The sequence below is a fragment of the Dendropsophus ebraccatus genome, chromosome 3 (assembly GCF_027789765.1).
Source record: "Dendropsophus ebraccatus isolate aDenEbr1 chromosome 3, aDenEbr1.pat, whole genome shotgun sequence".
NCBI lineage: Eukaryota > Metazoa > Chordata > Amphibia > Anura > Hylidae > Dendropsophus > Dendropsophus ebraccatus.
The window spans coordinates 112,396,483-112,468,571 of record NC_091456.1 but is presented as its reverse complement, the minus strand read 5'-3'; the positions used below and the strand labels follow the sequence as shown (position 1 = coordinate 112,468,571).

Here is a 72,089-nt window from a genome sequence, read left to right as displayed (position 1 = left end):
CGGACAACCTTGGGTGGTTACAGGCAACCTGGGGTGGTTACAGGCAACCTGACAAGGATACGGACAACCGGCTGTGGTTACAGGCAACCTGGGGTGGTTACAGGCAACCTGACGTGGATACGGACAACCTGCTGTGGTTACAGGCAACCTGGGGTGGTTACAGGCAACCTGGGGTGGTTACAGGCAACGTGGCGTGGATACGGACAACCTGCTGTGGTTACAGGCAACCTGGGGTGGTTACAGGCAACCTGACGTGGATACAGACAACCTGGGGTGGTTACAGGCAAGCTGGGGTGGTTACAGGCAACCTGACGTGGATACGGACAACCTGCTGTGGTTACAGACAACCTGGGGTGGTTACAGGCAACCTGGGGTGGTTACAGGCAACCTGACGTGGATACGGACAACCTGCTGTGGTTACAGGCAATCTAGGGTGGTTACAGGCAACCTGCTGTGGTTACGGTAAACATGAGGTGGTTACGGGCAACGTGGGGTGGTTACGGGCAATCTGGGGTGGTTACGGATAAACTGAAGTGCTCATAGGTAATTTGAGGTGGGTACCTGTAATCTGGCGTGGTTACGGGCAATCTGGAGGGGGTCATTGGCAATTTGGGGTGGTCAGAGGCAAGGTGCGGTGGTCAGAGGCAAGGTGCGGTGGTCAGAGGCGACCTGCGGTGGTTTCGTGCAATCTGGGGGGGGTGTTACATGTAATCTGGCATGATTTCGGCAACCTGCGGTGGTTAGAGCAACCTGGGGGGGTTACAGACAATCTAGATTTGTTGCGGATAAACTGAAGTGCTTATAGGTAATCTGGGGTGGGTACATGTAATTTGGGGTGATTACGGACAATCTGGAGGGGGTCACGGGCAACGTGCGGTGGTTACGGGCAACGCGCGGCGGTTACGGGCAACGTGCAGTGGTTATGGGCAACGTGCGGTGGTTACGTGTAATCTGGGGGGTTACGTGCAATCTGACGTGATTACGGACAACCTGGGGGGGTTACGGGCAACCTGCGGTAGTTACGGGTAATCTGGGGGGGTTAGGGGTAATTTAGGAGTAAACTGCAATTATTACTATAATAAAAAGTGTGTGTTTTATTTTTTTGTGTGTTTGTCACTTTTTGTACTTTACACATTCATTTTCACTGTATTACTATGATTACTGTGATATTTTCTATCACAGTAACGTCACTTTAAATTTTCAGAGTTGGCTGGTTATGTAGCGCATGCGCACTTCATAACTAGCCAGGACGTCAAGGAGGAAGGAGCTCCAGGATCAGGTAACGTATATGGGGAAGGGGGGGGTGACTGGGGGACGGGGGTGACAGGGGAGGTGGGGGGCGACTTGGGGGACGGACCCTGACACTTTTTATCCCCTGTCACCAATCATTGATGGTGACAGGAGATAAAAAGTGCATCCCTGCACTGTGAACAGGCGATCGGCGGTATATAGTATATACCGCCGATCGCCTGTTCCGGGACCCCACAGGGGGGTCCCCGATCACTGCCCCATGCTCTCCGCTACCTCCGGTGGCGGAGAGCATGGGGTTTTAATTCATTTTTACATATCCATCGCTGTGAACAGATATACTCTGTTCACAGCGATGGCGGCGGCCATCTTGGATCCGCTGGCCGCCGGGGGAGGGGGGTTAGTGACTGGCTACTAGGAGGGGGGGGGCTGATCTGGGGTCTGATTCACTTATTTCATCTCCCCCCACTGTGGATTCACGGTGGAGGGAGATGAAAAGCACTGCAGCGCCGGCCCATTAGTGACCGCCGTATCGGCAGTCACTAAGGGGTTAACTGCTGGGATCCGGGCACGGCGCGGATCTCGGCAGTTGCGGCGGGTGCCCGGCTATCACTGACAGCCTGGCCCCGCCGGGGATGACAGGAGTGCAGCTCCTGCGCCCGTCATCCCGTGGACGTACCGGCACGTCCATCTGCAGGAACTGTATGCAGATTTGGACGTGCCGGTACGTCCATATGTGGCAAGAGGTTAAACAAATTTCTGAAATGTCAGTCTAAAAGCAGGTATACCACCTGTGTGCTGAACCAGCACTGGCGTCACAGAAATACCATCACTAACTGAGCTGTATTGCAACCACCAGCACAACATCATCACGGTGGTCCACCACACAAGAGACTATGGAGGCCAAAAAACTGTACCTCTGTAATTGAATCCTATTCGGGTTTAGCACAATATTTTTTATTGTTCCGGTTAGTTTATGTATAACTAGAAAATGTACCCGGCGCTGCCCGGGTATAAAGTGCCGGTGTGTTAATTAGATTTGTTCTAAGGTGCCCAGGAGGGCAAGCTAAAGGTATTGTTTCATCTGAGTTAATCAGTGGAATTAGTGTATACCTGTAGTGCATAGTTGGAGGGGTTCTGTATACCCACAATGTATAGTTTTTAGGGGTCTCACATATCTGTAGTGCATAGTTGGGGGGGCTGTATACCTATAGTGTATAGTTGAGGGAGGTCCTGTATACCTGCAGTGTACAGTTGGTGAAGGTCCTGTATACCTGTACTGTATAGTTCGGGGGTCCTGTATACCTGTAGTATATAGTTGGTGCTGTATACCTGTAATGTATAGTTGGTGGAGGTCTTGTTTACCTGTAGTTTATAGTTTGAGGGTCCTGGATACCTGTAGTGTATAATTGGTGGAGGTATTGTATACCTGTAGTATATAGTTCGGGGGTCCTGTATACCTGTAGTAAATAGTTTGAGGGTCCTGTATAACTATAGTATAGAGTTGGTGGAGGTCCTGTATACCTGTAGTGTATAGTTTGGGGTCCTATATACCTGTAGTATATAGCTGGTGGAATTCCTGTATACCTGTAGTATATTTGGGGTCCTGTATACTTGTAGTATAGAGTTGGTGAAGGTGCTGTATACCTGTATTATAGAGTTGGTGTAGGTCCTGTATACCTGTAGTGTATGGTTTTGAGGTCCTGTATACCTGTAGTGTATAGTTTGGGGTCCTATATACCTGTAGTATATAGTTGGTGGAGTTCCTGTATACCTGTAGTGTATAGTTTTGGGGTCCTGTATACCTGTAGTGTATAGTTTGGGGTCCTGTATACCTGTAGTATATAGTTGGTGGAGGTCCTGTATACCTGAAGTATATAGTTGGTGGAGGTCCTGTATACCTGTAGTATATAGTTTTGGGGTCCTGTATACCTGTAGTGTAAAGTTTGGGGTCCTGTATACCTGTAGTATATAGTTTTGTGGAGGTCCCGTGCACTTGTAGTGTATAGTTTTGGGGTCCTGTATGCCTGTAGTGTCCTGTATACCTGCAGGGTTGTATTTACCCGTATGGCAGTGTTATTCAGTCACAGTGTGTCGGTATTGGTCAGGTCTGGTGTGGGGGTGTTATTCAGTCACGGTATGGTGGTATTGGTCAGGTCTGGTATAGCGGTGTTATCCAGTCACAGTATGGCAGTATTGGTCAGGTCTGATATGATGGTGTTATCCAGTCACAGTATGGTGGTATTGGTCAGGACTGGTGTGGCGGTGTTACCCAGTCACAGTTTGCCGGTATTGGTCAGGTCTGGTATGGCAGTGTTATCCAGTCACAGTATGGCGGTATTGGTCAGGTCTGGTATGACAGTGTTATCCAGCACAGTATAGCGGTATTGGTCAGGTCTGGTGTGGCGGTGTTATCCATTCACAGTATGGCGGTATTGGTCAGGTCTTATATGACAGTGTTATCCAGTCACAGTATGGCGGTATTGGTCAGGTCTGGTATGACAGTGTTATCCAGTCACAGTATGGCGGTATTGGTCAGGTCTGGTATGGCAGTGTTATCCAGTCACAGTATGTTGGTATCAGGTCTGGTATAGCAGTGTTATCCAGTCACAGTGTGGCGGTATTGGTCAGGTCTGGTGTGGCAGTGTTATCCAGTCACAGTATGGCGGTATTGGTCAGGTCTGGTATGGAGGTGTTATCCAGTCACAGTATGGCGGTATTGGTCAGGTCTGGTATGGAGGTGTTATCCAGTCACAGTATGGTGGTATTGGTCAGGTCTGGTGTGGCAGTGTTATCCAGTCACAGTATGGCGGTATTGGTCAGGTCTGGTATGACAGTGTTATCCAGCACAGTATGGCGGTATTGGTCAGGTCTGGTGTAGCAGTGTTACCCAGTCACAGTTTGGTATACCTGTTGTGCCCTGTATATACATGTACTGTATGGATGGAGTAGGGGGCCCTGTATATACATGTACTGTATAGATAGAGTAGGAGGTCCTGTATATATGTAACGCCTGGAGTAGTGGATCCACTGGACCGGCACCAGCGATGACACAAACCTCACCAGGGAGCGGAGTCTAAGGGGCCGCTGGTTTTCACCAGAGCCCGCCGCAAGGTGGGATGGACTTGCTGCGGCAGGCGACCCCCAGGTCGCTACCCCTGGCTTGGTTGCTGGTGACGGCAGGCGAGGCGTAGCAGAAGATGGCACAGGCAATAGTCTGCAGATGAGAGAGCACGTGACAGGCTGGACACGGGAACAGGTGGAGTGACAGGGGAACAGGAACCAGGAACAGGGACTTGGGACCAGGTAACGGACAGGACTCAGGAACAGGGACTTGGGACCAGGTAACGGACAGGACACAGGAACAACAGGGAGCTGGGCCAAACGCTATGGGAAGCATGTAGAGGCTCCAACACAGGGAACAAGGCAAGCTGGGATTTATAGGGGAGTGATTAGGTGCAACTACCAATTAGGAGCGCACTGCCCCTTAAAATCTGAGACAGCCGGTGCGCGCACGCCCTAGGAGGCGGGGACGCGCGCGCCGGCCGGCACAGCGGGAGACAGGAGCGTGGAGAGGTGAGGCGCCCCCCGGGGCCGAGGTGATAGCAGCGCCGGGTCCCCGACTATGGACACCGGCTGCTGCATGGGGCAGGAAGCGGTCGCGGCGGCGGCCCGGAACGCGGGGCGCCGCCGCGGCTGTGACAGTACCCCCCCCCTTTGGCCTCCCCCTCTTTCTTGCCTGCAGATGGCACAGGAAGCCACAAAGTCTTTGACATCTTGAAACAAACTGGACCACCAGTAGTGGCGAGAGATCCGTTGGCCGGTCTTACGGACTCCAGGATGCCCGGCCTCCAACGAGGAATGACCCCACTTCAAAATACCCCTTCGAAGCGCAGGGTGAACATGAGTCTTTCCGGGGGGGTACTCTCCGAAGCGAGGAGGTGACGACTGGTGCTAGGCGATCAGGCGGTAAAACATGGCAAGGGACTGTGGGTCTGTGGACGAGGACCTTCTGTAAGTTCTCCCGGTGGTGAGAGGACCCGACCTTAGTCTTGGGTACGGAGAGAGGGTACACCTCGGCAGAGAAGGCATCCGCCGAGTCTTGGTCTTCTGCCGGTAGGTCAGATAGAGGCTTGGCTGGGACAGGAAACGACATAGTACACTTGGTCTGAGGTGACCTGAGACACTGGTTGGAACAGTCCTGACCCCAACTGAGAATCTCCCCGGTTCTCCAGTCCAGTTGAGGGGCATGTTCTTGCAGCCACGGGAGTCCCAGGAGGACCGCGGGGGAAGAATGGGGCAGGACGTAGAAGGATATCTCTTCTTGATGTAAAGGACCCACCTGGAGGACTAAAGGTGCGGTCTGGTAGTACACACGGTCGGTAAGAATTTCGCCTGTGACCGAGGAGATAGTCAGGGGCCTGGCTAGTCGGGTCACGGGTAGCCGCCATCTTTGGACCAATGTAGCCGCAATAAAACTGCCTGCTGACCCAGAATCGAGGAAGGCAGTAGTCTGATGATTTCGTCCTGAGAGAGTCCGGATGGAAACTGGCATAGACAGACTTGGAATGGTGGCATTCACACCTAGGGACACCTGTCCCACCGGACCTAGGTGCGAGCATTTTCCGGATGATTGGGGACGTAGGGGACATCCCAGCCGGAAGTGATCGGAACCACCGCAATAGAGACAGAGATTCTGCTCCAGGCGCCGGATTCTTTCATCAGGCGTCAGGTGAGCCCGTTCCACCTGCATAGGAATCTCAGGAGAGGGTTGGGACATCGAAAGGTCAGGATTCTGGAAAACCGGCGCCAGCTGGGGATGGCGACGGGAACGGGTTAGTAAATGTTCATGCCGAACCTCCTCCTCCCTCTCCGAAAAACGAGTATCAACTCGGGTGGCCAGTAGAATGAGTTCGTTCAGGGAGGTAGGCAGGTCTCGGGCAGCGAGCACGTCTCTCACACGACTAGACAGGCCCTTCTTGAAGGTGGCCAATAGGGCGGCCTCGTTCCAGTCCAATTCGGCTGCCAGGGTGCGGAACTGGATGGCGTAGTCACCAACAGAGGAGCTGCCTTGAGAGAGGTTGAGGAGAGCAGTCTCGGCTGAAGAAGCACGGGCAGGTTCCTCAAAGACGGAGCGAAACTCGAATAGGAAGGCCCGGAGATTGGCAGCAACTGGATCATCACGGTCCCACAGTGGCGTGGCCCAGGCCAGGGCTCTACCTTCTAATAGGCTGATGATGAAAGCCACTTTAGAGCGCTCGGTGGAAAACTGACTACTCAAAAGTTCAATGTGCATGGTGCACTGAGTCAAGAATCCTCTGCACAACTTAGAGTCCCCAGAGTACTTGCTTGGGAGGGCCAGTCGGAGTGAAGAAGACGCGTCAGGAGGTGGTGTGCGCTGGGCAGTAGTCTGCTGCTGTAAGGCGGCAGTGAGTTGCTGGATCTGCTGTGACTGTTTCTGGATTTGTTGCGCCTGCTGAGTGACCACTCTGGCGACGTCACGGAGATCGGGCACCTCGCCGGGATCCATGGTTGGAGCCTACTGTAACGCCTGGAGTAGTGGATCCACTGGACCGGCACCAGCGATGACACAAACCTCACCAGGGAGCGGAGTCTAAGGGGCCGCTGGTTTTCACCAGAGCCCGCCGCAAGGCGGGATGGACTTGCTGCGGCAGGCGACCCCCAGGTCGCTACCCCTGGCTTGGTTGCTGGTGACGGCAGGCGAGGCGTGGCAGGAGATGGCACAGGCAATAGTCTGCAGATGAGAGAGCACGTGACAGGCTGGACACGGGAACAGGTGGAGTGACAGGGGAACAGGAACCAGGAACAGGGACTTGGGACCAGGTAACGGACAGGACTCAGGAACAGGGACTTGGGACCAGGTAACGGACAGGACACAGGAACAACAGGGAGCTGGGCCAAACGCTATGGGAAGCATGTAGAGGCTCCAACACAGGGAACAAGGCAAGCTGGGATTTATAGGGGAGTGATTAGGTGCAACTACCAATTAGGAGCGCACTGCCCCTTAAAATCTGAGACAGCCGGCGCGCGCGCGCCCTAGGAGGCGGGGACGCGCGCGCCGGCTGGCACAGCGGGAGACAGGAGCGTGGAGAGGTGAGGCGCCCCCCGGGGCCGAGGTGATAGCAGCGCCGGGTCCCCGACTATGGACACCGGCTGCTGCATGGGGCAGGAAGCGGTCGCGGCGGCGGCCCGGAACGCGGGACGCCGCCGCGGCTGTGACAATATACATGTACTGTATAGATGAAGTAGGGGGTCCTGTATACATGTACTGTATAGATGGAGTAGGGGGTCCTGTATATACATGTAATGTATAGTTGGAGTGGGGGGTCTACCAATTATTACTGTGGATGTTGTGAGGCAGCTTCCCTAGCAACCATTGCTCCCTGTGAAAATGAAAGCAGTAATCCTATTGGTTGCTAAGGCTCCAACTGCCGTGTCTGCTGCAGCTAATTATATCACCTGTGTTTGCAGTGAGGAGATTTTCCTATTCATCTCTATGGGGCGCCTCTCTTTCCCCTCCCCCTCCCCTCCTGTACATCTGGCGGGGACGGGACCTTCGCAACAACCTTCCCGGGCACCCAATGTATCTGTGTGCCAAGTTTGGGGTCAAACGGTTCAGGCGTTTGGAAGTCTATAGAGGACAGACAGACAGACAGAAGGACAGACAGACAGACTTTGATTTTTATGATATAGATGTATGGGACAAACTAAAGGCTTGAATTCTTTGTGTTCTTTGTGAGCTTTCTGGTAGGGCTATGTTTACACATAGCGTTTATTTAGTGTTAATTAGCTGTATTTTGCTGCAAATTGCATGATTTGTGGCAAAAAAAACCCCGCTAGATAAACACTGTGGCTGCATTCCCATGTTTCGTGTTCACACCATGAGGCGTGGATGACGCGAACGGTGGAGGCCTGTCCTGGACTTTAAGAGTTTAAATCTCTGCAGCACTGTAATGACAGTCAAGTGGCCTGGACCACTACCCTACACTGTTGGTGCACAACTAAGGTATCCAATAGCTTACTGTATGTCCTCATGCATTATTTATTTATTTATTTATTTTTTAAGAAGAAAAACAGTATGTTTTAACAGGACGGAAAAACGTAATATGAGCCTAACTTTGTATATTTTTCTTTTACAATTTAAGGCTATGTAAGGTTATGCACTTGGGCTATAGAAATAATAAATACAGTTATGTGCTAAATAATAGAACACTGGGTAAAACTGCTTCCGAAAAGGACCTGGGGGGGATTGGTGGACAGTACACTCAACTTTAGTGATCAGTGCCAGGCAGCAGCTGCCAAGGCTAATAAAATAATGGGATGCATCAAAAGAGGTATAGATGCTAAAGATGAGAGCATAGTTTTGCTTCTTTATAAATCACTGGTCAGACCACATATGGAATACTGTATACAGTTTTGGGCACCGGTATATAAGAAGGAAACAGCTTAACAGAGGTGCAAAGGAGGGCAACAAAGGTCATTAAGGGAATGGGTGGGTTACAGTACCAAGACAGATTATCAAGCTTGGGGTTATTTACGCTAGAAAAAAGACGTCTTAGGGGCGATCTGATCACAATGTACAAATATATGAATGGACAGTACAGAGATCTTTGTAGTGATCTGTTTATTCCTAGGTCTGTAACCATGACAAGGGGGCATCCTCTACGTCTGGAGGAAAGAAGATTTCGCCATCAGCATCGACATGGGGGTTTTTACTGTACGAGCGGTAAGACTATGGAACGATCTGCCACGTGATGTTGTCATGGCCGATTCATTAACCCCTTAGGGACCCATGACGTACCTGGTACGTGATGGTGCCGCGGGGGTTTTTTAGAGAGGGGTCCCTCCGGGACCCCGCTCTGCACAGCGCTGCTCCCGACTGTAATCTGCAGCCGGGCAGTGCCTCTATTAGCCAGGTCCCATTGCCGCGCTGGCTAATTAAGCACTTCAATGCAGCTGTCAAACCTGACAGCTGCATTGAAGTGCTTCAGACCTCACGTCCCTGGTGTCTAGTGGGACAGATGGGGGGGGGGGGGGGAGATCCGTTCTTCTGGCCGGCCCGGGCCTCAGCGTCGCAATGACGCTGATCCTGGCTCGGCAATACATTGCACTGGTCTGCAGCAGGCCAGTGCATTGGATCACAGATCTGATGGATCTTTGCTGTGTATATACACAGCATTGATCTCTATGAGAGATCAGTGCTGTGTATATACAAGTCCCCCAGGGGGACTTCTAGTTCATGTAAAAAAAAAAAAAAGGAAAAAAGTGTTTTTATTAATAAAAAATCCCCTCCCCTAATAAAAGTCCAAATCACCCCTCTTTTCCCATTTTATAAATAAACAAATAAATAAACATATTTAGTATCGCCGCGCACATAATTGGCCGAACTATTAAATTATCACATTCCTGATCTCGCACGGAAAACGGTGTAAGCGCAAAAAAATTGCAAAGTTGCGCATTTTTGATTGCATCAAATCCAGAAAAAATTTAATAAAAAGCGATCAAAAAGTGGCATATGCGCAATCAAGGTACCGATTGAAAGTAATGATCATGGTGCAAAAAATTACACCTCACACAGCCCCATACACCCAAGAATAAAAGCATTATAAGCATGGGAATAAAGCGATTTTAAGGAACATATATTTGTTAACAATGGTTTGAATTTTTTAAAAGCCATCAGATAAAATAAAAGTTATACATGTTACATATCGTTGTAATCGTAATGACTTGTGGAACATGCATAACAAGTCAACTCCCCGAAATCCAAACAAAGTCCGTTGTTTTTTTTTCAATTTGACAGTGCAAATGATTTTTTTCCGGTTTCGCAGCATATTTTATGGAAAAATAATGCCTGTCATTGCAAAGTACAATTGGTTTTGCAAAAAATAAGGGCTCATATGGGTCTCTCGGTAAAAAAATGCAAGTGCTATGGACTTTTAAACATAAAGGGGAAAAAGCAAAAGTGCAAAAACAAAAATTGGCTTTGACCTTAAGGGGTTAAATAAGTTCAAGGGAGGTCTGGATGCTTTTCTTGATGAATATAATATTATGGACATTAGATTACATGTGTTTAGATGCTGATCCGGGGATTATTCTGATTGCCATTGGGGAAAGAATTTTTCTCCCTGTGATGGGGCAATTGGCATCTGCCTCATAGGGGTTTTTGCCTTCAGCACGGTAGGGTGTCTGTAGGTTGAACTTGATGGACTCTTGTCTTTTTTCAACCTTATTAATTATGTAACTATGTAATGTTCCTCTTTCCTGTAATATCAGAACCACACATACAAGTGGTGGATAACATATGGGCTAAGATCACGCTGCTAGCAGACTGCACTGTGTACTCTGTACACAGTACTGACTGCAGCACTTTATTAGCCTATGCCTCACTTCTCCTTGACTTTGTTTATCCAATGATAAAAAATCCTTCACAGTTTAATGGTTAATATATGCTTCAGAAAAGAAAAAAAAGGCAATCCACAAATAAAAAAATCGAACTATACTGAAAAAATAGGAGAAATGGCAGAAACATATTCAGTTTTGTATTATTTCATAATCATTTTGACTATTCCCTCAGTAGTTAAGTGCAGTAGTTAAGGCCTGATCACACTGGAGGCAGATGGTGTTTGCAGAACGTGAAGTAAACATAGGCTGTGTATTTTGTACACCATCAGCTACGCCACTTTATACAGTACAAGATATTTTGTGTATTTGTTGCTTTAACAACTGAATTCTCTCATTCAATATAAAAAGTAACCTACAAAGTTACACAAGGTAGTGTAAGCTTATTGACTTTCAGACCTTTACAGAACTAAATGCCCTATTACAGCAAACAATTATCAGCTATACTTGGTGTAATAGCGCATGTTAAAAGACCTTCAATGGACTGCCTGGAGGATCTAAGGATCATCCAGACAGCCCCTCCTGCAGCTTTCCCCTCGCTGTCAGTGCATGTAATAGCCCAGGCAACAAGCGAGGAACGAGAGGGAAGTGAGCACTGAGCTGACAGGTCGTTGCTCGCTTCCCCCTGAATATCATGCCATGTAATACAGCCTTAAAGGACACCTGTCACCCCCGTGCCGGGGTGACAGGATCCCGACCCCCTGTTAGACCCCCCTATACTTACGTGATCCCGCCGGGTCCCGCTTCCTGAGCCAGCCGGGTCCCGGAGATATCAGCACCCGAAGCCCGGCGCGCGCGCTGCAGCAGAGTCAGACGCCCATAGAGAATGAATGGGGAGTCCGATGCTCCGTCATTCTCTATGGGCATCGGACTCATCTCTCAGCGCGCGCGCCGGGCTTCGGGAGCTGATATCTCCGGGACCCAGCTGGCTCAGGAAGCGGGACCCGGCGGGATCACGTAAGTATAGGGGGATCTAACAGGGGGTCGGGAGCCTGTCACCCCGGCACGGGGGGTGACAGTTCCTCTTTAAGTCAGTACATTTGATTTTTTTTTTTAATTTCTATGTCCACCTGTGCATTATCTGTTGAGGCACATTCCTACCTATTTCTGGTACTCTAACCTTATATCATAAATGAGTGGGGAAATATGATTATTTTCTTCAGTTATCTTTATGTTTTATTAGAACAGCCCCAGATAAAAGTTCTATCATCATTTCTTTGATCACTTCAGATTAGTGATTGATCACTGAATATCACTTTCATTCAATTCTCCACACTCTGATGGCTTCTCTTTAGCCCAATGTAACATGTTTTCTTCTGTTTATGTGTCAGTGCTGGTTTCCAGTTGGCTTTTTGAAAATCATTTTTCATTCAGACTCTTTCACAGTTCTGTGTAGTATTCTCCATTTTCAGTAGATATTGCTTTGAGTTTTCTTTGCTGACGCTTTGACATCTTTCTTGGTCTACCCATATATATTTTTTAATTTTAATCTTTTCTTTTTTTTACACTTGTACCAAGTTTTTGCCGATATATAATGCACACTCACCATTACTATTCTTGCAGTGACTTCCATTTTATCCCATCTCCTGATGAAGTGAGCGAAACGTACGTCGGGCTGTCTGTGTTGGAGAGTGGTAAGATGCCAGTGTGGTAGTTGGTGCTCACTCCCTTCCTTTCTGTGTTTGGCTATTTTATTTCTCACTTCTTCTGTCTATAATTTGGGCTTGTACTTATTGTTCGCTGGGCAGATTAGTGGGTTTACTTTGTTCCACTATACACACTTGTGTTTGCCCTGTGTGTTGGCCCTGCACATACAGGATGTTATCTAATAAAAAAAATAAATAAATAAATATATATATACTCACCGGTGACTTTATTAGGTACACCTGTCCAACTGCACGTTACCACTTAATTTCTAATCAGCCAATCAAATGGCGGCAACTCAGTGCATTTAGGCATGTAGACATGGTCAAGACAATCTCCTGCAGTTCAAACCGAGCATCAGTATGGGGAAGAAAGGTGATTTGAGTCTTTGAACGTGGCATGGTTGTTGGTGCCAGAAGGGCTGGTCTGAGTATTTCAGAAACTGCTGATCTACTGGGATTTTCACGCACAACCATCTCTAGGGTTTACAGAGAATGGTCCGAAAAAGAAAAAACATCCAGTGAGCGGCAGTTCTGTGGGCAGAAATGCCTTGTTGATGCCAGAGGTCAGAGGAGAATGGGCAGACTGGTTCGAGCTGATAGAAAGGCAACAGTGACTCAAATAGCCAACCGTTACAACCAAGGTAGGCAGAAGAGCATCTCTGAACGCACAGTACGTCCAACTTTGAGGCAGATGGGCTACAGCAGCAGAAGACCACACCGGGTGCCACTTCTTTCAGCTAAGAACAGGAAACTGAGGCTACAATTTGCACAAGCTCATCAAAATTGGACAGTAGAAGATTGGAAAAACGTTGCCTGGTCTGATGAGTCTCGATTTCTGCTGCGACATTCGGATGGTAGGGTCCGAATTTGGCGTCAACAACATGAAACCATGGATCCATCCTGCCTTGTATCAACGGTTCAGGCTGGTGGTGGTGGTGTCATGGTGTGGGGAATATTTTCTTGGCACTCTTTGGGCCCCTTGGTACCAATTGAGCATCGTTGCAACGCCACAGCCTACCCGAGTGTTGTTGCTGACCATGTCCATCCCTTTCTGACCACAATGTACCCAACATCTCAGCAGGATAATGCGCCATGTCATAAAGCTAGAATCATCTCAGACTGGTTTCTTGAACATGGCAATGAGTTCACTGTACTCCAATGGCCTCCACAGTCACCAGATCTCAATCCAATAGAGCATCTTTGGGATGTGGTGGAACGGGAGATTCGCATCATGGATGTGTAGCTGACAAATCTGCGGCAACTGTGTGATGCCAAAATCTCTGCTTTCAGCACCTTGTTGAATCTATGCCACGAAGAATTGAGGCAGTTCTGAAGGCAAAAGGGGGTCCAACCCGTTACTAGCATGGTGTACCTAATAAAGTGAGTGTGTGTGTGTGTATGTATATATATATGTATATATATATATATATATATATATATATATATATATAGCTGTGCCTTACACGGGGTGTTCCCCTTTATAATGTTTATTTATCATTTGTCCTTAGTCACATATACCCCACTGACATCTATTCCCCTCTCCAGTTTTGTACTTCTGTGTATCTCATGGTGATAATTATGTAATTTATTATTGATTTAAATAAAGAAATATGTTTTATTCACGTATTAGTTCTGCAATTTTTTCTTTTGTTGAAATTTTATCCCAGCTCTGCTGCATCCATTATACAGCATAACTAAATTACAGAAATTCCTCTATTTCCTAGAGGAATAACAGAGAAATATCACTTTACATAGTTTGGCCATGTTCACATTTAGTATAACACCGGCCGTTCTGTAAAAACGTCCGGATCACAGAACAGCCAGTGTTACTGAAGATCTCCTGGCCGATACTGCATTTCTTTTTAATTCATATGTGGGCACTTCCATGCGCGCCCGCATCCCAATTCGCTGCTGCACAGAATGGAGTGTACGGCTGGAGCCGCGCACTCCATTGTGTGCACTGACAGGTTCTCTGCGGACGCTTTTCAATGAATAGCGGCCGCAGAACATGTCAGTTTTTTGCATTTCTTTAAATGAATTTTTAATCATGATTTAATAAAGATTCATTGTTATATTATTTATTGTTCAGCAATTTCTTTGGGATCTGTTAGGTTAGAATCTGTTAGATTCCCTTTTTTTCCATGTTCACATTTAGTATAACACCGGCCGTTCTGTGACCAGGCCGGATCACAGAAATGTTACTGAAGATCGTCCAGGCGGTACTGCACTGCACATAGGTTGTGTATTAATCATGGCCGTTGTTGCACATACCAAACTGTTAAATAAATAGAATCTGGAGCTGACACCCTAGGAAAATACAAAACCTACACCTGACCTCCTAAACTAATACAGTACCATATTATACACCTACAAAAGCTTTTGCAAAAATGAAACATCAAATTAATAATTATTTAGTTCAGATTTAGCAAAAAAAAACTACTTAAAAAAAACAATTAAAATATGAATGTGGAGGAAGGAGGAAACGTAGAGGATTAGATAGGTCATTATAAGTACAGATGTCTAGGACAAAAGCTAAGTGCAAAGTGCTGATACAAATACCAATTAAAAATACAAAAATAGCAGCTACCAAGAAATAAAGTGCAAATTGCGAGTGTGAATAGCTGCCAAAAAAAAAAAGCGAAAGAAAAATGATACAAACCCTGGGGTTAAAAAATTTAGATACCAAACTGAATTTACAAAACAAATACAGACCCTGGAACTGACCGCTAAACTAATACAGTACCTACACCTGACCCCCTAAACTAGGACAGTACTATAACTGACCCTTTAAAGAGGAAAAATCCAAAGGGGCAGAGATTTGGGGGGAACATAATAAAGAAAGCTGAAGACAGCTGCCGAGCTCCTGATTTGCTGTTTCACCATGGTCCCACTGGAACTGTGTCCCGCCACTAATTGGCTGAGCGGGCATTTTTAAATCTGACTGCAATGTCACTGGACCTAGCCCCATGTCTGTACTGACATGGCTGTCAGTGATTGACTGAGGCCAGTGACTGACTGAGCGGCCTGTCAGTAAATAGAGAAGGCCAGAAGTGTCAGAGGTGATGCAGGCAGCAAGAGACATGGGACATCAGGGGAGCCTGAGGTTCCCACTGCGTTTTTGCTGTCAGTTTAACGGATCTCCTTTGAATTCTATTATTAAAAAAAACCAATGGATCAAAATTGATCTATTTTTTAGAATACACAAAAACGTGGTCAATCACATTTTTGTGTACCCTAAAAAAAACCAAAAAATCTATGTGTTTTGAACTTTCTTTAATAATGGAAGTCAATGAAGAACGGGTCAAAATGAATACACACAAATGCATCTGTTTTTTCCATTAAATGGATCTGGCAAAAATGCAGTGTGAACCCCGCCTATTACACAGGAAGATTATTGTGCGAAAAAGCATTAAAGGGAACCTGTCACCCCCCCATGTCTGGGTGAAGGCCGCCCGACCCGCCGCTAGAGCCCCGGATACTTACCCCATCTCGCCAAGTCCTGCTCCTGGAGCCGGTCCCGGGACGGAGATATCCTTGTTGGAAGCCCTGCGCACACGCTGCATAGATTAGTCCGACTCCCATAGAGAATGACTGCAGCCGCCATTCTCTATGGGCGTCGGACTCATCTCTGCAGCGTGCGCACCGGGCTTCCAACAAGGGGGCGTATCCATAGCCGCCAAGTCCACACTGTAATAACAGTTGTGACTAAATCCCATACCGCAAGAGGACCTGGTCCCTCCCATAACTGGTAAGGAACATTTTGCCCCTCGTGGTGAAGTCCTGCATAAATATAGGATTTAGCCATCCCACAGTGGCTATTTCCCATACTGCAGAAGGACCTTTTCCACCTTTCCTATACCGTGAAAGTTACATGTAGGAAAGATCCTTTTCAGTGATGGGATTTAGCTTCCTCACATAGTAATGGCTATTTCCCATACTGCAGAAGGACCCGGTTGTAGAGTTACACTACCGTTCAAAAGTTTGGAGTCACCCAAACAATTTTGTGTTTTCCATGAAAAGTCACACTTATTCACCACCATACGTTGAGAAATGAATAGAAAATAGAGTCAAGACATTGAAAAGGTTAGAAATAATGATTTGTATTTGAAATAACATTGTTTTTACATCAAACTTTGCTTTTGTCAAAGAATCCACCTTTTGCAGCAATTACAGCATTGCACACCTTTGGCATTCTAGCTTTAATTTGTTGAGGTTAGCTGGAGAAATTGCACCCCATGCTTCTAGAAGCAGCTCCCACAAGTTGGATTGATTGGATGGGCACTTCTGGCGTACCATACGGTCAAGCTGCTCCCACAACAGCTCAATGGGGTTCAGATCTGGTGACTGCGCTGGCCACTCCATTACCGATAGAATACCAGCTGCCTGCTTCTGCTGTAAATAGTTCTTGCACAATTTGGAGGTGTGTTTAGGGTCATTGTCCTGTTGTAGGATGAAATTGGCTCCAATCAAGCGCTGTCCACTGGGTATGGCATGGCGTTGCAAAATTGAGTGATAGCCTTCCTTATTCAGAATCCCTTTTACCCTGTACAAATCTCCCACCTCACCAGCACCAAAGCAACCCCAGACCATCACATTACCTCCACCATGCTTAACAGATGACGTCAGGCATTCTTCCAGCATCTTTTTATTTGTTCTGCGTCTCACAAACGTTCTTCTTTGTGATCCAAACACCTCAAACTTGCATTCATCCATCCACAACACTTTTTTCCAGTCTTCCTCTGTCCAATGTCTGTGTTCTTTTGCCCATCTTAATGTTTTTCTTTTATTGGCCAGTCTCAGATATGGCTTTTTCTTTGCCACTCTGCCCTGAAGCCCAAAATCCCGCAGCCGCCTTTTCACTGTAGATGTTGACAATGGTGTTTTGTGGGTACTATTTAATGAAGATGCCAGTTGGGGACCTGTGAGGTGTCTGTTTCTCAAACTAGAGATTCTAATGTGCTTATCTTCTTGCTTAGTTGTGCAACGCGGCCTCCCACTTCTTTTTCTACTCTGGTTAGAGCCTGTTTGTGCTGTCCTCTGAAGGGAGTAGTACACACCCTTGTAGGAAATCTTCAATTTCTTAGCAATTTCTCGCATGGAATAGCCTTCATTTCTATAAACAATAATAGACTGTCGAGTTTCAGATGAAAGTTCTCTTTTTCTGGCCATTTTGACCCCACAAATGTGATGCTCCAGAAACTCAATCTTCTCAAAGGAAGGTCAGTTTTGTAGCTTCTGTAACGAGCTAGACTGTTTTCAGATGTGTGAACATGATTGCACAAGGGTTTTCTAATAATCAATTAGCCTTCTGAGCCAATGAGCAAACACATTGTACCATTAGAACACTGGAGTGATAGTTGCTGGAAATAAGCCTCTATACACCTATGTAGATATTGCACCAAAAATCATTTGCAGCTAGAATAGTCATTTACCACATTAGCAATGTATAGAGTGTATTTGTTTAAAGTTAGGACTAGTTTAAAGTTATCTTCATTGAAAAGTACAGTGCTTTTCCTTCAAAAATAAGTACATTTTAATGTGACCCCAAACTTTGGAACGGTAGTGTATATCAGCCGCACTTTCAGATATTGTCATCAGACTATTAAACAGTGGTTCCCCAAGTTACAATATTAAATGGTTTCCGGGAAGATGATTGTATGTCATGGCATTACAACACCAGATGCTGCCGAATGTTTGTCTGAGCTATTAGATGCTCAGACATTGGGCGGATGGTAGAGGAAGTGGCTGCCCGAACAATCATTTGGATTATTTGTGCATCCCCTTACTTTCCTCACCCATCGCTTCCCTATTACATACATGTATGAGCGACGGGCGATGAATTTATGCCTGGTTAAAACCAAGCAACATTACACAGTCTGATTATCGGTGTTTAGCTTAACATACCTCTGACAGTCGGGCTGTGTAATAGGCCGTTAACTCTATTGATCACTGGCAAACGTAACACAGATAAAGCAAATCCATATAAAAAAAGAGCTGCTGGAAGTTGAAAATCAATGTGGTGAAGCTGCAGGAGGGTCCTGCACAATCTGTTGTAGCTGCAGAGAGGTTCAGTACAGAGTGAGCCAGTAAAATAAGACGCAGCCACCAGTCTGTCCAAAGAATTGACATGTCAACTCTTTGGGCGGACGACGGTCTGCCCGACCATAGAATGGAGATGCGCACAAGTGGGGGCGAGCAACAGAATCAACATCGGGTTATCCGTCCGGATTCCATAGTGTAAATGCACCCTAATGTGCCACCGTGTTCTAATGAACTGTCACTGTCCCCCTCATGTACTGTGCCATTGTCCCTTATAATTAATAGACTGATTCTCTAATCAATTTTTTCCAATCTTTGACTCTCTAGCTAAAAAACGAAAACTCCAATCATGAACTGCAAGCAGGACATGATGGGTGTTGTAGTTCTGCAACCTGGAGAGAGACAGACTGCAAAACTACAACTCCCACCATGAGCTGCCAGCAGGGCATGATGGGTTGTTGTAGTTCTGCAACCTGGAGAGCCACAGGCTACAAAACTACAACTCAAACCATGAACTGTTAGCAGGGCATGATGGGGGTTGTATTTCTTGGGATAAGCTCACCTGTCCAGGTTCCTGCTCTTCTTCTTGGGCTTTGGTCTCCTCTTGTCAGGTGTTCTTGTCAGAAGTCCCAGAGGCAGAAGAGGGTGCTCCTGCCAGCAGTATATTCAGTTGTATCCGCAATTGCGGATACAACTGAATGGGGAGGGAGAACAGCCAGTGAGGTAAGTGGGTGTTATTCTTTTCACCACCCCATCCCCCAGGGCATTCTGAAAAAAGTGGCCCTGGCCGGAGTACCCTTTTAACCCCCTGAGGGCAAGAAAGTAGCATCTTCAACCACACTTCATTTACTAACTTTTTTAGACACCGGTATTTCCAGGACTATGCTGGATCCCATGGATGACTAGTTTTTTTTTTTTTTTTTTTTATAAAATGGTCAACGAGGGGTTTAGGGGTATTTTTTTTTAAATACAAAATATTTATTGTGTCTTTTTTTTTTTCCTTTACAATACAGGCTTAGTAGTGGACCGCATCCATTACTAAGTCAGGGCTTAATGTTAGTCGGTAGAAAAAGGCTAACGTCCCCCCCCCCCCAATATTACCCCAGTACCCAATGCCACCAGATTACTGGCAAGAGCCGGGTGCCAATAGTCCCAGAGCATCAAATTTGGCGCTTCTGCACTGGGCGGTAGCAGGCTAGTATTATTAGGCTGGGGAGGGCCAAAATAAATAGCCCTTCCCACCCTGGTACAACTAGGCTGGTTATGGAAATAAATTTTTTTAAATTATTTATTTTTAAAAAAAGCAAGCAGGGCTCTCCCTATTTCCATAACCAGCAGGGTTAAAAAAAAAACAAACAGCAGCAGCCTATTAGTACCAGGGTGGGAAGGGCCATTTTTTTAGGCCCTCACCAGCCTAATAATACCAGCCTTCTACCGCCTAGTCCTGGATTGCCAATTTTGACGCTCTGGGACTGCTGGCACCCAGCTCTTCCCAGTACCCCTGGTGGCATTGGATACTGGGGTAATATTGGGGGAAGGGGGGGCAGGGTAAGGTCTATCAGACAGCTTCCATTACTAAGCCTGTAATGTATATAAAAAGAAGGACACAATTGATAATTTTTTTTTTATTTAAAGAACACCCCTAAACCTCTCGTTGACCATTTTATAAAAAACAAACAAAAAACCTGGTCTTCGACGTAGTCCACAGAATCCGATGTAATCCTCTGGATACAGATATCTGAAAAACAAAAAGAAAGAGACACACAAAAAGGCAGGAGTAGAACACCCATCATTGTCAGGGCCATATTTGCTGCAGCACACATGACGTCATCACACCGAGCAGGAAAGAAGTTCGGGCACCGCGGGGCTGCAAGGGTGAGCTTCCGGCCTGTGATAGAGGCTGTCTGTGCAGGAAGAAGCTCGACCCGGAGCTCCCTCTTCCCCCCCAGCTTCTCCCCCTGCCCCCATCTACTTCCTGTGCCTGTCCCCCCAGCTGCCTTCCTTCCCCAGTCACCCCCAGCTGCTTGCCTGCAGACGAGTTGTGGTCAGAGAAGTATTCATGATGGCTGCGCCAGATGGAGAAGAAAGCAAAAAGTGAGCGACGGCAATCGGAGAATACGTCACCTGTGAGTCATTAGTAACTGCACTGTAATCGCTTCTATAGTGTGCAGAGCCTGTGTACCATTGGGGTCTAAATAAGTCAGTGTATTGATTGCGGTAGTGTACTGACACAGCCCCGTGATCACTACACTACAGTACACTAGCGCAAACTTTTAAACTAGGACCCCACTACTAGAGCTGCAGGCACTACAACTCCCAGCATATGCTGAGGGCTGCAGACTGTCAGTAAATGCTGGGAGTTGTAGTGCCTGCAGCTGTAGTTGGGTCCTAGGTGCATTATACACTGGATGCTGTGTGGAATACTGTATAAGAATACATAGATCTGTGGGGGCTCAGTGCAGGGAAGTGACCCCAGAACAGCACTAATAGGGGAGAGAACATAAAAATCTACCCCTATCCCCTATTAGTGATGTTCTGGGGTCACTTCCCTGCACTGAGCCCCCACAGATCTATGTATTCTGATCTCCCACAACGCCTCCAGGACCCAACTACAACAGCTGCAGGCATTACACCTCCCAGAACAGTCTACAGCCCTCAGGATATGCTGGGAGTTGTAGTTGGGTCCTAGGTGCATTATACACTGGATGCTTTGTGGGAGATAAGAATACAGAGATCTGGGGGGCTCAGTGTAGGGAAGGGACCCCAAAAATCTCTAATAGGGGATAGAACAAAAACATCTACCCCTATCAGTGCTGTTCTGGGGTCACTTCCCTACACTGAGCCCCCACAGATCTCTGTATTCTTATATGCCACAAAGCATCCAGTGTATAGGACCAAACTACAACAGCTGCAGGCACTACAACTGCCAGCATGTACTGACAGTCTGCAGCCCTCAGGATATGCTGGGAGTTGTAGTACAGTAGTACAATCCTCTGATAGCTGCCGCTGTAGACAATGTATTGCTGGACCTTCAGGGCTGATGGTTGTCACTCACAGATTGCATCCACAGGAGCATCTGCACACAGTGATTTATTACAGGGTTGTCCTCTCAGAAACTACAACTCCCAGCATACCCTGTGAGCTGTATAAATGTAGGGATTTGTCACAGATACAGAGGAATCCAGGAAAGGAGCGGGTCAGCATGTCATGTCTCACTGGTTCTATATTGGTGGGCTCCAGGTGCCCCAGTCCCACACTGGACAGAAGCGGTCCCCAAACTAAGTCATCCCTTGCCTCCTTCCTTCCTCCACCACATCTGTTTGATGAGAACAGCTGGCATCAAGCAGAGCAGCACCCAAGAGGCAGGTGGGGGGGCGCCTCAGCATGGAAAGTGCCTAGGGCACCATGAACTCTAAATACAGGCCTGATTATTGTGACAGGTGTTCTACTGCTTACAGTAGCAGCATCTTTACAGATAGCTGCTTACAGTCTGGCACCCAAGGTGTTAAGTATGGATGCATTGCATCCACACTCAACCCCTGGGGGCCAGACATTTCCAACTGCACCTATACCAGCAGGGTGAAGTGCCCCCCTCTATTAGTCCGGGGAGAAAGGGGTTAATAGCCTTAATCCTTGCCTCTCTGGTCCACACTGCAAGTAAACCTATAAGTGCTGCAAACACGGAATGGGGCTGCCACGCTAATTCCGGAGTGTCAGCCGTTCTCAGATCCGCCGCTCCGTTCCCGAGTTACAACCTTCTCTGTATGCTGGTGTCAGGTCTGATACATCAGCATACAGAGAAGGTCGGAATTCGGGAACGGAGCGGCGGATCTGAGAACGGTAATGTCTAAATCCCATACTGTAAAGAGACCTACTGACGTCACAAGGTCATGTGAATTCCTTAAGTCACGTTACTGTACAGCAGGTGTGGCTAATTCAGTTTAGCCTCGCTGGTCTACACGGCTGCCACGAGTTTGCGTCTCCAATTGTGCCACTGCAGGTCCTTTCTACAGGAAATTTTTATGATGGGTTCACTAACAGGTGGAAGGAGGAACAATAATGGGTGCAGTAGTACATGGGGGAGGGGGTAAAGAAGGCATAATGGTGGGTGCACTATATGGGGAAGGGGTGCACCCACTATTATGCCTCCTTGCACCCCTTCCCCCATGTACTACTGCACCCCCTCCCCATGTACTACTGCACCCACCATTATGCTGTACTGCATCCCCACCCCCATGTACTACTGCACCCACCATTATGCTGTACTGCATCCCCTCCCCATGTAATAATAATAATAATTTTTATTTGTATAGCGCCAACAAATTCCTTTTACATTTTACAATTCTGGGGGTACATACATAGATAAAAATCAGACATTACAGAGATCTACATATAATTATTAGTGATGAGCGAGTAATAAAATGCTCGGGTGCTCCTTACTCGAGCCGAGCATTCCCCGATACTCGAGTGCTCGTTTCGAGTAACGAACCCCATTTAAGTCAATGGGAGACTCGAGCATTTTTTGAGGGGACCCAAGTTCGGTAGAGGGAAGGTAGTTTGAAAACCTGTCAACCTCAGAAATTGATGGAAACACAACGGAAATGGACAGGAAACAGCAGGGGCAGCATGTATGCATGCCTCTGAGGCTGCCTAATGGCACCATTATGCCTAAATCTGTGCAACAGCCTGGTTAAAACAGAGGTAGGCATAGGGACCACCCAAAAACTCAGCCTAACACAGCATGGCATTGAGAACACAGGGAACCATTAAAACAGAGGTAGCTTATCATGAACCACCCAAAAATTCAGCCTGACACAGCATAGAGGACAGAGTGAACAAGGTAGAAGCGGTAGCCAGTCAGCCTTCCAGTATGGATGCCAGTAAAGGCCCAGCAGTAGTCAACATGGATGCCAGTTAAGGGCCAGCAAAAAGGAGGCAAGGGCAGGCACACTTAGTGAGGCTCCCCAAAACTAGGCCAGGCACTGCAGGGCCTTAAACACACAGAGAGCCATTACAAGTGAGTGAGGAAGCTAGTGAGGCTCCCCAAAACTAGGCCAGACACAGCATGGCATTCAGCACACAGAGAGCCATTACAAGTGAGTGAGGAAGCTAGTGAGCCTCCCAAAAATTAGGCCAGACACTGCATGGCATTCAGCACACAGAGAGCCATTACAAGTGAGTGAGGAATCAAGTGAGCCCACCCAAAAATTGGAGTGAGTTCAGGGGCTGGGATATGTAGTGGACATGAACCCAGTTGCTGACAGCTAACTGGCTAGGCCAGTTGTCAGTCAGCACTCACCATGAAGGGTACACTTGATGCCTCTCGACCGGGGGTGTTAAGGCCCCGGCCACGGCTAGACCAAAAAAAAACAAAACAGCTGGCTGGTTGGAGGCAACCAGTCCCGCTCCTCCGCAGACGTAGTGTGACGTCAAAGCATGACAGTGAGGACAAAGAGAACAATACAGTCTGCTTAAGAGGCCACAGAATTTGATCAAATACACTTTCAATCCTTTAAAGAGTCTCTAAGAGACGGCAAGTGCGGTAGCCTGTGTATTAAAAAGACCTGGTCAATCCTGCCTTCAAAAAGGCTACTACAACATCAAAGGAAGGAAAGAAGCTACTGGTAAAAGGCCTGATCAATCCTGCCTTCAAAACAGCTAAAACATCCAAGGAAGGTAGAAGGTGCTGTTTAGCAGTTTGAGCACCGCCTGTTGCCGCTTACCCACAGCAGTGCTGCTTCACCTAAAACTAATATGGCCGGATTCTGGCTAGATTTAGCCTCACACCCTCATGCAGTTGTACGTGATAGGCATCTCTTTGGAGGTAGGGACGAAGAATAACAATACAGTCTTCTTAAGAGGCCCCGAGCTAAAAAATGAAAGGACGGCAGAGAACCCCCGCAAGTTGACATCCACAGATCATATGGTTTGAAATAGATAACACAAGGATGCTAAATTAGGATCCACCATTATCACTGTCTGTTCCTTTGAACAGTGGCGTGTATCTTAGAGATACAATAGATGACCAGACAGCCCTGCAAAATTGCACTTGAAGTGAGGTCGATTTGATATTAATAATTAAATTGAAGGTTAGAAAATAAATAAACAAAGTGGCCATTACCGGCCTTTAGATGAGGCAGGCGTGGAACCTCACAAAAATTAGGCCTGACACAGTAGAGTAAGAGTAAAAAAAATAAAATAAAATAGCTGGCTGGTTGGCGGGGGCGTAATCGGCAGGCGCCCGGCAACCAGTGCTGCTTCTCCGCAGACGTAGTGTGACGTCAGAGCATGGCAGTGAAGACACAGAGAACAACTAGGCAAGGGCAGGCACACCAGTAGTCTACATGGATGACAGTTAAGGCCTAGCAACAACGAGACAAGGACAGGCACACCAGTAGTCTACATGGGTGCCAGTTAAGGCCTAGCAACAACGAGGCAAGGGCAGGCACACCAGTAGTCTACATGGGTGCCAGTTAAGGCCCAGCAACAACAAGGCAAGGGCAGGCACACCAGTAGTCTACTTGGATAACAGTTAAGGACCAGCAACAACGAGGCAAGGGCAGCCACACCAGTAGTCTACATGGGTGCCAGTTAAGGCCCAGCAACAACGAGGCAAGGGCAGGCACACCAGTAGTCTACATGGATGCCAGTTAAGGCCCAGCAACAACGAGGCAAGGGCAGGCACACCAGTAGTCTACATGGATGCCAGTTAAGGCCCAGCAACAACGAGGCAAGGGCAGGCACACCAGTAGTCTACATGGATGCCAGAGGTAGGCATATAAACCATAAATCATTTGGTACAAAATGGACAAAACAATGAGGCAAAATTAGGGACGCCAATAAACTATAGGTCCAGCAGTAGTCGACATGGATGCCAGTTAAGGCCCAGCCAAAAGGAGGCAAGGGCAGGCACACCAGTAGTCAACATGGATGGCAGAGGTAGGCATATGGACCACAAATCATTTGGTTTGAAATGGACAAAACTGAGGTTGACATCTGGCATTCCACAATGGCTCTGCATTACTGGTAAACCCTGGCTACCATCTGGAAAGTGGAATTCCACCTCGTGGGCATGTCGCACAGCAATCTGTGAGACAGCAGTTGCAAGTGCCTTTGCACTGCCCTAAGGGTAGCAGCATCTGTGGTCAGCCAAGTTGGGGTAGGTCTTAAGAAACAGCTGCAACACTAGGTTGAACACGTGGGCCAGCAGTGAAGTTCTATGCAGGATGTACTACAAATCCCAGCAATACAGTGTAGTACCCACTAGTGTTGGGGGGGGGCTGTACGGTACAATCCAGCTAGGCCAGCTGTCAGTCACCATCAAGGGTACAATTGATGCCTCTCGACTGGGGGGGGTGAGGCCCCGGCCACGGCTAGACAAGAAAAAATAAAATAAAACAGCTGGCTGGTTGGCAGCGGCGCGATCCTGTAGCAGTTGGGGTAACATTCCCTGCATCACATGACTCCCCACTCCTACCCCCACCACCCTTTCGATTTTTAATTTGAATGTAGCTGTTGGGGTAACATTCCCTGCATAATGTGATTCACCACCTCTCCCCCCACCGCTTTTTTGATTTTGAAATTGACTTTGATCCTTGAGGATCTGGAAATTGTCTCACCATTACAAGTGAGTAAGGAAGCAAGTGAGGCTTCCAAAACTAGGCCACTGCATGGCATTCAGCACACAGAGAGCCATTACAAGTGAGTGAGGAAGCAAGTGAGCCCACCCAAAAATTGGAGTGAGTCCAGGGGCTGGGATATGTAGTGGACATGAACCCGGGTGCTGACAGCTAACTGGCTAGGCCTGCTCTCACTCACCACTCACCATCAAATGTACACTTGATGCCTCTCGACCGGGGGTGGTGGGGCCCCGGCCACGGCTAGACCAAAAAAATAAAATAAAACAGCAAGCTGGTTGGCGGGGGCGCGATCGGCGGACCCCCGGCAACCAGTCCCGCTCCTCCGCAGACGTAGTGTGACGTCAGAGCATGGCAGTGAGGACACAAAGAACCATTAAAAGTGATACAGAAGCAATACAATGTAGTGCCCACTAGTTTGGGGGGGCTTGACGGTGCTATCTGGTATGGGCAACAACTGTACACACTTTCTGTCACCCCAATACAATGAGCAGAGAGTAAGTTCTATGCACTACAACTCCCAGCTATACAGTGCAATACACACTAGTTTAGGTGGTGCTATCTGGTATGGGCAACAACTGTACACACGCTTTGTCACCCCAATACAATATGAGCAGAGAGTAAGTTATATGCACTACAACTCCCAGCTATACAGTGCAATACACACTAGTTTAGGTGGTGCTATCTGGTATGGGCAACAACTGTACACACGCTTTGTCACCCCAATACAATATGAGCAGTGAAGTAAGTTCTATGCGAGATGCACTACAACTCCCAGCTATACAGTGCAGTACACCAGGACCACCAGCCCCAAAATCAAAAAGGAGTACACTGAGCACTTCTTAGGGGTGTGTATGCAACACCTAATGTCCCCTTTCAGCCAGCAGCCGGTCACCACAGTGTGCTGGTTAAATCGCGGTAGCAGCACTGCAACTCCCAGCCAGCAGTCTGTAGTGATAGTATTAATAAAAGCTTTTAAGCCCTGAAAAGGGCTGTTTGTTTATATTGCTAGTATATACCCTGCCTACTGGAACGCTAAATCCTACACTGACACTCTCCCTGACCAGCAGCAGCTCTGTCCCTGATCTCTCACAGCATGCGTCTGAAGCGAGCACTGCCGGTGCCGAGTTTTATATGGCAGGGTCATCTGATCTGGCCAACCAATTGCTACTATCGACATGTATGGGTCCCACGTGATCGCAGGATGTACCAAAAAGTCTCCTGCATGTTTATTGGCTGCGAAAAAGCGTGCAAACTTACAGGAAACGGATGATGAGATTTCCTCAAGTATCGCGCGATGCTCGTCCGAGTAACGAGTACCATCGAGTACCCTAATACTCGATCGAGTACCAAGCTCGGATGAGCACGTTCGCTCATCTCTAATAATTATCCATACAGGAGGAGTGAGGGCCCTGCTCGCATGCATGAGCTTACAGACCGTGTACTACTGCACCCACCATTGTGCCTCCTTGCACCCCCTCCTCATGTACTACTGCACCCACCAAAATGCTGTACTGCACCCCTCCCCATGTACTACTGCACCCACCATTATGCTGTACTGCACCCCTCCCCCATGTACTACTGCACCCACCAAAATGCTGTACTGCACCCCTCCCCATGTACTACTGCACCCACCATTATGCTGTACTGCACCACCTCTCCAATGTACTACTGCACCCACCATTATGCTGTACTGCACCCCCTCCCCATGTACTACTGCACCCACCATTATATTGTACTGCACCCCCTCTACCATGTACTACTGCACCCCCTCTACCATGTACTACTGCACCCACCATTATGCTGTACTGCACCCCTCCCCATGTACTACTGCACCCACCATTATGCTGTACTGCACCCCCTCCCCCATGTACTACTGCACCCACCATTATGCTGTACTGCACCCCTCCCCCATGTACTATTGCACCCACCATTATGCTGTACTGCATCCCCTCCCCCATGTACTACTGCACCCACCAAAATGCTGTACTGCACACCTCCCCATGTACTACTGCACCCACCATTATGCTGTACTGCACCACTCCCCCATGTACTACTGCACCCACCATTATGCTGTACTGCACCCCTCCCCCATGTACTACTGCACCCCCTCTCCCATGTACTACTGCACCCACCATTATGCTGTACTGCACCCCCTCCCCATGTACTACTGCACCCCCTCTCCCATGTACTACTGCACCCACCATTATGCTGTACTGCACCCACCATTATGCTGTACTGCACCCCCTCCCCCATGTACTACTGCACCCACCATTATGCTGTACTGCACCCCTCCCCCATGTACTACTGCACTCACCATTATGCTGTACTGCACCCCTCCCCCATGTACTACTGCACCCCTCTCCCATGTACTACTGCACCCACCATTATGCTGTACTGCACCCCTCCCCCATGTACTACTGCACCCACCATTATGCTGTACTGCACCCCTCCCCCATGTACTACTGCACCCACCATTATGCTGTACTGCACCCCCTCCCCATGTACTACTGCACCCACCATTATGCTGTACTGCACCACCTCCCCATGTACTACTGCACCCACCATTATGCTGTACTGCACCCCTCCCCCATGTACTACTGTACCCACCATTATGCTGTACTGCACTCCCTTCCCTCATGTACTACTGCACTCACCATTATGCTGTACTGCACCCCTCCCCCATGTACTACTGCACCCACCATTATGCTGTACTGCACCCCTCCCCCATGTACTACTGCACCCACCAAAATGCTGTACTGCACCCCTCCCCCATGTACTACTGCACCCACCATTATGCTCTACTGCACCCACCATTATGCTGTACTGCACTCCCTTCCCTCATGTACTACTGCACCCCCTCTCCCATGTACTACTGCACCCACCATTATGCTCTACTGCACCCACCATTATGCTGTACTGCACCCCCTCTCCCATGTACTACTGCACCCACCATTATGCTGTACTGCACCCCCTCTCCCATGTACTACTGCACCCACCATTATGCTGTACTGCACCCCTCCCCCATGTACTACTGCACCCACCAAAATGCTGTACTGCACCCCTCCCCCATGTACTACTGCACCCACCAAAATGCTGTACTGCACCCCTCTCCCATGTACTACTGCACCCACCATTATGCTCTACTGCACCCACCATTATGCTGTACTGCACCCCCTCTCCCATGTACTACTGCACCCACCATTATGCTGTACTGCACCCCTCCCCCATGTACTACTGCACCCACCAAAATGCTGTACTGCACCCCTCCCCCATGTACTACTGCACCCACCAAAATGCTGTACTGCACCCCTCCCCCATGTACTACTGCACCCACCATTAAGCTCTACAGCACTCACCATTATGCTGTACTGCACCCCTCCCCCATGTACTACTGCACCCACCATTATCATATTTACTGTTGCCCACCCCATAAAAATTACCTATAGAAAGGACCTACAGAGAGAAGCAAATTCATAGCAGCCGTATAGACCAGCCAGGCTAAACTGAGTAAGCCACGCCTGCTGTAGTCACGTGACTTGTCATGTGACCTCGTGATGTCAGCAGGTCCTGCTTTCAGACAGGTTGGCTGCGAAGCCAATAGGGATAAGCGACATCACATTGTGGGCGTGGTTCACGAAAAGGAGGTTTGAAACGCAGAAGTCTGAAGTCCGATCTAGTGTAGTAGTGTGACATGTAATATCGCACTGTGTGTCCGTCCTGTCCTGCCGTCTGTACATGTGCACAGGCTGGCGACATGGCAGAGGCGGTATCTACAGTGGTCAGTGTCCTGGAGTCATACAGGGGCAGAGACAGGATGGTGAGTGGCACTTATTCTAGCAGAAGGTTGGTTGGTGCCCATCTACAGTAAGTCTGACGCATAAGTGGGGTTCTGTAGAGGAGCTTCGGAGCTGTATCTCCATGGTTCTGTCTCAGGAATGGTGGGGGAGGGGCCTGTGGTCTGTTCTATAGGCTGTAACCCCAGAATGCTGTGGGCACCAGTGCTGCCATATAATGGGATAGGTCCAATCAGGGGACGGCTAAATGAGGTGAGGGGTGCAGACAGGAGGAGCCCATCACCTTCATCATTGGCCTGAATGCAGTCAGCTGCTGGCTACAGGATATTTTTCAAGCATTTTTGAGTTTTGTGCTCAGAATAAGCCCCAAACATGTTCACTAGCTGACTGAACCAATGGGGCCGTGCCTTTCCTTGTGCAGATACTTAAGCACCCCATTTTCAGAAGTATCCTTGCCTCAGTGTGATGTCAGCAAGTTCCAAGGCTGCGTTCACACCACCCTTTTTATATAGTAATGAGTGAATGAGTCCAGCTTCCAGCAGAGTGGTATCAGAAATAGGGATGCACGATGCACCGAAATATCGATACCACTATCGATATTTTGGGCTAAAAACAATTCGGTACCAGGATTTCCTGGTATCGATACTTTATGCTAAAGCTGCACTATTAGGCAACTTAACATAAACTATAATGCAGAGAACACGGCCGGCGGCTATCTGAGTGCTGGCCGTGTTCTCTATGTGCCTCTTACTGCCCCCTGCAGTCTCCTCCTCTGCTCTCTCTTCCTCCACTCCCGGCGGTGCCAATTTCAAATAGCCGGCACTTTGCGATCTCTAGTGCCGGCTATGTAACTGTGTAGATGCCGCTGTCGCACTGACAGCGGCATCTGACCCCTCCTAAGCCTGCTCCATATGCAGCAGGGGTCGGCTACTGTGTGTAGCAGACCCCCGCTGAAATTATTTATGCAGAGGAGCTGGAGCTGCACGGAGGTCTCCGTGGCGGGAGAGGAGGAAGGAGGAGAAGGCTGGAGAGGGAGAGGAGGAAGGAGGAGAAAGCTGGAGAGGGAGAGGAGGAAGGAGGAGAAGGCTGGAGAGGGAGAGGAGGAAGGAGGAGAAGGCTGGAGAGGGAGAGGAGGAAGGAGGAGAAAGCTGGAGAGGGAGAGGAGGACGGAGACGGAGAGGGAGAGAGGAGGAAGGAGGAGAAGGCTGGAGAGGGAGAGCGGGAGGTCAGGGAGAGAGGAGGAAGGAGAAGGCTGAAGAAGAAGAGCGGGAGGTCCGAGAGAGAGGACACATGTGAGGATCCAGCCGGCTGGCAGGTGGGGGAGGTGCAGGGGCTGTGAGGTGCCGACATCAGCATAAGTATGTGTATAGCAGCGCCGAGTGAGCAGTGTATAGCAGAGCTGGCTAAGTAGTGTATAGCAGAGCCGAGTGAGCAGTGTATAGCGGAGGCGAGTGAGCAGTGTATAGCGGAGCCGAGTGAGCAGTGTATAGCGGAGCTGTCTGAGTGATCGCTGTACTCTGTACACAATTATGTAAAAACGCAAACCTTTACTTTTAACGTAATAAAATTTAAAAAAGCTCCATAAATTGGTATCTCTGTAATAGTGCAGGCCTGAAGAGTATAGAAAACATTTCAGGTTTACTATATTCGCTGTCTAGGGGGTATTATATTTCTATGATTGTGTTTTTTTAAAATATTTTAGTAAGTATCGAACTGGTATTGAGTATCGAAATAAAAATGTTAGTATCGATATCGAACTCAAAATTCTGGTATCTGGTATCACTAATCAGAAAGAGCGTTAATTCTTAGTGTCCTTTACCGCACACACATTGCGGCATGCCCAAACTAGACACCCTTTTTATACATCTGGTTGGCTGTGACCTTCTTTCTAGTGAGGAGGACAATAACATTATTTATCAAAAAGATCCCTACAATAAAGAGAATGTTCATTGACCAATCCTGCCTTAGGGTATGTTCACACTGAGTAAAAATCGGTGGAATTCCAAGGCAGAGATCTCCGCCACAGAATCCCGCCTGCCTCAGTGTCCCACAGTATCTCTATGGGAGAGCTTGTGCACGACTGCTCTCTGCGCAAAGAATTGACATGTCAATGCTGAGTGGCTCAATCTGTGCGATAAGTTTGGTGCATCTTTGCATATTGTTGTCCAGTTTGACACCAGCTATTGGTTTGTTTTACCCTAATAATTTAAACTATAATTTTCCACAATGGTCTCCTAAAGGGGAACTGTCAGAAGGTTCAGATAAATCTCTGTGTAAACACACCATAAGGCTGGGTTCACACACAGTATATTTTAGGCAGTATTTGGTCCTCAAGTCAGGTCCTCATGGCAACCAAAACCAGGAGTGGATTGAAAACACAGAAAGGCTCTGTTCACACAATGTTGAAATTGAGTGGATGGCCGCCATATAACAGTAAATAACTGCCATTATTTCAATACAACAGCCATTGTTTTAAAATAACAGCAAATATTTGCCATTAAATCACGGCCATCCACTTAATTACAACATTATGTGAACATAGCTTTTCTGTGTTTTTATTCCACTCCTGGTTTTTGTTGCTATGAGGACCTGACATGAGGACCAAATACTGCCTGAAATATACTGTGTGTGAACCTAGCCTAAGACAAAAACTGTTTGGTTTTGTTCATAGAAACCAATCTCACTTCATCTTTTTATTATCTGAGCTGTGCTTGGTTGCTCTGGAAGTATGAATCAGCAAAAGTAGGTATACCGGAATTGAGCGGTGATTAGTGCTGTCCGAGACTACCGAGTACTACTCTCCCTCCTGCCACCCTCTCCCTCCTGCCACCCTCTCCTCTTACCCTCTCCCCTCCCCTGCCACCCTCTTTTCTCTCCTGCTTTCATCTCTTGCCATCCTCCATCCTGCCAACCTCTCCCCTCTTCTGTCTTCTTTTACCCTCTCCTGCCACCCTCTCCATTCTCCTGCTTCCCTCTCTTGCCACCCTTTGTCATGCCACCCTCTTCTCTTGCCGCCCTCTCCTCTGTCACCCTCTCCTCTCTTACCCTCTCCGGCCACCCTCTCCCCTCTTCTGCCCCCTCTACTCTCTCTTGCCACCCTCTCCATTCTCCTGCTTCTCTCTCTTGCCACCCTCTCCTCTGTCACCCTCTCCTCTCTTACCCTCTCCTGCCATCCTCTCCCCTCTCCTGCCACCCTCTCTGCTGTCACCCTCTCCTCTCTTCTCTTACCCTCTCCCCTACCCTGCCACCCTCTACTCTCTCTTGCCATCCTCTACTCTCTTCTCTCCTGCTTTCCTCTCTTGCCACCCTCTCCCATCTGTCCTGCCACCCTCTCCCCTCTATCCTGCCACCCTCTCCCCTCTCCTGCCATCTCTCCGCTGTCACCCTCTCCTCTCTCCTCTTACCTTCTCCCTTCTCCTGCCACCCTCTCCCCTGGATCGGTGGGGATATAGTGTCCCCTGCCTCTGCAATATGCTTTTTTTTTCTTTTCTTTTTCAGTGCAAATTTTCTTTTTTTTTTTTTTTTTTTTTTTTAGTAAAAATGTCTTTTTTTCTGACCCCCAATCCCCCCCCCGTGTGCCACCCAAGTAAAAAAAAACAAAAAAAAAACAAAGTCAAAAACAATACATAAAGCACACACACTAACACTTATATGTTTAAAAGCATAACACTTACACACCCCTCTAAGGGTGCCTTCGCACACACCTGATTCGCAGCGGATTTCAGGGGACAGTTTCAGTGCATCCCTGTGAGAATACATACTCGTGGCGGGAATGACATCCTGCTGCTTGTATGTAAGTTAACCTCCGCTGGCCGAAGCATGCATCATCTCCAACCCGCTCCTGTTTGCTTCGGGGGTTCTTGGCAGGATGTCCCGCTCAGCCAATCAATGGCTGCTGCAGGGCAGCACACCGATTGGTTGCGCGGAAAGAGCAGACGCCGGGAGCCCTGAAGCAAGCTGGAGCGGGGAGGAGGTAATATATGCTCTGGCCAGCGGAGGTTAACTTACATACAAGCAGCAGGATGTTAACTTACATACTTGCAGCGGGATGTCATTCCAGCTGCGAGTATGTATTCTCATAGGGATGCCCTGACACTGGATCCGCAGTGTGAAATCCGCTACAGATCCGGTGTGTGTGTGAAGGCACCTTAAAGAAAAAAAAATGGTCCACAGGTTGTTCTCGGCTGAGGAGGCATACGCCTGGATTGCCTCCGATACTGAGACAACCAGTGAGGGAGAAGAGAAAGATCTCTCGTTCCTTTTTTCCTTCCTCTTCTTCCTCCTCATTATCATCATTTAGTGATGATAAGCCCCAAGGTGCCGCCCCAGGAAGCCCCCTCAAGTGACCCCACCTGGACCCCAGTCCCTGACACGTGCGAGCCACAGATTACTGAGTTCGTTGGAGTGACTTGTTAGGGGTTTCCAATGTTTTGGCAGCATGGGGGCTCTGCAAGCCCGACATGGCCTCTGTCCTACTTTCTGGCAAAATTCACCTTCCAAAAGCCAAATGGCGCACCTTCTTTTTGGAGGTGTGTCCTGCGCCGTCATGGCACAATATGTCCCCATGTGGGGTATTTTTGTACTTGGGGGAAATTTCCCTACAAGTTTTATGTTTTATTTTTCTTTTACGCCTTTTAAACTTGGTCTAGTCTTAAATTTTTCAGGTTTACGTGTAAAAAAAAAAAAAATTCAACTTTTGATTTTCACTTGGGTCACTTTTGGGGGGTTTCTAATGTTTTGGCAGCACGGGGGCTCTGTGAACCCAACATGGCTTTCGTCCTCCATTCTGGCCAAATCCAAAATCCAAATTGCGTTCCTTCCTTTTGGAGGCTTTCCGTGCTTTGGCTTTGCACTTTGTGTCCACTTGTGGGGTACTCCTGTAATCGGGGGGAATTGCTCTACATGATTAGTGGTATATTTTTTCTTTTAACCCCTTGTGAACATAAAAAATTCAAAGTTACACCAATTGTTTTATTGTAAAAAATGTTATTTTTCATTTTTACGAACAGTTTGGGGGTGCAGTTTCTGAAATGGGGTGCTTTGTGGGGCTTCATAACATACAGTCCCCTCAAATCCACTTCAAACGTGAACTGGTCCCTTGCAAAATCTTATTTAAAAATTCTTGCGAAAATTTGGGAAACTGCTGCTAAACTTTGAAGCTTTCTATTGTCTTAAATAATTAAAGGCAAGTTTAATAAATGCTGCCAACATAAAAAAGACATGTTGCTAATACCTTTTCATATCTAATTTATGTGGAATAACTATTTTTCTTGCAAGCAGAAAATTTCAAAGCTAGAAAAATGCAATTTTTAAAATTTTTCACGTTATTTTGGTTTTTTTCATAAAGATAGACTATAAGTATCGACTCAAATTTACCAGAAATATAAAGTATAACATGTCACGAGAAAACAGTCTCAGAATCAGCCGGATAGGTAAAAGCATCCCCAAGTTATTAATGGATAAAGTGACACAGGTCATATTCCGGAAATTTGGTCCGGTCCTTAAAGGGGAACTCCGGATAAGAAAAACTTGTTTTCTATTAAAAGTACATTAAAAGTTAAATATATGTGTCTACACAATGTATTACCGCATCTGTACGGTTCTGCCATACTGAAAAATGGCCTTGGTGCAAATCCACATTGTCTCCTGCTCCTTCTGCTATCCCCCTTTAGGAAACAAATATTCCATGCCTCTGTCTCACATTGTGTGTGTTTGCTGAGATCAGGCTGATTATGCAGACAGGGGGCAGGTTGTGATGTCCCAGGAGGCTTGGCTGGATCCCCCATTCCCTTGAGTGATTCACCATCTCTGACAGGCCAGAAGCAGGTGTTGCACTGATTTCTCTGATTGTGCAGAAGTGTGCAGTGAAATTAGGGCTGTGTTCACACATGTTGGAGTGTCATTGCAGTACTGCAGCGTATTCACAAAAATGATGCAGTAACACAAGTAAATGATGCTTAACGGCAGAGAGGATGAGAGCCTTATTGTGGGGCTCAACTTCAAAGATAACAGATGCTTGATCATAATATGTGCGTGGAAATGAAAATATTTATTCCAATATCAACGTTACAGGTAGAGAATACAGCGTGCTGTGTAATGTTACAGGTAGAGAATACAGTGTGCTGTGTGGAGTTACAGGTAGAGAATACAGCGTGCTGTGTGGTGTTACAGGTAGAGAATACAGCGTGCTGTGTAGTGTTACAGGTAGAGAATACAGCGTGCTGTGTGGTGTTACAGGTAGAGAATACAGCGTGCTGTGTGGTGTTACAGGTAGAGAATACAGCGTGCTGTGTGGTGTTACAGGTAGAGAATACAGCGTGCTGTGTGGTGTTACAGGTAGAGAATAGAGCGTGCTGTGTGGTGTTACAGGTAGAGAATACAGCGTGCTGTGTGGTGTTACAGGCAGAGAATACAGCGTTCTGTGTGGTGTTACAGGTAGAGAATACATCATGCTGTGTGGTGTTACAGGTAGAGAATACATCGTGCTATGTGGTGTTACAGGTAGAGAATACAGTGTGCTGTGTGGTGTTACAGGTAGAGAATACAGCATGCTGTGTGGTGTTACAGGTAGAGAATACAGCGTGCTGTGTGGTGTTACAGGTAGAGAATACAGCGTGCTGTGTGGTGTTACAGGTAGAGAATACAGCATGCTGTGTGGTGTTACAGGTAGAGAATACAGAGTGCTGTGTCATGTTACAGGAAAGAATACAGCGCCCTGTGTGGTGTTACAGGTAGAGAATACAGCGTGCTGTGGGGTGTTACAGGTAGAGAATACAGCGTGCTGTGTAGGTGGGTGGGACCACAATGAAATCATAAATTACTGCAAATATTTCGGTAACACAAGATACCTGCAATGTGTGAACACAGCCTAGATGTTCTGCAACAGCTTTGGGCGGGGAATAGGCAGGGTGGAGGACTGTGATGAACAGCTGAGGGAAAGCATTGCATTCTGGAACCTGTAGTACTTTGTACAACTGATAAACGAGGAAGTGCAGAAACACAAAAAGAATAAAACCCCCCCAAAACAAATGGATTTTTGGTAGTTTCAAAAATGGAATAGATAGGTAAGTAATGCTTTATGCTTCTGCAGAAGTTTGATTTTTTTCAACCTCTACCTGGAGTTCCACTTTAACCCTTTAAGGACCGTGCTAACTTTCGTTTTTGCGTTTTCGTTTTTTCCTCCATGTGCTTAAAAGGCCATAGCACTTGCATTTTACACCTACAGACCCACATGAGCCCTTATTTTTTGCGTCACTAATTGTACTTCGCAATCACAGGCTGAATTTTTCCATAAAATATGCTGCGAAACCAGAAAAAAATTATATGCGCAGTGAAATTGAAAAAAAAACGCAATTATTTTTCTTTGGGGGGGCTTCATTTTTACGCCGTGTGTCCTATGGAAAAACTTAGTTGTTATATATGTTCCCCAAGTCATTACGATTAAAACGATATGTAACATGTATAACTTTTATTGTATCTGATGGCCTGTAAAAAATTAAAACCATTGTTAGGTTACAAACCCACTTGCCGGATCTGCAGCGAGTCTCCTTGCTGCGTTTTTGCAGCGAGACTCGCTGCAGATCCTGGCCCTATACTTTCAATAGCAGAGAAACTCGCAGCAGGGATGTACATCCCTGCTGCGATTTTGTCTGCAGCCCGCCCCATTAACCCCCCGGCTGCCGGACAATATACATTACCCGGTCCCCGTTCCTGCTTGCTTCGGGGCTCCCGGTGTCTTCATGGCCCGCCCGGCCAATCAGTGCGCTGCGGCGGGGCAGCGCACTGATTGGCCAGGCGGAACGTGCCGGGAGCCGCTGAAGCAAGCAGGAGCCGGGATCAGGTAATGTATATCGCCCCCAGCCCCCGGCCGCACGATCGCCCCCAGCCCCCGGCCGCATGATCGTCCCCAGCCCCGCAGCCCCCGGCCGCACGATCGCCCCCAGCCCCGCAGACCCCGGCCGCACGATCGCCCGCAGCCCCCGGCCGCACGATCGCCCGCAGCCCCCGGCCGCACGATCGCCCCCAGCCCCCGGCCGCACGATCGCCCCCAGCCCCGCAGCCCCCGGCCGCACGATCGCCCGCAGCCCCCGGCCGCACGATCGCCCCCAGCCCCCGGCCGCACGATCGCCCCCAGCCCCCGGCCGCACGATCGCCCCCAGCCCCGCAGCCCCCCGCCGCACGATCGCCCCGCAGCCCCCGGCCGCACGATCGCCTGCAGCCCTGCAGCCCCCGACCGCACGATCGCCCCCAACAGGCGATCGTGCAGCTGGGGGCTGGGGGCTGCGGGCGATCATGCGTCCGGGGGCTGCGGGGCTGGGGGCGATCGTGCCCCGCCGCAGCGCACAGATTGGCCGGGCGGGCCGTGAAGAAACCGGGAGCCCCGAAGCAAGCAGGAACAGGGACCGGGTAATGTATAATGTCCGGCGGGGCATGGAACTGCAGCGAGTCTCCCTGCAAAAACGCAGCAAGGAGACTCGCTGCAGATCTGGCAAGTGGGTTTGTAACCTTAACAAATATACGTTCCTTAAAATCGCTCTATTCCCAGGCTTATAGCGCTTTTATCCTTTGGTCTATGGGGCTGTGTCAGGTGTCATTTTTTGCGCCATGATGTGTTCTTTCTATCGATACCTTGATTGCGCATATGCGACTTTTTGATCGCTTTATATTACATTTTTTCTGGATTTGATGCGACCAAAAATGTGCAATTTTGCACTTTGGGATTTTTTTGCGCTTACACCGTTTACCGTGTGAGATCAGGAATGTGATTAATTAATAGTTCGGGCAATTACTCACGCGGTGATAAAAAACATGTTTGTTTATTTATTTTTATTTGTAAAATGGGAAAAGGGGGGTGATTCAGACTTTTATTAGTGGAGGGGATTTTTTATTAATAAAAACACTTTTTTTTTTTTAACTTTCCCTTACAGTAATATGAAGCCCCCTGGGGGACTTCTATATACACAGAACTGATCTCCCATTGAGATCAATCCTGTGTATATAATAGAGCAATGATCCATCAGATCGGTGCTCTATTATAATGGTCTGCTGCAGACCATCTGAATAGATTGCCGAGCCGGGATCAGCGTCATTCCGACGCTGAGCCCCGGCCGGCTCATTAGAACGGATCTCCCCTCCGCGATCGCATCGCGGGGGGAGATCCCCCACTGGACACCAGGGAGAGGGGGCACAGCTGCTATTCAAATGCAGCTGTCAGCTTTGACAGTGGCATTTGAATAGTTAATTAGCCGGCCGCGGCGATCGGCCGCGCCGGCCAATACACGTGGTCCCTGGCTGCACTTAGCAACCGGGGACCGCGCGTGCAGAGAGGGCTCACGCCGGGAGCCCTCTCTGTTTACTCTTAACGGCCGCATGACGGGTATACCCGTCATGTGTCGTTAAGAGGTTAAGGCCATTTTGGGCTCCGCCCTTAAGAGGTCAATTTGAAGTGTCACTGTCGTTTACATTTTTTTGCAGAACTTAAAAGTACAGGCGATTATAAGAACCTTTGTAATTGGGTTTATTAGCCACAAAAGGGCATTTTTATCATGAAAAAGCAATTTTGAAGCACTCCCCCCTGTCTTCATGGTTCTCTTATGGAGAGGTGAGGGGTTGAGGGTGATGGGGCACCAAAACATGACAACAAAGTGTTAATTTACAGCTACATCACTGGGCTTTCTCCTCTAAAATCAGCACTAACCTCTCTGACCTCTGAATACTGGCTTTCACACAGGTCCCGCTGTGTAATCCTTTGTTCTCTGCTCTCTGCTGGTGACTAATCTCCCTCTTCCCCCTCTCCATAGGTTACACAGGGCTTAACTGATGTAAAAATGTTGGGATTTCCTGATAATGAGCAGTGAGGGAGAGAGAGGAGGGAGGGGAGCGGGCTGAGGAAAGTCTTTTTGGATGCTGCAGATAATGGCATATTTGCCTAATAAAACCAATTACAAAGTTGCTTAAAATCGCCTGGACTATTGATTTCTGGAAGAAAAAAAAAACCTGTGAGGCTTTAACCTTTAGTTTGTGTAGTTCCGCTTTATTTCAAAGTTTACATGAACCTGCTGACATCTCCTTGCAGGCAATGATTTGCATATCTTCTTTGATCAAAATGCTCAAGAACGTCAGGTTGTACGGAAAAATGAATAATAATACTGCCAACATGAGGTAAAGAGCTGCTTGGAGAGGTTTGTGTAAACCTTTAATTCAATGTTTAGTTTGTGTAGTACCCCTTTATTTCAAGCCATACCTACTGTACTGTATTTCCTGTGTATAAAGTCAGAGTTCGTTTTATGCGCCAGGTGTCTTCTTATAGGACGGGTGCTGAAAAACTTCAAAATTGCACTGAAGAATCTTTGGTTGCCGCATACGGTGGGGGGAGCTTATCCCTGCCATATGAAGGGCAGGGCAAGCCGCAGGCTTCCGGGATACGGAAAAAAGAGATACGGTAGAGTGTGCCCAGAAAAACACACCTCTATCACCCGTCTGGGCACCATTGTATATTCTACTGATATTACTGCACCTCCTTCTCTGCCTCTCAGATCTCGCTGCTGTCTAATGTTTTTTTTGTTAATTTTTATTTGGTGTGCGGTGATAGGGGGGGGTTGTCTTATACGGCGAGTATACCCCTAAGTCTGTACTTTAACTGGAAAAGTTGGGGGTTGTCTTATAGTTTTGCTGATTTGTACTTCCAGTGCAACCAAGCACAGCTCAGTTTCGAAAGTTTTTTTGCTAGGCCAAGTTCACACAGTGTATGACAGCGGCCATTCTGTGCTTGCAGGCGGCAATTGCTGTGCCAGGTGCAACACTGGCTTTACTAAGAGGTGTACAACTCTTGGTAAATCCGGACGGGAGAATGGGATGGGGCATTACTTAGGACTGGTGTACTTGTACACCAGTCTTGATAAATGTCCCCCTAAGTTTGTACATGTCTCACGCTGTGTGCAGTTTACCCTCAACTAGTCATACAGTAGGGGTATTCCTCAGCACCAGACTTGTCACCAATGCTGTGCTCGAGTTGGCTGTAATCCTGCCTCTCTGGGAGTGTTGTCGTTCAGGGTAAGCCCCTCTTTGAAATGCAGCCGACTCCTGCATTGAGAATCACAGATGGACTGTCACTGAGCACTGATGCTCCCAGAGAGGTGGGATTACAGCCAACTCAAGTGCGCCATTGGCGACTAGTTCAGCGCTGAGAAATGCCCGCATGACTAGTTGATGGTTATTTGCTTACAGCGTCGGGCACTTACAAACTTTGTTTTCGGGGCGTATGTGCAAAGCTCATAGGTTCTAGCTACATGTTTGGAAACGGTGCAGGGGGCTTCGTTACACCATAGATATGGCTTCTTGGGAATTTCTGGAGCGAGTGGTTCCCAAATAAATCTGGTGCAAGGCATGTACACCAGTTCTTGGGCACTAAATGAGTGCATTTGAGTTAGTATCTGCCCTGCTGTAAAAGTTTTTTTAAATCTTAATTAAATTTAGAATTTACTATAATTTTAGTACTACTATGTAGCAATTGTGATAATATTGCAGAAATGCTGGATATTTACCACCATTGGCCCGCAGCAACACTGCAGTGGCCGTATTATTGGTGTTAAATTAACCAACCACAGTCTGCTGGTGACTTCTACGTGGCAATGTTGGGGAAACTGAAATCATTCCCACTTACTATACACATTTAAGCGGTCTTCAGGTATAATCTACAGGATTTGTAAGTTACTGGTTTCTCCCTTGTTTTTCCATCTTGTTAGATCCGGACATTGTGCTATAGCTGTCAGCTGATTGGTGGAGTCATTACACAGAAGCACGGAGAGAAGCAGCAGTGTGGACAGAGCCTTCTTCTTGTGGCCTCTCAGCTGAGCCACTGCAGGACAGTACTGAGGCTATTCGATGACCTGTCCATGTTGGCGTACTCTCTTCAGTATGGTCTAGGAAAAAAGGTCAGTTGTCCAGTGGGCACTTTATGTAAATGTGAAAGCATTACAGTTCAGAAATGACCACAGTTTTGTGGAATCGTTCATTAACCCCCTAACTTATAAAACAAATAATCGTTGTTTTGAGTGGGTCTGAGCACCAGGACCGTGTATGGATGTGCTGCTCTGCATAGAAGAACATTGACCTGCATGTAGAAGTCTTTTTTTCCGCTGATTGATGGGGTCTTGATGGTCAAATCAACACAATCACATTTTAAAAATACATAACATTGTAATCATTGTGTCTTGTGAAGGTCCCAATGCATATACCGAATGTATACATAGTGGGCAATTAGCTTTATTATTATTAATTTATATTCTTATTTTATTGCAGTTTTCACTACCCCAACATGGGAGAATTCTAGCTAGTGAAATGTATAGCAGAAAAGGGAAAGAAGGTAACGTGGACCAGGAGAAAGAAAAATAATAAAAGGAGGGGTGAAAAAGAAGAGAAATGGGAGGGTTTAAGTGTATTGCAAGAAGATATCAGGTTTCCACATGTTGAATCCAGTAGAACCATGTGCAAAGATATTCTATACTTCCATACAGCCAGATATTCCATACTGTACAGTTCTTTACCTTTCCTTAGGGTCCTATTACACTGAGCTATTTTTAACGACTAACGATAAACGATCGCAAACGAGATTGTTTATTGTTAACCTGAAATCGTTCACCATATTACACAGAACGATAATCGTTAGTTATGATCGTTACTATGATCGTTATTGCGATCGTTACTATGATCGTTTATTCCTTCTGATCCCAGGAAAACAATGAACAATGTGCAATTGCACTGAACGATTAATGAAAAAATGCGGAACTTGAACGAACGTGGAATTACAGCGAACGATTAACGATAATTTTAGGTTCAGATCTATATCAATGACATACGAATGATTTTTCGATCGTTGCCTGCAATTACGCAGAACGATTATCGTTTAAATTCGAACGATTTAACGATTTTTCACACGATAATCGTTCCATGTAATAGTACCCTTAGTCAGAGGGCTATAGATGGAGGTTCTGGGCATCTCCGCAGTGCTGGGATGCATGCTTTTACTGCGTTCACTTTGTGTAGGACAACAGAGCATTGGTATGTCTTTAGAGGGATGTCAAAGAGGTGGAGCAGAAAGTTGGTGTAAAAGGGAGGGGGCATGGTCTGTGAAGGATGATAAGATCCTCCAGACTTCCTTGCAAAATGAATACAGTTTGGGGCAGCTTCAGAAGGTGTGGTAAAGGCTACCCTCCTTACAGACGCCTTTCCAACATATAAAAGGAACCATGGAAAAGATCATATGGAGAAGAGATGGTACTCCGTTTCTGGCATATATACCTTATAGTGTGGAGAAGTATTATTGCATGAATGGCTTTTTCTTTTAACCCATCTTTCTTTATGTGAATTATTCCCTGTTAGTCTTTTCTAATCTTATCTTAGCATAACTTAGGGTTGCCATATTTGATATGTATATATTTTTATTTGATTGAAACACACACACAAAAATGAGTTACTTTCCGGAAATTTCTCTGGTTATATACTCCTAGGAAAAGGACTGTCTGATCAGGTGGATATCTGTCTTGGGCAACATATGTGACCAGCTGTACTATCCATGTGAACATATGGCCTGGGCAGCAGACGCTGGAGTTATTCGCATCAAGTCTGATAAATGGTGGATAGCCAGCACAGCCCTTTGGGGTCTTTCTCTTACGGTGGGCATTATTCGGTAGGTTATGGCACTTGCATCTTTTTATATAAGCTCTTTCATATTTTCCACATTTCCACTTGTCATTTAAAAAAAAACCTGTGTCTAAAGTTTCAATTGAGTCTGAATGTTGGGACCACCTGACAATTGCTAAAACAACTGGGAAAAGTGCTCCCCCTCCCTCCTCTTGTTTCAGATGACCTTGTTTTGGCCAGCCAGGGAGTGAAGTGCACAGCCACACCTCTCAACCCAAAGACAATAATATTAATGATTAATGATAATAATTTCATCCGGGTCCCCACAGCCATTCTTGTCCTTAGTTTGTGTTTGGCAATGCAGCTCAATTCCATTAAAGTGAATGGAGCCAAGTTGTATTACCACATACAACCTGACGGCAGGTGTGGTGGAGCTATGACTTTCAAATCCTGGATAACTCCTCTTTGGCTATGAGCACATAGTGATCATTTTGCGGCCGTCTTTTTTGGTGGCTGTCATTTTGACAGCAAAAGATGTTTGTCTTCTGATAATGACGGCTGTAAATAATGCTTGTAAACATAGCCTAGGTGTTTTTTTAGTTGTTATTTTTCAAAGTTTTTCTGCTCTTTGCTAAATTCTTAGCTCAGCAGCCCTGTTAATAGATAAATTTAAGGGGTATTCCCCCCAAGAGCTTAAAAAATGAAATACCCCCAAACCTAGCTGGTCTTACTCACCAAGTCCCCGTGAGTATTTTGAGCAGTCTCCCATTTTTCTAGCTGCTGCTGTTCCCAAGTTATACGTTTTTCTAAAAGATGGTCTATATCCAAGATAGGAAACTACATTTCCAATCATGCGATAGTGATGTAGCAGAGCGGAGATGGCGATGTAGCAGAGCTGAGATGGCAATGGTGATGTAGCAGAGTGGAGATGGCGATGATTATGTAGCAGAGCTGCGATGGCGATGTAGCAGAGCTGCGATGGCGATGTAGCAGAGCGGCGATGGCGCTGAGTGGAGATGGCATTGGCGATGTAGCCGGGCGGAGATGGCGATGTAGCAGAGTGGAGATGGTGATTGGGATGATGCAGCAGAGGAGCACTGTGGGCGTCCAGGGGTGAGGCGGCTGCAGGCCCCCGCGTGATCTGCGGGGGGGAAAGGGACACAGACTGTGATTATGCCGCCTAGAGCGCACAGGGCAGCCACCGGGAGACCGGGGGGGGGGCTGCACTGGAGAGACTGAAACGTCACATTACTTGTTTGATGGATTGAATAAACCACTTTGAATTTTTCACATTTATCGGAGTGCCGCAGTACTTTCCTTTGGTTATCTACGTTCACCGGTTGATCCGCGGTTTTACAGCAGGCACCCGGCCGAATTTCAAGAGTGCTGCGCTATCTTCTTTTCTCTCTCTCTCACTCACACTCTTTCACTCTCTCTCCCTCTCTCTCTCTCTCTCTCTCTCTCTCTCTCCCTCTCTCTCTCCCTCTCTCTCTCTCTCTATCTTTCTCTATACATTATATATATAAAGAAATAGTCCACATCTGCAGCAAATCACTGTCTGCCTGGAGGTGCGAGCTAACCATGAGAAGCATAAGAGATTATAATGCATGTTGTGATAGATCTAAAGAATATCTTTATTAAAGGGGCTACCCAACGAAAATCTGTCCAGAGCTGGAGAGGTTCTCTGTTGTGATTTGCTACTGCTCTGGACAGTTCCTGTCACAGACAGATAAGTCAGCAGAGAGCACTGTGTCAGACTGACAAGAAAACATAATTTCTTGCAGGACATACAGCAGCTGATAAGTATGGGAAGACTTGAGATTTTTAAAGAGAAGTAAATTACAAATCTATATAACTTTCCAAAGTTGATTTGAAAGAAAAACATTTTTACTGGATAACCCCTATAAATTTTCCTATAAAACCAGATTCCAACAGCTGACTTTTTTCAGTCGCGAGGATCTTAACCCCTTGCCTCCGCAGCCTGTTTTGGCCTTAATGACCAGGGCCTATTTTTCAAATCTGGCCTGTGTCTCTTTATGTAGTTATAATTCTGCGGTGCTTTTAACTATAACGGTTATTCTGAGACAGTTTTTTCGTGACATATTCCTCTTTATGTTTGTGGTAAACGTTGATTGATACACTCAGCAGTTTTTTGTGAAAAACACAACATTTGTGCAAAAAATTTGAAAAATGTATGTTTCTTTATCTTCAAAACTCTCTTTTCCTAAGAAAGATAGGCATGCCACATGAACTAATTATTAATGCAACATCTACAACATGTCTACTTTATGGTGACGTCATTTGGTGAACGTCCTTTTTCTTGTTAGGATGTTAGAGTGCTTCGAAATTTTGCAGAGATTTTTCAAATTTTCAGGAAAATGTCAAATTCTGATTTCATTAGGGATCAGTCCAGTTCTGAAGTGGATTTGTGGGGCCTGTATGTTAGTTACCCCTATAAATCTCTCCACTGTAAAACTGCACCCCTCAAAGTATTCAAAGTGACATTTCATAAGTTTTTTTAACCCTTTAGATTTTTCACAGAAATGTAAGCAAGTTGGAGGGGAAATGTTACATTTTAATTTTTTTGGCAGATATTCCTTTTTAATCCATTTTTTTCCTCTAACCCAGCAAATACTAACTGAGAAATACCACTCTCTATTTATTCCCCTTATTCCAATGTTTCTAGAAATCCCCCATATGTGTCCGCAGTGCGTCACCTGACTCAACCACAGGCCGCAGACATGACAGAGACCTGGTGAATTTTGGGTCCTTTTTTAATTTCAGGTTTTTTTTATACCCATTATACCATGTCACGGAGCCCTTGGGATGCCATAATCTTTGTGTAAGACAAGTTGACGTTTCCATCGATACCATTCGGGGGGGACATGTGACACCCTGATAATTTTTTATGAGGTGGTATGAATAAAAATCTCCATTGAGCAGCAGTTTTTCATAATTTTTTTGTACTTCGTTCACTATACGTCACATATGACATGTTATAGTTATTCGTCAGGTCCGTACAATTACAGTGATATCCATGTTATATAGCTTTTGTTATAGTTTATGGCATTTATACTATAAATACTGTTTATGTCTTGCATATTGTAAGAGTGGTAATATTTTAATTTTTTAACCAATGGAGTTATGTGAGGGCTTTTTTTTTACGGCATAAGCTAACATATTTAGTGCTACACCTTTTGGGTACATGTGACTTTTTTTATCGGTTTTTCCTTTATTTTTTAGGGGGCGGGATTAACAAAAAGTTGTCATTTTTGTTAGTTTTTCAATTATTTTTTTTAATGGCAATAAACGGGTGGAATAATTAATGTAACGGGTTAATAGACGTGGTCATTACGGACGCGGCGATACCAAATATGTGTATCTCATTTATAAGGGATCATTTATAAAGAGGGATAGGGAATGTTTATATTTATTTAATTTATATATATATTTATTTTAATTAATTATTTATTTATGATGTATTTATTTCATTTATTTATTGTAATTAATTATTTCTTTATTTATGTATGTATGTGTTTAGTGTTTTTTTTTTTTTTTACTTTCACTTTTTCACATCTATAATGCATTACAGCACATGATCAGTGCTGTAATGCATTATATATTGAATGATCTGTCAGTGTTACACTGACAGATCATTCAAATAATCAGGTCCCTGCCTCAGTGCAGGGGCTTGATCATTAGAAATTATAGCAGCCCAGACGCACTGGGAAGCATCTTGGTTGCTATGGATACCCTCCCGGAGTCGCGCGATTACTCGCGCGGATCCGGGAGGGGGAGAGAAAGTGCAGGGGGAGAGAAAGTGCAGAGGGAGAAGGGGGAGCACAGGGAGGGGGCGGCCACACGGGGGGCTCGGCGGGCTCAGCAGCAGAGACAGGCAGCCTGGGGGAGCGCAACAGCGTGCGCCGCAGCTTCCTCCCAGGCACCCGATCGGCAGGGGGGCCGGCTCAGGATGGGGGAGCATGAGGAGGGGGCGGCCACACGGGGGAGCATGGAGAGGGGGCAGCCAGAGAAGGGGAGCCTGGGGGGAGCGCAGCAGCATGTGCCGCAGCCTCCTCCCAGGCACCCGATCGGCTGAGGTAAGCATATCTCCCCATAGATGCTTCGGTCGCGCCGACCGCGGCGTCTATGGGGTTAATTGCTCAGGGGGAGCGCGGCTCCTCTCTGGGCAGTGGCAGCGGGAGGAGGCTGTGTGACACAGCCTCCTCCCACTGCCCGATCTCAACTAGGGAAAGAGGGGGGAGGCAGGGAATGCATGACGTCCAGGGACGTCATGATGCGTTCTGGCACTGCTTTTCATGACGTCCCTGGATGTCATATTGGGGGAAGGGGTTAATTGTGCATAGGTAGTCACTGACAGTTACTATTTTGTATACATGTGTGGAAAAGCATGTGACACCCATTCCTTCAACCTAGTTTTTCATGTATGGGCATTGAACATTGCTTTTCTGACTTTTGACTAAGATCAAGTGTAGTTTCTGTTCTCTAGGGAGCAGAGAAAACCACACAAAGCGAATAAGGGTGAGCATGTGGTCGGCGGGGTAAGTTGGCTGGTGCATGACCTTCTAGATCTATGCCAGGGGCTTAAGGGGCCTAAGTGCCCTGGGAGTAGCGACCCCAGGGTGCCGTAAGGCTGCGTTTTTGCAATCTGTTTCTTTATGCAAAAAAAAGGATGAAAAAAGGATGCATTTGTGTGCATCCATTTTGATCCATTTTTCTCCATTGACTTCCATTCCTAATAAAAAAAAAAAAAAAAAAGTGGATCAAAACGCATTCTTTTTTTAGTGTACACAAAAATGTGATTGACATATTTTTGTGTATGCTAAAAAGGATACCTTTTTGATCTTTTTTTTTTTATATGCTTTTTATAATAGAAGTCAATGAACAAATGGATCAAAATAGATGCACACAAATGGATCTGTTTTTCATCAGTTTTTTTTGCATAAAACTGTTGAAAAAAAAAATGGTTTGCAAAAATGCAGTGTGAAGTGAACCCAGCCTAACTCATTGGGGATTGGATCCCACCAAGTAAAAGCACTTAGCACAGTACTTCACTATCACCCCTTAGAACACACTCCTCTAGTTTCTCAGCCTTCTGTTGATTGCTATAAGCATGGAGTGGGAGGGAATGTGCCTGGCCTGGGGGCTTATCTCTTTTAAGTGTGGCCTTTTAATAGACCGCACTTTTTTGTGTGGCACATCTGCACCTTTTTGTGCACTTGGGTGAGAGTACACTCCTCACAAAAAAAGGACATTAAACATGTTACTTAACCCATTAGAGATGAGTCGGAGATAGAAGAAAAGGCTTCTTAGTGGCAAGGGATAAAATATTTTTACACTGGGAACCAGTCATCCAGCACCCCTGAATCATAGGTAAGATTTAATGGACCAGTATCACCATACCCGAGCTAAGGTGTTTTTTTTTTCTATTTAACCTGTAACATATGTTATTTATATTTAAGACACTTTGTTTAAAGGGAATGTATCGTCAGAAAATTACCTCTTGTTTTTATGTTAAGCATATTTTTTAAGAATATTTGCTGACATTTTTTTAAATTTTTTTTATCTATTATAAAGGAATTCTGTAATCTTGCAATTTTCATTGTAGCATTGCAGATCTGTGCAGCATTGCTGTGACATGTGACACCAGTAAATAAAGGAGACAATAGCAGCTAAGCTACCTGTGGAATGAACTCTTCAAAGGTCACAGAGTACACTCAGTGATGTTTCACATTCATCTCAAGGGGACAGACTCTGTTGGTCGTCTATGTCCATGAGTGTTGCTGTAAACAACAATGTCAGTAAATGTTAAAAACAGCCCATACAATATGGCAGCCCCCATAATAATGAACAAAAAATGAAATAAAATTACAGTCAAAAATAGAAACAGATTGGGACATAAGTTTTTGCATCTTAACTGTCAGTGACTGCCCAAGTGTAAATCACTCCAAGACAAAAACCTGCCAAAGGTAAAAATTGTGAATTTCTGGTTATATCACAGGGCAAAAAATTTAATAAAAACTGAGCAAAAACTTTTATATATAAGTGTGGTTACAATAAAAAAATAAAAAGATAAAGCAATTTAAACACGTTCATTTCCTTTATTTAAGTTTAAAATTTTAAAGGTAGTAAAATAAAATAATCATACTAAGTAATCATACTCGTGTCAGTTTTACCACACAGTGAACGACTGCGTAACTATAATTTAAGTAGCAAAAATAAAATTACTGAAATAAAAAGCCCACATTTTACCCTTTAAAAAGATCCCTAAATTGTGTTGATAGCATGTGTGCATGCTGAGATATCCTCAATTCTTTGGCTCAGAAAAATAAATGACTTTTTTTCCTGGCTAAGGGTGCCTTCACACCTACCGGATCCACAGCGGATCTCACTTCTGCGGATTCGAAGCGAGAACCGCTGTGGATCCGGTATCAATTCACCCCTATGATAGGACATATTCGCAGCGGGTTGACATTCCGCTGTGAATATGTGCTTTAACTCCCTGGTGCCCGCAGCCCCGCCGTCGCATCCCCCATCACCGGCGGCGGCACATCCCCCCCCCCATCCCGGCCACATCAGCCCATCTCCGGCCCGCCGCCGTGAGCATACATTACCTGCTCGGCGGCGCATCTGCAGTGAGGCTCCCTGATCTGAGCGGGACAGAAGCTGGCAGCCTCACTGCAGCCGCGCTGCCGAGCAGGTACTGTATGCTCTCGGCGGCGGGATGCAGGCGGCTGGCGGTGGGCTGATGGGGGGATATGGGGGGGATGCGCCAGGGATGCGACGGCGGGGATGCGGGCACCAGGGAGTTAAAGCACATATTCACAGAGGGATGTCAATCCCGCTGCGAATATGTGCTATTATAGGGGTGAATTGATACCGGATCCGGAGCGGTTCTCGCTTCGAATCCGCAGAAGTGAGATCCGCTGTAGATCCGGTAGGTGTGAAGGCACCCTAAAAGTGGTTGTGGCCTCCCCATCTCCTCCCACTTTCCTCCGCCTCTACCTCATGAACTTGCACACCACAGCCATCTCCGCTTGCAATAGTGGATTTCACCTCAGCTGAGCTCCATTTCTTGGACAACTTTTTTGGAAAAGTGAGGCGGGGAAGGTTCAGCACTGGTGACTGGTGCATGGAGACATTGCTGAATGCTAGCAACACTAGCATTCTGCAATTTTCCATCGCAAAAAGTTTTTGCCACGTACCCTCTGGAGTACATGTACCGTGTACCAGAAGTTAAGAGCCACTATAAGATAAGGACAACTGTTAATATGACAAGTGGCCTTGTCCTCTGGAGCCCTGCAGTTGTTGCAGAAATATATCTCCCATCATGCTCACACCACCTTTGACTGTCCAGACATGATGGCAGTTGTAGTTTTACAAGAGCTGGAGGGCTGCATGTTTGACATCTGGAGTTCTCTTCCTTCCATGTGCTCCACTGTCTGAATCATCATCAGGCACCAGAGCAGATGGCAGGAACCAGCAGAGAGTAGAGGTGACTGGGTGGGCAGGCGTTTGGGGGGGTTGGTGGTACAATGAGGAAGGGAAAGAGGCCGGGGGAACTGGAGCACTTCTCCCTCTGTGTGTACTTGCTGCCTGTAAATCAGCCACCTTACCAAAGGAAACATTGGCCATCAGCAGTGCTCACCAAAGAGGAGAGGTTCCTGTGCTGCTGGAAGGATGCATTTCAGTGAAAGGTGGGATGAGGGGAGGGGTAAAGGGAGGGGGTGGTGAACCATCTGAGTATCCATACCAGCTGCTGCTTAGGCAGAGTAGGGATTTCCTGGAGGGCGGAACAGGATTAAACAAGTAATAGAGCAGCAGACACAGAGGGGAAACTCAACTACAAATATTTTGAAAACTGTTCAATTTAGCTTGTTATTATAAATTGCTAAAATTCTAATCATGGTCTAAGCTAACTAAAACTGAATTGACAAAATATTTTATAGTTGCGCTGTAAGGCCATGTTCACACAACGTATGTTTAATATAATGCGACAACAGCCATGATTTATGCTAAACATACGCTCCGCCGGCACACTCCATTGAGTGCAGCGGTGAATTGGGATGCAGGCACACAAGGGTGCGCCCGCATCCAAATTCACCAGAAATGAAGATCATTTGGCCGCTACTGGGGTACCGGCCGCGATGATCTATAGCAACACCGGCCATTCTGTGACCCAGCCGGGTCACAGAATTGGCCGGGTTATACACAGTGGGAACGTGGCCTAAAGATGACAGGCTAAAAGATGCAAGTTTAGATCAGCTCACCAGAATGCGAATGTGAACTCTGTCCGAACTTGGAGCACAGTAGGTAAAGAGAGAGGCCCAACTCCTGTTTGTAGGGCAATATACAAAAGAGAAAAATCCTGCGGCTCCAAAAAAAGGTTAGATGATAAAATCAAAAATATTTATTAGAACGTGTTAAAAACTACAGCCAGTTTAAATTTGTGCAATTTTTTTTTCTGCTATTGCACATAGATGTGTTTTAACTTTATTTTTTAACATGTTCTAAAAAATATTCTTGACCCCTCCCCGCCCCCCCCCCCCCCCCCCAGATTTAAAGGAACAAAAAATTTATTTTGGATTTGCATCATATTCTATGGAAAAATCAAGTTTGTCATTACAAAGTACAACTGGTTTAGTCAAAAATAAGAGCTCATATGGGTCTGCAGGTGAAAAAATGAAAGTGCTATTGCCTTAATAGTGAAACTGGTAAATGGATAACACAGGGACTAGGACCACAGGAACAGGATGTAGCTGAACATTTTTCATACTTGCATGCATGTGTGTATATATATATATATTTTTTAATACCGTATATCTTCATCCACAGATCTTTAAGAACGTTAATAAAGCTACAAAGAAGCAAAGGAAAACATTCAGAGTAAGTTGAATATGACTAGAAGCTGTTTTATACACTGGGGCAACTACACTCTGTTAAATCACATCAGACTAATCGTTCAACCTCTGGGCACTTTTCAGAATGCACTATCCTGTGTTTGTACACGTGGTGTAGCACTATTTCTAGCAATTTTTAAACTTTTTGACGTTTTTCAACTCTACAGCATTCACCTGTAATTTTAAAGTGTATTTGTCATTTTAAATGTTTTAGCAAAAATCAAAAGCCAAAGCGATTTTAAGAAATAGGCAAACAAAATAGAGGCAAAAGGCCTCTTTGTGTTCTTAAAAAGCTGTTTTGCAGTTTCCCCCCTTACTACTTATCGGTTTATTATCAGGCAAAGTCATCTACATTACAAGAGGAGCAAAGTAAAGACTGGTTTGCTGTGTCCATTATAACCTATAGAGGGGAGAGGGGCCGAAGGGGATGAGTGAGCAGGTAGAGCAGACAAGCAGCCTGTTTGGTTTGCAGTTTGTCTGGGCACATAAATGCTGGATTCATAGGTCAGACTGCTCAGTGCTTGTCTGGGAACTTGGTGAGGTAAGATTGCAGGATGTTGTGATGTGCAGGGCTGCCTTTTCTATTCTCCATGCCTCTGTGTTACTTGTCAATTCTTGTTTGCCCCTCCCCCCTGGAAATCTGTACTGTGGCTGAGCTTGGGACAGATTCTCAGACAGCAACAGAACAGGTAGTCAGATGACAGGCAGCTTTTACACTGTTGTGTGAGCAGTGGAGGCGGGGAAGGTGCTGGACTGATACAGGTCACTGCTGGCTTGAGGGGGAAAGTTTCAGGACTTCTGTCAAGCAGTGTGCTGAGTGCTTCAACCAGGAGGAACATGCAGGCAGTGACTCCAATATGTTCTGCAGGCAGGCCAGGGGGTGAGTGTCACTAAAAAGGAGGACTACAACTCCCCAGCATAACACAGCGGTAGTCCTTCCATATTACATATAGCACTCACCATCAGTCTGCAGCAGGGGCGCCCTCTTATCCTGCAGTGTTATGAGAGCAGGTGACTGTTACTGCATATATGCCACATGAGTTGAGGACTAAGATTCCCAGCACCACACACTCACTGTGCACATAGTACTGCAGCAGGTGACCCACCCCCCTCCATTGCTGACAGTGCTGTAAGAGCAGGTGACTGTAACATCAGCTGAAGCTCTGTATCTAATCCCACTATGTGATCTAATCTGCTGGGGCTCTGTATCTAATCCCACTGTGTGTGGTACCATATTCTGTTCTGAGGCACTGTATCCAATCTCACTGTGTGTGATACCATTTGGTCACTGGTCAGCAGTCAGTGGATGAAGGGACTCGGCAAGGGAGATGACAGGGAGGAGGCCACGCCCACTTTCAAACAGCCAAAATTCATTTATTTTTCTGATGTGGTGTGATGAAATTTACTGGATGGCGTGCATAATAGCAGCAGTCACTCTGCTGCCTCTATACAAGAGGATACTGACTGGCCATTTGTTAATGAAATCTAACATATCAGGTAGATGTACAGATATGAAATCAAATTAACGTGGAAACCATTTGTAAACCTAATGTCTAGACACAGGGACAGACATCAGACGTATTGCGATTTGACCTAACAGGAAAAGGAACATGTAGGTGTTATAAAGCCCCTTCTTCCAAGACCACACCAGTGTTTCCTGTTCCTACTGTATCTAGAAGTCAAGGCAGGTCATGTAGATAGCAGGACCAGGGGACGGTCTGTGGAATGCGCGGGCCAGCAAGGCTAGATCACGGAGCGACCTAGCCTCGCTGGACCGCGCACTCCACGGACCGCCGCCTGGTCCTGCCATCCGGCTCCTCATCCCTCCATGGTTACTGTGGGCTCCCTATACATATCCGTATCCACATCTCCAGGCAGGCGCCGCCTTGCCAACCCATCCCATTTTGCTACTCCAGTTGTCTTCTGTTATACAGACTCCTAGATAAAGGTGTAATCACCGAAACGCCGGATACTCTGTGATTACCCTTGTTACTCATAAATTTTGCGCAAGACCATCTGCATTGAAAACTCTAGATCATCTTGTCCTTATTCTCAAAATAACTGAGTGGATTACTGCTGATATCAGTGAAACTTCTCCTTCCTATACCATCACTTCTGGGATTGCCAGGGAGTAAGTAGGGCCTTATTACAGGTTTGCAATGGCACCTAGCAAGGTTCACAAGAGAGCCAGAAGGGTAGAAGCTTCTAAAGAGGTGGAATCGCAGATACAACGACACTATTCAAAAGATTGATCTGGGGTCTGCATAGGTAGGGAGCTTCTTCAGTTCCATGCTTCTAGCATTATTTAATCTCAACAGTTTGTGGTGGTTGATAAGAAGAAACCTGTTATCTCTGATGAGATATAGCGAATCTGTACCCACCAGCAACACCCCTTCCCTAAACCACAGGTACAGTTGTTTAGCTACTATCAAGTCCTTTCCTGTTGGAGGTTCAAGTTGGTCCTGGTGCCTTTGTTAGGGTAAAAAACACATTTGTAATGCAAAGGAGTGGTGTCAATAAGGCAGGACCTAGAGCTTCCTTGCCCTAGGCCTGCAACGCCTCTCAGCTCTTCAGCAACACCCCTGGGCGGGATTTCTCCTCTGAGGCATTGCTGAAGATCAGAAGGGTGGAGTGGAAGACCTGAGGTAACCAACAGTACCTGTGGTTTTGAGGGGTCTTGGGTGGTTACAGATTCGCTTTAACACAGCTCATTAGCCAGGAAATTCAGTTGTTTGTGGCAACTTGCCTTACCTGACGCTCCAAGTACCACTGCAGCTACAAGTATTAAAATCCTCTGATACAGACTCTGACCAGTTCCAGTGTGATAATGAAGGGTATAGAGGAGGGGCAGATCTCCCCATCTGGCGGCAATGAGGAGCCAACATTTTTTTTTTGTGTGCGTTCCTTCCTAACATACAGACACTATTACATGCTACGCATAGTACTATGAATTTGGAGGAAATTGAGGATTCTAGATCAATACAGGAAGAGATGTCTTGAGGATTAAAGAGAACCTTTCATCACCCTATAGCAATATAAACAGCCCCAATATCTTATAGCAGGTAACCAGCATGTTTTTTGACTGTAAAATAGATGCCATAATCTGGAAAAATTTATTTAAACTGTGCTAAAACCATATGTATGTTGGTCACAGGAATGCCTTCCCTGTCTTTTCTAAACATCCACCCACGTTCCTCTCACATTTAGAATCACTGGTGTGGCCTTTTGGAGGGAAAAGCCTTTTAATATCTCTGTGATCCTTTTCCTATTAAGTTAGAGGGCAATCTCTCTGGTCTCTGTAATAATTTGTTTTTCATTAATCCACTATCATTAAGTCACAATTCCATTTTCTTTTTCTACAACATTTAAGTGATTTTAATAAATATTTCAGTGGACGTTAGTAAAATTCTCTCCTTCCATTCAGAGTAGCAGGCAGGGTTTTCAGCATGATGATACAAACCTTTGACATGATAGGTACGCTATAAGTATAGCACGCATAGCACATGTCAATTCTTTGAGCAGACCGGCACGGAAAGCAGAGGAGTGCAAACCCTCCCATTCTCAGAGATTAAAGGCAGGATTCGTAGTGTAAACGGGGCCTAATAGTAAGTCTTTTTTTTGGAAATCTGCCAAAGCTAGAAGTGGATCCAGTCCTTCATTTTCCATTCCAAAGATTTCCCATTTACTTTAAATCCACTCTTTGTTTTGACTGCAGGGGCAGTTTAAAAAACAAAAACTAAAAAAAACAAACGCTTTTTGTGATGGCAGCCTTAAGTCAAGCAGCTTTATTTTAATGGCTGTGTGGTAAACTGCTCTTTTGCTGCAATGCTGTGCAGCCATTAACAAGCAGCTGCTTACAGCAGTTTGTCATTGTGAGGCATCTGTTTTCTGTTAAATGAGGTTACAAATTGCTGACACAAATTCTTCTAGTTTTTTCCCCTTAAGAAATAGAAGTAGGAAATAGAAATAAGAGCCAGCGATAAGCCAAGGACTCAACAAGCGCTCATTCATCAGCTGATCAAATTTATTGTGCAGCCATATAAATTATCACCTGCACCTCTGGTTGTCTAAACAGGGGATGTACAGCCAATAACAATGCATACAAATGACCCAGCTACCATTCATTAAACCTTGTGAAGGCTCTGCAGACGAGCGCCCATCTCACTGATTGCCACTTGTTTGCAGCTTTAAATTGGGCTGTATAAAAGGTCACTTGGCTGCCCATTAGACAGATTCTGCATTTCCTCATAAGAATTTTTCACTGTTTTGTCTGGAATACATTTCGCTGTGTTTAGAGTGCATCTTGGCTAGCAAGCACTTTGTTGGCAGTTGACAAACCTGGATCTCTGTAACTTATCAGTCGAGACGTTTTGATTCACATTGGATTAAGTGATTGATTGATCAAGGACGACAACCAGTACTAGGTCATCGATTTGTTCAAGCAAATATTAATACTAAAACTCACAAGGAAATATACTGTAGGTTGGTTTATCTTAACAGTACTTTGTTTTGCAGGGATGATCCTCCGAAGAGCCGAGGAGAAATCAAGTTTCAGATGAGATCAGAGCTTTTGTGCATTATCAGCTGTCTCTCGGATCTAGTTAATGCTATTCACTGGCTACCCCCTGGTTTTCTATGGGGAGGGCGCTCTCCAACATGGTTGGTTGGTCTGATGGGGACAATTTCTTCAGCAATTGGAATCTACCAGACTGCTGTTGGAGGAAGCTCAGCAGGAGTATAAAGCCAAAGACAGAAGATACTGTGGATTTTGAAGTCTCAGGGCCCTATTCCACCGGACGATTATCGTTAGCATAATCGTTAACGATTAGCGATCTCAAACGACCGCTATTGCGAAAGACCTGAAAACGTTCACTCATTTCCATGGAACGATAATCGTTACTTATGATCGTAATTGCGATCGTTTCTTCTTCCGTATTTCTTCGCTATTGCGTTCGTATCTATTGCGAACGACCGAACGATTTCTTATTCAATGCGAACGATTTGCGAACGAGCAACGATAAAAATAGGTCCAGGTCTTATAAAGCGATCAACGATTTCTCGTTCGGTCGTTAATCGTTACTGCATTTCAACCGAACGATTATCGTTTAGATTCGAACGATTTAACGATAATCTGAACGATAATCGTCCGGTGGAATAGGGCCCTCACTGCCTTTTTGCAAGAAAGATTTGCTTTTCACGGACTTTAGGATTTGTGGTCAGGCCAATAGAAATTCTAAACTGAGATTATTTCTGAACTCAGGTTCACAGAATTTTTCTTCTTAGTCAAATCTTAGCTTAAAATATAAAAAAAACTTGATTTTACATTAAATATAGCATAGGTTTTATGTAACTCACAGCCCTTTGTAGAGAATGGGCTGATTTTCTAATACAAATGGTAGATTTATTCAGACTGCTATAAAACAGAGTGAATATTCTTTAGTCCATGCTTATAGCATAGGAATTATTCTTTACTGCTTTGCACATTCTACACTTCATTGGAAATGTATAGATATTTTTTGCACTAGACCTGTGCTACAACATGTTCTGTAGTACTGCATATACTGCTTTTTAAGACACCCCTCATTATGTTGTAAACTGGAAATTACAATGACAGTTCATTTTTGCACTTAAGAATTTGTTATAAAATATAACATATTAACTATATATTTGTGTTTCTGAAATGCATGAAGCACATTTTGTTAAAAAAGATTGTCTTTAAACATTACTACCACTAGATGGTGCCAGGTTGTAAATGTTCAAGTTCACACTGTTCAGCTGTATTGTACCACTACACACATGAATGTCAAACTTCAGTTAAAGGTGAATCTCTAATTATTAAAATTAATAAATACAATTTAAAAAGGAACCAGTGGGGAAACCCCCTCTTACCTCAAAGTACCAAAGTCACCTCAGTAGATGGATTGTCAGGATTTTCGGTGCACTGAGACTCCATACGATTAAGAATCTGAAGTACCACCAGAAATCATGCCTTATCCTTGATGGTTCCTCCTCCCTCCTTCTTTTGAATATTAATAAAATCTCGGCCTCTAGTTTCCACGCCGCTGATGACACGCATGTCCTGAGATCTAAACTCTTAAGCACTGTAGCTAGGAAGAGAGGCGCATGTGTGCTGAGTGGTGAAACCTTCTTACATCAATGCGCGTGCACCTTTCTTCCAGGCGGTGGCGCTTGAACAAGTTTGGGACACAGGACATGCATGTCAACAGTGGCGAGGGAACTGGAGGCCAAGATGAAATAAACATTCAAAAAGATGAGGGAGTGAGCTGACCATATTTGCCCAGGGAAATATCATTTTATGTGGTGATTTTAACGTGGACATGGAGCCCAGTGTAGATACGTCTTCGGGACAATCCTTCATATCCCGCACTAAGTTAAACAAAATTCGGAGGGCCCTTTACAACCTACAACTCTGTGACACATGGGGGGAGATTTATCAAAGGATGTAAAATTTAGACTGGTGCAAACTGCCAACAGCAACCAATCACAGCTCCTCTTTCCTTTCAGCATTGCCTAAAGCTGAGCTGTGATTGGTTGCTGTGGGCAGTTTGCACCAGTCTAAATTTTACACCCTTTGATAAATCTCCCCCATGGTGTCTACAACACCCCGGGGAAAGAGATTACTCTTTCTACTCTAACCCACATGTTAGTAGGATTGATTACATATTTGTACACCATTACCTCCTGCCTACAGTTTCCTCCACCTCCATTGGCAATATACTCCACTCGGATCATGCATCGGTTAAGTGCAGTCTTGTTATGCCAGACTTGACACGAGGTACATATAATTGGAGGCTGAATGAATCTCTCTTGCGGGACCCTTCTTTTGTAACTGAATTGCGCACCGCGGTAAATAACTTCCAGGCAGATCATGCTAATGACTACCTCCCCTCAGATTCAGTGGGATGCATTGAAGTGTGTCTTGCGGGGGGTGCTTATTAGACACGGTGCACACGACAAAAGGGAAGCGGCTGCTAAATTGACGCGCTTATTAACTGAGTTGCACACTCTTGAGATCTCGCATAAGGCTCCGCTGCAGGAAGAGACATATAGAGAACTATTGCGGGTCCGTCACGTACTCACAGCCCTACTTAATAAGAAACAGCAGAGATTTAGACAGGTCTGCACTAGTAGGTTCTACGCTGAGGGCAATAAGGCAGGACGAATGCTTGCTAGAGCCCTGAGAGATAATAGGGCAGCTTTGTACATCCGATCTATTAAAAATGATGCTGGTATGATACAACGCCATACCTCTGACATCCTGTCTGTGTTTAGGGCCTACTATGAGACTCTGTATAACATAGACCCCTCCACCGAGGCTACGACTGCCAGGATACAGGAGTACATTCTCCGCACCAAATTGCCTAGCTTAGACCCCGACTCACTCGCTGCCTTGGAAGACCCCTTCACCGCAGAGGAAGTGGCATGCGCCATTAAGGCGCAGCCATCAGGTAAAAGCCCAGGCCCTGATGGCTACACGGCCAAGTTTTTTTAAAGTTATGCAAGAGGCAATCAACCCATGTCTGCTAGCTACCCTCAATAACATATCCGCCACTTCTCCCCTGCCGCCATCCTTTATGTGTGCGCATATTGTAGTCATACCAAAAGAGGGGAAGGATCCCAATCTTTGCCCTTGCTATAGGCCCATTTCATTAATCAACACGGACGCAAAGCTTTTTGCAAAGCTACTAGCCAATAGATTAGCGCCCCTCCTGGGATGTGCAATTCACCCGGATCAGGTGGGTTTTGTCTCCTTTCGGGAGGCCCGCGAAAACACGTTGAAGACCTTCTCTCTGCTCCATCATGCCCGTCTTGTTAAGCTCCCTTGTATGATGCTTTCACTGGATGCGGAGAAGGCATTCGACCGGGTGGGTTGGCCGTTCCTGGAGGGTGTGCTACGCAACTTGGGACTGGGACCATTGGCCCTTCACCAGATACTAGCCTTATATAGTAACCCCACAGCGCGGCTTAGAGTGAATGGATCCCTGTCTGACCCGTTCTTGATACGAAAAAGGGACCAGACAGGGATGCCCTCTGTCCCCGATGTTATATGTCTTGGCCATGGATCACCTCCTGCAGGCCATTCGCCAAAATGTTGACATCACGGTTGTGCGAGTGGGGGACTTACACTTCAAGTGCTCCGCATTCGCGGACGAGCTTCTACTGTATGTCACGCAGCCTAAGACCTCCCTGCCGGCCCTTATGTCAGCCCTACAAGACTTTGGCATAGTGAGCAACCACAAAATCAACCTCTCCAAGAGTGTGGCCCTAAATCTAACACTCCCGCAAGCAGAGCTTCCCTTTTGTGTGGTCTGATACCTCTTTTAAATATCTGGGGGTTCATGTCCCGACTGACGTATCCCGACTCCACGACTTGAACTTTTCTCCACTCCTTGCTAGCTTTAAAGGAGACCTTGCTAAGTGGGACTGCAAGGACTTCTCTTGGCTGGGGCGGATAAATATTATCAAGATGAATCTACTCCTGCGCCTACTATACCTATTTCAGACAATGTCAATAGTCCTCCCACGGGCCTTTTTTCATGCAGTCTTTAAATTGTTTTCATTCTTTATATGGATGAGAGCCCGCCCCAGAATCGCGAGAAATGCCCTCACTTTGGCCAAGGGACATGGTGGACTGGCACTCCCTGATCCTTATAAATACTACCTAGCAGCAGTTGCCGCTCGAACGCTTGATGCCTTCCACCACTCCTCGACCAAATGGCATGGTCTACCACTACACTTAGACGCGTACCGCTGATTACTCGCTCATCTATGACTATTTTGCACAGGAAGCAAGCACGGTTATTGCTCTTTACCCCTGACGGCCCCTTAACGCCGATAATTAATAATCCTGACTTCCCTCCCGGCTCGCTTGGTGCGGACTATCTCTTGCATTCAAGGGACAGTAGAGTTCTATTCCGACACGCTACTACAGCTTCAGCATTGATGTCCTATGAGACACTGATCCCTGAAGCAAACAGTCTACGGTATCACTAGCAGTATATGCAACTGCAGCATTATTATCATGCCTCGGTACGCACACTGCAGGTACATAGGCAGCTACTGCCCTTTGAAGAGCTTTGCATGCAGCCAGAAGCACCTACACATGTGGTATCGCTGGTTTACTCCATCTTGACGCAGCCACTCCCTGATGCCAAGCTTCCAAGTGAGCTGGGAATTGGAACTGAATCAGTCTTTCCCGAGACTTGCTTGGGAAAAAGCTTTCTTTCTGTGCCACAAGTCCTCGGTGGCCAGTAAAGCCCAGGAGACTAACTATAAAGTGATGTCCAGATGGTACAGAGTACAGACCCTACTACATTCCTATTATCCGACAGTATCAGAGCTGTGCTGGAGATGTGGGCAATGCCCGGGCACTATGAGCCATATATGGTGGGGCTGCATAAAGATAAAGAGTTACTGGGTGGCGGTTACAGAGCTAATCCAGAAGATATCAGGGGTAAAACTAACCTGCCTTCCACCTACCTATTGTCCATGATCCCGGGTACCCTGTCACAGTGTAAGAAAAGTATAATCCGCTTCCTTCTCTTAGCGGCTAGGACAGTAATCCCCAGGAAGTGGAGGTCGGAGACCCCACCTTCTGTTTCTGAATGGTTCGCAAAAATCCAACATCTCCATCGAATGGAGCAAATGAGAGCGGACCACACGGGCGCTCCCCCTAGTACGACGGCCATGTGGACGCTTTGGGTAGCGTTTATGGACACCCCGCTGTACCATTCCTATGAGGCACCTCAGGCCGGCATGCTGGACTGCTGAGTTATGTGCGTACAAGGATTCCTCTCTTGCTAAGCTCTCACATGGATCTTGCTCTTCCTTCTCCCCTATTCCCCTGGGACTGTGCTGGTCACCTCCTTTTCTTCTTTTCACTTTACTCTACATCACTTGTTGAAGTGTTTAAGACTTTTTTTTACCTTGGGTGCAGGGTTAGTAAACAGAAGGCGAGGTGTAGTGATGGAAATTGTTACTGCACTGTTTCTCCATATCCTGTATAGTATAATTCCCCTGCAAGGGCTTATTTCGTGTCCTGTAATTCTGCTGCTTATCTGTGCCAGCTTGAACCGCTACTGTTCAGCGACGACCTATGCATACTGTTCCTATGGCTTATTGCTTTGAATCTTTGTCTGTACCCAAGATTACTTTTCAATAAAATGTTTGGAAAAAGCAAAAAGATGAGTGAGAGGATGAGGCGTGACAGTGCTTCACGGCCGGAGAGCTGCAACTCTTCTTTGACACTTTGTTACACTAAGAATATGAAGATTGCACATTTTCTGCTACATGGAGGGATAAGCTGAAGGTACCATGTTGAATAGGGTGCTGTGACCTATCTAACACTGCCAACAACTCGAGTGGAGCCCCAGTGCTGACAGATTCCCTTTATAGTAGTTAGACAGATCATGGACTTTGGTGATATCCATGAACAGAGATTCATTCAGGACATTTACTGTATATCACACCAAGATCAAATTGGGTCTTTCCCAGTGTCGGACTGGGTACCTTGGCCCACCAGGGAAATTGATTCTTGGGGCCCACCCGACATACACAGACATAATCAGCGGCAAACCTTTCACGTTACTACAGTGACTTTGCATTGAGCTGTGTATGTGAGCAGCAATGCTAGTGCACTGCCAGTCACTTATACAGTTGTTGCTGATTTATGCAGTTGCGGTAAAACAGGATTATTTATGTAGAAACGTAAATGAAATTCCAAGAATATTGCTGCAAAAACATATGAAGAATGTCATGTGTGAACACAGCCTCTCAAAAGATGAAGGAGAAAATGACAATCTAGTCTGCTCTTCTATTACAATCTCCAGCAGTGGAGACCCATGACAGTTTATTCTAGCCTCACCACAAGTGTTAAAGGGGTTATCCAGTTAAAAAAAAAAAAATTCAAATCTGATGTCAGAAGTTACAGATCAGTAAATTACTTTACTTGGTGTATTCTCTCCAGTTTGACACAGTGAGACTCTTCAGAACTGTCTTAGAACAGCAGCAAATCCCCATAAAAAACCTCTCCTGCTCTGGACAGTTCCTGACATGGACAGAGGTGGCAGCAGAGAGCACTGTGTCAGACTGGAGAGAATACACCACTTCCTGCAGGACATACAGTGACTGATAAGTACTGGAAGATTGGAGAGTTTTAATTCGAAGTAATTTACAAATTTGTATAACTTTCTCACACCAGTTAATTTGAAAAAAAAATATATTTTTCACCGGAATACCCCTTTCACCAGAATATCCCGGCTGGGTGATCTTCATCTCTGTTAAATTGGGATGCACGCACACCCGTGTGCTCCTGCATGCCAATTCACTGTTGCACACAATGGAGAGTGCGGCCGGAGCCGTACACTCCATTAAGTGAACTGACATGTTCTGTGCGGCCTCTATTCAATGAATAGCGGACGCAGAAAACTAAAATGTCAGTTTTTCATGCGGCCGTATGGAATCACCGGCTGCAGCATATACTATGTGTATACGCTCCAGCCGGGATTCCATTCATTCAAATCACAGCCTTTGTTGCAAATTGCAACAACGGCCATAGTTTATGCTAAACATACGTTGTGTGAACATGGCCTAAAGACTGCAAATACTGTCAAACAATGGCTGCAGCAGGACATCGCAGTGATTGGCTGATCGGTTGTCAGCGAGTAAGGACCGGGAGAAGCAGACGGGAGTGCACCAGAGGATTCGGCCCCAATTCACTGAATTGCGGCGGCAGAAAACTGACATGTTCTTTGCAGCGCCGTGTGGGATCCCGGCCAGAGCGTATATCATGTGTATTCTCTCCAGCCGGGATCCCACAGCAGTAAAGGCAGTGTCCCACACCGTACAGAGTACGGCCGTCTAGCCTTAGGCTGCGTTCACACTACGTATATTTCAGTCAGTATGGCAACCAAAACCAGTAGTGGATTAAAAACACAGAAAGGATCTGTTCATACAATGTTGAAATTGAGTGGATGGCCGCCACTTAATGGCAAATATTTGCTGTTATTTTAGAACAACGGCTGTTATATTGAAATAATGGCAGTTATTTACTGTTCTATGGCGGCCATCCACTCAATTTTAACATTGTGTGAACACAGCCTTTCTTTGTTTTTAATCCACTCCTGGTTTTGATTGCAATACTGACTGAAATATACTGACGGTAATATACGTAGTGTGAACGCAGCCATAGGCTGGGCTCACACTACGTATATTTCAGTCAGTATTGTGGTCCTCATATTGCAACCAAAACCAGGAGTGGATTGAAAACACAGAAAGGATCTGTTCACACAATGTTGAAATTGAGTGGATGGCCGCCATTTAATGGCAAATATTTGCTGTTATTTTAAAACAACGCCCGTTATATTGAAATAATGGCAGTTATTTATTGTTATATGGCAGCCATCCACTCAATTTCAACATTGTGTGAACAGATCCTGTCTGTGTTTTTAATCCACTCCTGGTTTTGGTTGCAATATGAGGACCACAATACTGACTGAAATATACGTAGTGTGAACATAGCCTTAAAGGAGTAGTCCACCCAAAAAAATTTTCTTTCAAATCAACTGGTGCCATAAAGTGCCAGAGATTTGTAATTCACTTCTATTAAAAAATCTTAAGTCTTCCAGTACTTATCAGCTGCTGTGTGTCCAGCAGGAAGTGGTGTTTTCTTTCCTGTCTGACCCAGTGCTCTCTGTTGCCTCCTCTGTCCATGTCAGAAACTGTCCAAAGCAGGAGCAAATCCCCATAGAAAACCTCTCCTGCTCTCCAGACTGGAAATAATACAACTTCCTGTTGGGCATACAGCAGCTGATAAGTACTTGAGATTTTTTAATAAAAGTAAATTACAAATCTCTGGCACTTCATGGCAGCAGTTGATTTGAAAGAAAAAAAATTTGGGTGGACTACCCCTTTAAGGTGTAATCTGCCATTGTATACATGTACAAGGAAAAGGCAGAGAACACCATAAGGCGCACATGGTGTATTACTGCAGAACAGATTTGTGCCAGTGGCTAAACTTGCTGCTCACCATGAGCTACAAGCCCAACACTGCCAGTCACTTTAGTGGTAGTTTATACACCTTGACGCCATCTGCAGCCCTTTCAACGGAACCAGGAGACTCTACAATCATTTTGCAGGAGAGACAGCACCAAAGTGACTTTATTCACTCCCTCTTGTGCGACTAGAGGGTTTGAATAAAGTCACAAGATTTTTTACTACTTCGGTGCTTTCTCTGCTGCTGCTTTTTTTTTTTTTTAACTGTGTTCAGATGGGGTGCATTATCCTACCTGTGTCTACTGTGGCGGCTGCTGCTTATATATATATATATATGGGGCGTGGCCTGACCAGGGATGTGAGCAGACGCACGCTCAGGAGCTCCTGCCTAATATCCGGCTATTTATCCTGCCTACAGCTTGTTAATCACAGCGTTTTGGGGTGAGATCGAGGGGGGAACACCCCAGCAACGACATAGACCGCAGCCAGAGATGGTACATACCAAATCCACCCGCTCCAGGAGCGGAAAAGAAGCCGGGACGGAGACGCCGCATAAACAAAATGGCGCCGCCGGAGGGGAGAAGATGAAGGAGGTAGTGGCGCGCCTGGAGAGGTACGCCCGCGGCGCGGAAGACGGGGTGAGTGAGCGGCCCGCTGCAGAGCCAGATATAGAGGGGGACACAGAACATACGGTCCCGGCCTGGCCTGCGGCAGCGTGCGGTCGAGAAGCGGCACCATCCCCCAGCTCCTTACTGACTGTGAGCTCTGAGTCGGCCATACCACCTGCTGCAGTTAATGAGCCCACTATTAAAGATGTCTATACAGCAGTCCTGGCTCTGAGCAGCAGTATGGGGACTATCAGGGAGGAAGTCTCCCTTATCAGACAGGACCTGCGCAAATCTAATGAACGGATCACTGTGGTGGAGACTAGGGTCAGTGATATAGAGGACCAGCTGCCCCCCATGACAAGGGACATGAAACGAATCGCTCACAACGTATCCCTGCTCATCTCCAAATCTGATGATTTAGAAAATCGGATGCGTAGGAATAACCTCAGATTTATTGGCATTCCTGAAAAGGCAGAAGGGAAGAGCCCGATTGACTTTTGTGAGCAATGGATAAAAGAAAAGTTCCCTGAGAATGTCTTATCACCACTATTTGCTATAGAACGTGCTCACAGAGTGCCGTTCCGAGAACCACCACCGGGGGGCCCTCCTAGACCTCTGCTGATGAGAATCCTGCATTTTAAAGATAGAGATTCCATATTGCGTGCTGCAAGGGATCATCCAGATCTGACTATGCATGGGTCCCGCATATCCATTTTCCCAGATTTCTCGATTGAAGTGCAAAAAAGGAGAGCGCAATTCATGGATATCAAACGGAGGCTTAGAGCCCTAAATGTGATTTATTCTATGATATACCCGGCCAAGCTCAGAGTTGTCGCTCTAGGCACCGTCCATTTCTTTGAGGATCCACGGAAGGCCATGGACTGGCTGGATGACAACGAACAACGTCTTAAAAGAGCGGCTAGAGAGAACTGAGCTATGTTTACCTAGTGGACGCTCTGCTGCAGCTGCCTTCATTTCTGTCATCACTCGACTCCCTGCACCATGCGAAATGTTATGATACCTCCGTAACTACTGAGGATGTGCTAACACAGATCACACTATTGCTGAGTTTGCTGTGTAAGGCATACATTCATGCATACTGATTACAGCTAGGCAGGATGCTGTACTGTGCAGAAACACAATTGGTTTTTCTTTCCCAATTATTCCGTATAGTTGGATGGTAAACTTTGACATTATCTCACCTGACCTGGGTTTCTAGGTGCCCCACTGCCTCTTGTCGGAGAGGCGATGTTTTCTTTTTGGTTTCAGTTAAGTTACTTTCTCGTGCCAAGCTTCGTGTGTCCAAGTTCTTGCATTGCTGTCTCCTGTAGCCATAACCAGCTCTATCTTAAGATACTAGTTACCATTAACTGGCATAAGGGGCTTAGTGGCATTATGTACATATATTCACAAACCCACCAATGGCATATGGAGTGCAGATAGTGGCGTGGAATGTCCGGGGGGTGGGAAATGCGAATAAGAGGTGTGCGGTATTTAATGTACTGAAAGACTTCCTTCCTGGTATTCTCTGTCTGTCTGAGACCCATCTGACTAGGGACACCATGGCAGTTCTCTCCCGGAAATGGGCATCACACATTTATCAGTCCACCTATTCCACCCATGCCCGGGGGGTAACTGTCCTGGTCCATAAGAATGTTGTGTTTGCCTGCCATGCTTCATTTGTTGATGGGGAGGGGAGATATGTCTGCCTGCACTGTTCTATATATAACCAACCCATTATTCTAGTGGCGCTATATGTCCCACCCCCTTATAATTGCTCCACCCTGAAAAAGATTTTGACCATAATTGCCTCTCTACCCGACCTGCCCACGTTATTTGTTGGTGACTTCAATAACTTTCTGTCGGCTGATCTAGATAAGCACTCGCAAGGCCAGGGCGCTGGTGTAGCCGGTATGACTTCCTTGGCCAAAACCTTAGCGGAAGTGGGACTGAGTGACTTATGGCGACTCCGAAACCCGGACGCTCGCCAATACTCGTGCTATTCTAGTTCGTATAAATCCCTGTCCCGCATAGATCTGGCTATAGGTAATGATAGTATGGCCCCCCTAGTGCACTCAGTGACTTATCTACCCCGTAGTATCTCTGACCACTCGCCCCTGTATGTTAAACTTCAATGGGGCTCCCTGGGATACCGGGGGGGCAACTTATGGCGGTTAAACCCATTCTGGCTCAATCTGGTGGATACGGGTGCTGAATTAGAAGTAGCACTTGCTGAATATTTCCGGATTAACCAGGGTACCGCTACACAGATTATGGTCTGGGACTGTATGAAAGCCTATGTGCGTGGCCTTTACGTGCAACGAATTAGTGCACGGAAGGCCAAAACAAGGGCGCTGACGAAAGCTATGCAAGCTAGAGTGACTGAAACTGAGGCAGCGTATGTTGACTCGCCCACTACCGCTATGTTGGGGCACTGGGAGGAGGCGCAGAAGGGACTGAGAGAGCACCTGATCTCTGTGGCAGAGGATAAGCGCTTATTCCAGAAGCAGACATATTTCCATGAAGGGGAGAGTGCGGGACATATGCTTGCCATGGTGGTAAAGGCTCAAACTGGCACTTCACACATAGCTAGGTTGATTGCTCAGGATGGCACACCCCTCACTGCTGATGAGGACATATTGACCTGTCTTACATCTTACTATGAGGACCTCTACTCCTCCAGGCTTGCTGCGGGGGCCGAACACGATATAGACAACTACATAGCGCGTGTCCCATTGCCATCATTAAAGTCAGAACTCAGTAGTCAGCTTGATGAGCCTTTGACACTAGAAGAAATAGTGGCAGCTATACAGTCCTTACCCAGTGAGAAGGCACCGGGGGTGGATGGCCTGCCGGGGGAGTTTTATAAACGTCATAATGAGTATATTGCCCCTCACTTGTTGGAGACTTTCCAGGCTGCCCTACAGCAGGGAGAGCTTCCCCCGTCTATGAGGGAGGCGATTATAGTTGTGCTGCCCAAGCCGGGGAAGAACCCAGACCACCCGGAATCATACAGGCCGATTTCGTTACTAACAGCAGATGTTAAAATCTTAGCGAAAGTACTAGCTAATAGATTGGCCACAGTAATTACTCATCTAATACACCCAGACCAGTCTGGCTTTATGCCTAACAGGTCCACGGCGCACAATTTGCGTAGGCTACATCTGAATCTGCAGGCCTATTCCCCGGCGGACACTCCTGCTGCCGTGATCTCACTCGACGCTGCCAAAGCCTTTGACAGCGTCGAGTGGGAGTATTTATGGCGGGTAATGGAACACATGGGGTTTGGGGTGAACTTTATAAATTGGGTGAAACTCCTATACGCGTGCCCATTGGCGCGTATTAGGACGAATGGTAGGCTGTCACAGAGTTTCAAATTAGCACGGGGGACGAGGCAAGGCTGCCCGTTGTCCCCGCTGCTTTTTGCAATTGCAATAGAGCCGCTAGCGGCTCTTATTAGGACATCGGACGCTATAGTAGGCATTCCGAGGAAGGATGGGGAAGAACGTATCTCACTGTACGCAGATGATATGTTACTGTACTCTGCTGATGTGGCTCGATCCATTGGCCCCATAATGGAAATAATTACTAGTTTTGGTCGCAGGTCGGGTCTCCTAATAAATTGGGACAAGTCTGTGGTCCTTCCTTTGACCCCTTCCTTCCCTATCAGCGCACTATCCTCTGCTCCATTGCGGGTAGTCTCTAGATTCAAATACCTGGGTATTTTAGTCACGGCATGCCTCAAAGATTATATACCCGATAACCTACTACCTATGATGGCTAAGCTGGCCTCAAAGGCGGAGGCATGGGCTAAATTACCTTTGTCAGTGGTGGGGAGAAGTAACTTGCTGAAGATGGTCCTTATGCCGCAGCTGCTGTACGTATTACACAATTCTCCAGTCTGGATCCCAGCTAAATACTTTAAGCGGATAAACTCCATCTTCAGGGAGGTTATATGGAAAAAGTCGGTGGCAAGGATAAAACTAGAGGTTCTACATCGGGGAAAAGATGACGGGGGCCTGGCCATTCCGGACCCATTCTATTATTTCTTGGCAGCGCAGTTGCAGCATATTAAAGGGTGGGGGCAGGCCGACGATGTGGGCATAGCGGGACAATTGACATCTGGGCTTACAGGACATATACCGCCCATAGCGGCAATTGAAGCAAATTGTACTAAACTTCGTAACAAGGTGCTCCCCACCTTACTCCTCATGACTAGAGTTTGGAGTAGAGTTAAGTCGCTTTTGGGTATTCCCGGTCATACAGTCTTTACACCTCTATGGCGTAATCCAGCCCTTCCAGAGGTATTTAAACTGGAGGGCTTCACCCCGTGGGCTAGAAGGGGGATACGTTTCCTGTCACAGGTATGGAAAAATGGTGCGTTGGAGTCCTTTGAGGAGTTAAAGGAGGAATATCTCCTTCCAAACACTATGTTTTATCAATACTTGCAGCTACGCCACGCTCTGCAGACGCAGCATACGGCCACACCACTTACTATTGGGACACATGCGCTGTTGGAAGAGATTGGAGACAGGGGTACACTAAGAGGCACTATATCTCTGGGGTATGACACCTTACTGGCAGCTAGACAGGCGAGAGTCCCCTTAGCAGCGAGGGTTAAGTGGGAGGCAGAGGTGGGGCCCCTTGATGATGCGCAGTGGAACGAGATACTTTCGCTAACGCCTCTGCTCTCTCTTTGTGAACCACAGCGCATGTCACAGCTGCTCCTGATACACAAAGTGTACCGCACCCCTCTGGTGCTGCAAAAAATCGGATATAGAACGGATTCTAGATGCCCACGATGTGGGGAGGACGAAGCCCACGTTCTCCACATGTTTTGGTCATGCAGGGAACTTGAGTCCTTCTGGAGGGAGGTGCTGGCTCTCATTAAAAAGGTGTTTGGGGTGGATACTGCTGTACACCCCAAACAATGTATTCTGGGACTATTAGATCACCTTAACCTGGATGACTATACGGTGTTGGGAGTACAGCGATTACTATACCAGGCCAGGAAGACCATAGCTGCCAAATGGATCCAAACTCAGGCCCCCACTATCGCAGAGTATATAAATAAGATGAATGTGGTGATACGCCTGGAAAGAGGGGTTTATCTAAAACGGGGCTGCCCTCGCAAATTTGAAGCAATTTGGGGTAAGTGGGTGGACACGCCGGGACTACCCTCACGCTCCCTCTTGCAACTCTGTAGAAGCCCTATGCAGGCATTGATGGGGACACTATAGCTATCCTGATAACCTGACTGGATATGTGGTTAGATAACATGTACTTGGAGACGGCAGGTAGTAATACGCGATTTGAGAGGTACGGCACGAGGTTTGGTCTCTGTTATCTTTTTCTTTGTGGTTTTAATGTTACTATAGGACCATGAAACTGTCAGTAGAAGAACTCCTTTTTCTTCTACTTCCGGTATGTGCTGTTGATTACATAGGAATGGTTCCCGTTTAATGCATAAAATGAAAAAAAGTTAGGATCTGTACCTTCCTGAATGTTACTTGCATGTAACCTCTTGTCATTGTACCATTGAGGATTTCCTGTATGACTATGTTACTCTTATACTGTTTTGTACGGATCTTAATAATAAAAAAATTACCTGATTTAAAAAAAAAATATATATATATATATATATATATATTTTTTTTTTGAGTCTGTGCAATATTTGAGAAGTTCACACTCTGAAAGTCCCAGTTGTGCAGGAGATCTGTGAGGCTTAGGGTCCTATTCCACAGGCCGAGGAGGGCCCGATCAACGGTGTAAACTAGCAGCGATCTGCTAGATCGCCACTCGTTTACTGGGCCTATTCCACGGCCCGATGATTGTTGAGCGAGGGCTGCAAGGACATTGTTACCGATGTCCTTGCAGCATCATACATTACCTGTTCAGGCTTCTTCTCCATGCTGTCTTCATCCCCGAGTCCCGCTCTCTCTATCTTCAGAATGGCTGGTCAGCTGACAGGCCACACTCAGCCAATCACAGGCCGCGGCAGTCCTGGCCTGTGATTGGCTGAGCGCTCCGTCATCTGACCGGCCATTCTGAAGCTAGAGAGCGCGGGACCCGGGGATGAAGACAGCACGGAGAAGAAGCCTGGACAGGTAATGTATGCTGC

At 46.4% G+C, this 72,089-nt stretch overlaps 1 protein-coding gene across 1 annotated transcript; it reads left to right on the top strand.

Annotated features, from left to right (window-relative positions):
* The first annotated feature begins 29,630 nt into the window (after positions 1-29,630).
* On the top strand, positions 29,631-58,212 carry PEX11G (peroxisomal biogenesis factor 11 gamma). Its single transcript, XM_069962517.1, has 5 exons — positions 29,631-29,810; positions 41,532-41,720; positions 43,296-43,474; positions 52,282-52,332; positions 56,862-58,212. The coding sequence occupies exons 1-5, from the start codon at positions 29,748-29,750 to the stop codon at positions 57,085-57,087; spliced, it is 708 nt and encodes a 235-aa protein (XP_069818618.1). The 5' UTR covers positions 29,631-29,747; the 3' UTR covers positions 57,088-58,212.
* Positions 58,213-72,089: the final 13,877 nt, after the last annotated feature.

Coding starts and splice junctions, on each gene's coding strand:
- PEX11G (XM_069962517.1), top strand. CDS start 29,748: ATGGCAGAGGCGGTATCTACAGTGGTCAGTGTCCTGGAGTCATACAGG. Junction 41,721..43,295: donor AGTATGGTCTAGGAAAAAAG/GTCAGTTGTCCA, acceptor ATATACTCCTAG/GAAAAGGACTGTCTGATCAG. Junction 43,475..52,281: donor CTTACGGTGGGCATTATTCG/GTAGGTTATGGC, acceptor CTTCATCCACAG/ATCTTTAAGAACGTTAATAA.